The sequence below is a fragment of the Canis lupus genome, chromosome 1 (assembly GCF_048164855.1).
Source record: "Canis lupus baileyi chromosome 1, mCanLup2.hap1, whole genome shotgun sequence".
Taxonomy (NCBI): Eukaryota; Metazoa; Chordata; class Mammalia; order Carnivora; family Canidae; genus Canis; species Canis lupus.
This window is the reverse complement of record NC_132838.1, coordinates 57,288,556-57,358,899: the sequence shown is the minus strand read 5'-3', so window position 1 is coordinate 57,358,899 and position 70,344 is coordinate 57,288,556. Positions and strand designations below refer to the sequence as shown.

At 51.6% G+C, this 70,344-nt stretch overlaps 1 protein-coding gene and 1 long non-coding RNA gene across 3 annotated transcripts; both read left to right on the top strand.

The window, feature by feature from the left end:
• The first annotated feature begins 9,660 nt into the window (after window positions 1–9,660).
• Window positions 9,661–29,240, top strand: LOC140617588 (uncharacterized). 2 transcript variants are annotated; one of them, XR_012017803.1, is made up of 5 exons: window positions 9,661–9,984; window positions 11,428–11,587; window positions 12,844–13,048; window positions 17,682–17,784; window positions 27,243–29,240. It is a non-coding gene; the product is annotated as an uncharacterized lncRNA (long non-coding RNA). The 2 variants fall into 2 exon arrangements; XR_012017809.1 differs by having other exon boundaries at window positions 12,577–13,048.
• An 8,248-nt stretch (window positions 29,241–37,488) lies between these two features.
• On the top strand, window positions 37,489–66,501 carry THBS2 (thrombospondin 2). The gene is made up of 22 exons (XM_072831224.1): window positions 37,489–37,831; window positions 40,373–40,445; window positions 42,044–42,597; window positions 44,323–44,407; window positions 47,675–47,871; window positions 49,299–49,439; window positions 49,988–50,084; window positions 51,633–51,803; window positions 52,392–52,568; window positions 53,275–53,448; window positions 53,991–54,118; window positions 54,189–54,341; window positions 54,829–55,047; window positions 55,877–55,984; window positions 56,356–56,515; window positions 57,740–57,858; window positions 58,367–58,601; window positions 59,877–60,104; window positions 60,544–60,815; window positions 61,383–61,480; window positions 62,707–62,846; window positions 64,470–66,501. The coding sequence occupies exons 2-22, from the start codon at window positions 40,394–40,396 to the stop codon at window positions 64,475–64,477; spliced, it is 3,516 nt and encodes a 1,171-aa protein (XP_072687325.1). The 5' UTR covers window positions 37,489–37,831; window positions 40,373–40,393; the 3' UTR covers window positions 64,478–66,501.
• Window positions 66,502–70,344: the final 3,843 nt, after the last annotated feature.

Sequence of the window (70,344 nt, the reverse complement as noted above, 5' to 3'; positions counted from 1 at the left end):
GTCTTGGGATAATCATGCTGATGGAGGGAAGCCAGACAAACAAGTGTGTCCTGTTGGTTCCAGGCACAGAAAATGTAGACATTGCAAGTCCCTCTGTAGGAACAGAACTGCAGACCAGCATCTTTCCGAGGACACGCGGGGAGTGGGAAGGTGCCGAGAAGAAGATCCAGAGGCGTATGGGACCTCCTGGGAGAGATGCACAGACTCATTACACTGATCGTGGTGACAGTCTCACTGACAACAGCTGTCAAAACTCAGGGATTGTACACTTTAAATATGTGCACTATATCTTCACTTATACATCAATAAAGATCCTAGTGCTAAAAACTACCAGGAGATCACATAGCATACAATCCAATTTATGGAAATTCTAGAGAAGGAAAAACCAACCTGCAGTGATAATGAACGAGTCCGTACTTGCCTGAGGCCCAGGTGGTGGGGAATGTGTGGTGGGACATGTGGGAATCTTGGGGTCATGAGAGTGTAGTGTCTTGATTTGTCATTTGTCAGGACTTGTCAAACTGTACACTTGAGCCATACGTGTTACCCAGGATGTGGATTTTCCCTCAACATAGCTTATTAAACACCAGTCTGATTCCTGCACTCAGTTCTGTGGGGTTCATTGGGGACAGCTGTAGGTTTAAGCAGCTGTCGCAAGGAATGGCATTGGGAATCTTCAAGGAACAGATAAACCAGGGGTGTGCGAGCCTGTGCTACGTCTCTAAGGAGGCGACTGCTCACAGGTTGGGGTTTTTCGGGGTGACTGTCGAACGCATCTGTGTCAGACAAATATTTATATGACGTTTGAAACAGTGGACCTTGTCTTTTTGTTCTCATGTAAGGAAACCCCACCTTAGGGATGGTGCTGACATGAGTGCAGAAACTATTTAAACCATCAGAGATTCATAGGAGCAGAGAATACACTTTGTTCTGAGATTCTGATTCAATCCACCTAATTCTAATTATTATTCACCAATGAATGAATTAAAACCATCTGATTTAGTCATGTTTGCAAAATGCTCTTATTAGTAACTACTTTGAGTGTTTTAATTGTATCTTTTTATAATCGTTTGGTAATAAAACCCCCTTTTAAGCTCATACGTGGATGTCAAGTGAGTAACGTAAATGACTTTTAGCATCTACGACAGTTGTGTGCAATGCCCAGAAAACTCTCATTAGCCTTTCCTCAGTGGGTTCCTGCCCCGGGAGGCTAGGGATGGTTTTAATTATTGGTTGAAGAGTACAAGTCTATAAAATATTAAACTATGATGAAATGGAAAGAATATTTTGAGGCAGCTACAGACAAAGCCTTGCCTGTCAAGATGAAAGTCTGAGCATGAGTCACCTAGCAGAGGGAGATCTGGTCCCTTTCTCCAGGAGGGGATCACTGCCGCTGGGCCGATTGCACAACCCATAGCCTTCTCGCCGCGGGGCCGCTGGGCCTGGGTGGGAGGCCGGGTCAAGCCCTCGGGGCAGAGTGGCGCCGCAGACGTCCTGGGAGCGCGCCGCGCCCCACATTGCGCAGAGCCAGCACCTGGGGGAGTCCCCGCGTGGGATTCCTGCTGCTTCAGAGCATATCAGATCTGAAAGTGCTGTGTGCATGTGAAGGAGCCCCGCTCCCGGCAGACAGCGCTTGCACAGCATCCAGGGTGGGTCAGTGGAGGTCCCGTGCACTGATTTCGTGGCCTCATTCAGGTTTCTGGGGCTCAGTGGATTCAGCGAGGAAGTGAAAGTTTATGCAAAAGTCAAGGAGACTTAATCCAGATGATGCGGTGAATCCCTGCCCCCACAGCACCCACAGGGACAGGGGATCAGGGAGAAATGCCTGAAGGAGCCTTGAGAGGACTTGCGAAGAAAAGCCACTGGAGCCAGGCTTGGAGCTCCCTAAACATGCCCAGTGTGTCGAAGCGCCCCCCCCCCCACAACAGAAGTGTGGCCCTGAAACCAGAGGCAGAAATCGTGAGCGCGGATGGGCGTGAGCATGAGTCATGAGCGAGGGACATTAGTCATATTTCATAATGACTGAAATCGTTCCGTGATTTCACTTTCTTTCATGCCTCATCTAAACACCTGCCCCGATGCATGAACAAGCGGCTCGGCACGGTGGCCGCTCTGCTGGGTCTGAGGGGCCATCCTGATGCTCTGAGGGTTGGCGGCTCCTGGGACGTCATTCCTGACCCATCAGAGGTCACCAGCCCCAATTTATTACAATCTGGGTGGTCCCAGGCTGCGAGGAGTGGTCGCAGATCTGAATCGAGACGTGAGGAGGGCTCTAAGAGAGGCCAGCGAACGCTGACATCCCCCGAGACCTTGTCGGCCTCTCTCCAAGGGGAGCGGGTGCTGTGAGGCTATGGGGGTGCCGTGCGGCTCTGAGAGGGGGGCTGGAGGCAGGGCGAATGGTGCAGGGCTGAGGGTGAGGAGGAAGCAGGGTAGCACGTAGGAGGTCAGCTGATGGAGGTGGGTCGTGTGTCTGCTGTGGCACGTGTCCTGAGGTGTCCAAGGTGTCCCAGGGTGTCTCGGGTGTCCCAGGGTGTCCCAGGGTGTCTGGGGTGTCTGAGGGTGTCCCAGGGTGTCTGAGGGTGTCCCAGGGTGTCCCAGGGTGTCTGGGGTGTCTGAGGGTGTCCCAGGATGTCCCGAGGTGTCCCAGGATGTCCCAGGGTGTCTGGGGGGTCTGGGGTGTCCTGGGAGCACAGTGGGGCACTTACCCTCATTCCTGGGAACAGGGTGACATGTCGAGAGGAATTCGCTTTGAGCTGAGTCTGAGGGAGAAGACCCAGGTGAAGGAGCCTGGCTGGGCCGGAGCGGCACCTGCGGGGACTCGGAAGAGCCGGAGTCTGCATCAGGGGTGCCCGAAGGTGAGGGCAGCTGCCGGGCCGCGGCGGGCTGCGGAGGTTCACATGTTTCCCAAGGAATCGGGGATTCGTGTGTTGGCCGATGGACCGACAACCCCAAGGGCCAGGCCAGATGGGTCTGTTTGCAGATGACAAGAAACTCGGGTACGAGTGTGGACAGGGATGGATGGAAGGTGAGCAGAGGTCATGAGGGGTGGGGCTGGGCCGGGCCCTCGTCACCAGCTCTGGAGCCCCGTCTTCCACGGCAGCTCACCCGGACACGTGTGAGGCTCTCGGTCCTCCGGGTGCGGTGTCCACCCGCAGGACAGCGGCGCCTGGACGCAGAGCGGGGGCTTTGCAGCCACACGGACCTCAGTCCCATTACGATCTCGTGCCTCACTAGCTGCGTGATTCCGGGGTGCAGGTAAGCTCCAGGAACCTCAGTTTCCTTATAAAAATCAAATAATAATACTCAGCCCTTCGGATCGTGAGTAGCCAGTATCTCGAGTCGTCGCCGGTCAGGGAGTGGGCACACTGGGACTCTAGCCAACTGCAAACATAACAAGGGATGGACACACATGGGGGATCACCTAAATCTAGTTTCCTCACTTTCAGTATTTGTTTCAAGCCTCTTTATATTTTAAAATAAACCTGCAGTGCCTGCATGACAGGATTTTGATACATGTCGTGTCATTTGGATTCATAATAATTCACTTGTGGTAACTGAAAATCAAGGATTTATCCAAAATGTCCCATTATCCCTGTATCAAATATTCCTTGTACGAAAAACCAGAATTGTAGGTGTGCCATTTTCTAGTTGTTTTTGCTTTTGAGTGAAAACAAAATTTTACTCAAAAGTAAGATTACTCAACTTTCTTGGAGCGTTCAATCTTTAAAAGTCATCCTTTTATCCTTTTAATTTGAAACCAGGCACCAACCGTCCCCATCTAAAAAAAAAAAACAAAATACAAAAAGTGAAAACCCCACTTTGCCTCGCTTTGTTACTCAGCGTTACTCATTCACAATGAAAATGATTTGATATTGTGTTTCATTTTAGAGAAAACACAATTTTATTTTTAAAAATTTTTTTAAAGATTTAATTTATTTATTCATGGGATACAGAGAGAGAGAGAGAGAGAGAGAGAGAGGCAGAGACACAGGCAGTGGGAGAAGCAGGCTCCATGCAGGGAGCCCAACGTGGGACTCGATCCCGGGACTCTAGGATCACGCCCTGGGCTGAAGGTGGCACTAAACCACTGAGCCACCCGGGGATCCCCAAGAAAACACATTTTTAGAGTATAAATCAAACATAAGATGAAACAAAAGAATCTCTGTTAGTGATACATTTAAAAAATCAAATTGGCTCATTTAAAATAGTTTTATTTGCTATTTATTAATAGCACAGCGCTCCTTTGTCAATTCTTGTATTTGACACAATAGAAATTACTTTCGTGTTAATGGTAAAAGATAAATAAGTGAATAAATTTAGTTTCCGGAATGCCTAGGTGGCTCAGAAGTTGAGCATCTGCCTTCAGTCCAGGGCATGATCCTGGAGACACGGGATCGAGTCCCACGTTGGGATCCCTGCATGGAGCCTGCTTCTCCCTCTGCCTGTGTCTCTGCCTCTATCTCTCTTTCTGTGTGTGTGTCTCTCATGAATAAATAAATAAATCTTCTTTTTTGGATAAAAAGAGGGAATATGAATATTAACATATCTATTTTGTAAAACAATGAATAAGTCCGAAACAAATCAGAATGGTTACCTACAGGGAAATGGGGAGGGCACAGGAGAAGAATCTATGTTTCCCTGAATATCCCTTGTTTTCTAGTTCCGACTTTGGAGTTAAGTGCATTTTTAAAAATTTTACGTAATTTAAAACAAATCGAGAAGAAAATTTTAAAACTCAAAAACATGATTTTAACAGCAAATCAAATGGGTGACACAAACACACAGAAAAGAAATATTTCATGTCACCTTGGAACGTGGTCTTATATCTCTGATAAATAAATCTTAAAAAAATAAATTTAGTTTCCTCATTTTTGTTTATTATGTATTGATGCATTCAAGCTAAACGTTAGTCACCTTGGAACAGTGGCTACTTGGGTCCGGTCCACGATGCAATGTCCTGAGGATGCAGAGCCCGTGTCTGCACCCGCGGGTCCCTGCGGGGAGGGCGCACTGTCCTGGGCACCGTGCTTGTCTTGACGACTCTGCTCCCGACACCGTCCATACTCAGCGTGTCAAAGATGCTCTAACTCACGCCGCCGTCTCTGAGCCTGGCACGCGGGTGAGGACACCCGTGCAGGTCACTGAGCGCTGGGAATAGTCCTCTCTTGCACAAGTGGAGCAGCCCCGTGATGCTGTCCGGACCTGGCACGTCGCCCTGAGGGCCAACGACTGACCTGCTTGCCGGGAAGCCTTTCGAGCCCGACGTTTCTATTCCCAGTACGTGTCTCCTACCCTGTGTGTGGGCTTCTGGGATTTTCCGTCCGTGTGAGGGTGCGGTCCGTCGTCAGCGAAAGAGTAAAGTATCCCTTAACACAGGCAAAAAGTACACAAGAGAAATACTATTTCTGGATCTGTCACCGACTTAGCAACTTTGTCTTTCTGTTCCGCGGACAATCGGCACGTGAACGACGTAGGCCACACGGTCTTCTCCGGCCCGACCGCCAGCCACGCGCTGAGCCGCTGCTCCCGAAGCTGGGGGGCCGGTGAGCCCAAGGTCCGCGCCCATCAGCGCCCGTCAGAGCCCTGGAACTGCAGCCGTTTGGCCTTCCGAGGTCCCCGCGTGTGATCCCGGAGCCCCACTCTGCATGGGAGCCCCAAACTCCCTCCTCATGCCGGTTGATCCCCGGTGCTATTCGATCCAAAGCACAGAGACGGCTGCGTGGACTAGAGCAGGAAAGCTGGAAAAAAACCAGCCTATGTTGTATGGGGAGAACAGAGCTTCCGTTCATCGCCCGTGGGACTGAAGACGCCAGGAGCTCCGCAGGTGATGGATGACTCGTGTCCTGGAGAGTCGGTGGGACGGCAAACAGCGACGACATGCTCCACACACGCTCTCCTCCGGGCGCACGCCACGTGGAGGGACGGGGATCTCACTCTCAAAGTCTCTGAAGCTGAGCACTGGGCTGACTCGCTCTCGACGTTTTCCCACCAAGAACAGGAGCCCCGAGTGTCGCCTGTGATCTGCCCTGAATACGCTCACGGGGCGCCACGGAGGGCTGCCAACGCCCGGAGCCTCTGACTCGTCAGAGGACAGTGGTCAGGAACGTTCCTTCTTTGGAGCAATCCAACCATCCGTTCCCTCTGCACGTGGCTCTGCTGGGTGCGGGGTCCTGGGTGCACTGTCTCCCCTGGAGAAAGAGTGACAGGCTTGCAGTCCCTGGTGGCAGGAGCGGGAGGCCATGCGCCCGTCGCTCCCCTATCCTGGGGGAGGGGAGATGCAGGGGAGACCAAACCCCACTGGCGGCCCCCCTCTCCATGACCTGGACTTGTCTCCCGAGCTTTGAAGCCTCAGAGCGAGGCCCGGGCAGATGGGAGCGGGGATGTGGCTTTGAATTCAGGCTGCTTCCAAGGCATCCACAAGACATCAGTCTGTGTCACTCGACTTTTTTGAAAAGGTGTGGAAAGTGGGTAAGTCGGCCTTGCCCTCAAGAAAATTCAATGAATCTGTCAAAGTTTATCCTGCTGCATATTCGTGTTCCTTACACATCCACCAGGATGCACCCGTCCTGCCCAAGGAGGCTGGGCACCTGTCCTCCGCGGAGACCCTGACCCCGCCACCCTCTGTGGGGAAAGTGCCCAGACCTCTGCTTAAGAACACGGTCCCCAAACAATTCCAGCAGATGTGGTCGGCTGACCAATGGCTCGAAGGTGTGCAGATCCTCATCCTGGAACCTGTCCTGGTTGAAGAGACATTGCAGGTGAGATGGAATCAGCGTCTCCAGGGGAAGGTAGTTCTGGAAGGTCCACGTGGCCCTAATGCTGCCGCTGCCACCACAGTTCCTTGTAGGAGCGGACGGGGTGTGCATCAGGGGCGCAGAGAAAGGGGCCTGGTCTCCAAAGGAGGCGCCGGGGCGCTGGGCGTGGGTGCACAGTGGGAGCTAACGAGTCTGAGAACTCGGAAAGGAGAGGAAACGGATTTCCGTGGCTCGCGGAAAGCAGTGCTTGGTTCTGGCCCAGCGATGCCGACCGTAGTCTTCCTACCTGCAGAGCCGTGGGCGCCAGTGTGTGTGTTGTTATGTCACCAGGTCTGCGGTAATCTGCAGCAGCAGCCACAGGGGGTCAGCACGGTGGACAGGCGCCCCGGGAGAGAGAGCCCAGGTGCACAGCAGCACGTCCATGCAGCGGCGAGCGACTTGCGAGGTGCAGGTGGGTGTGCAGCTCCGACTTCTATAAAGGGGTCCGTCTGCACCCTCTTGCCCTTCCCACGGGTGAAGGCCACATGGCATCTGGGCGCCGCAGCCACCGCAGAGATGACCTGGGAATTGGGTCCACACAGGGTGAGTCAATGAGATGACACCTGAGGATGGACCCAAGGGCACAGCAGCCCGGCTGCCACCCGGTGTTTCATGTAGGGAGAAATGAACTGGACTCCGCCTCGCAGGTGCCATCCCCTTCACACAACCACCTCCATGTCAGTACACGTCCCTGTTGGTCTCCTAGAGGGACACACACTTTTATTTCTCTCTCAGGGAAACTTTGACTGTAATACTGACCATCCGCTGATAAACAGGAAGAACACGATCTGCTTAGATTGATCTACAATAAGCTGTGTTGACCAAGAGCTTTCGATGGTTTACACTTGAAAAGTTGTTTTCACCAGATGTCCCTCCTACGAGTGGAAAGTGCAGCATCAGGAGCGGTCACTTGTGGGACGGTGTGTGTGGTGACAGATGGTGGCCACACCTGTATGCACAGCAGGACGGCCCTGTCGGGCCACCACGTCGTACACCCGCAGCTGAGCACCATCCTGTGCCAAACACACTCAAATAAAAGCATGTAGAACTGCACCACTCCAAGGTGGTACATCTCGGGCTCCAGGATGAGAGGACAGGCGAGAGAGGCAGCCTGCAAAGCCAGAGGGACAGAGTTGCAAACGCTGGACCCCCCCCCCCCATGTCTCCCCTACCTGGGCTCAAAGGGGATCACAGGGTGTCTCCCAGAGACAAGCATTGGGGATGAACTTCACATGAACGATTATCCCCTATTACTGAAAACACCATTCTCCAGCCACTAAAGTACCAGGGGCCTAATGAATAGCGTCCTCTGGGTGCTCGCTCTGGGTGCTTCAGCTGCTCTGAAGCACGAGGTGCTCGCTCCCTCCACTCTCCTTCCCCAGCCAGCTCTTCTGACACAGCTCGGCCCTCCTGCCCCAGTTTTAGGGCACCTGGGGGTGAGCTGTAACCTCTTAATTAGGAGCACCTGGGTGGCTCAGAGGTTGAACATCCGCCTTCAGATCAGACAGTGATCCCTGGGTCCTGGGATCGAGTCCCGCATCCTGCTCTCTGCTCAGGGGAGGGTCTCCCTCTCCCTCTGCCCCTCACCCTGCTCGTGATTGCTCTCTCTCTCTCTCTCTCTCAATCTTTCTCTCTCACTTTCTCAAATAAATAAATAAGATCTTTAAAAAAATAAAAGAAAACGGTTCCTCTTTTCTGCTTACTCAAATTCAAAATTCTTTAGAGTTCTGAACTATGCAGTTTATGCCTTTGCTGTCTTCATCAGGGACGACCCATCCAGGACGCGTTTCTCATAGGGATCCGCAGGGAGGTGTGGGTGGATGTGTGCCACACAGTGGCTCACAAAAATACCTGCTTTGCTGTCACTCCTTTTATAAGAAAGAGCCCAGTGTATGTACGAATAGAAGAGATTCTAGTGGTTGATGGGTCACAGAAAGTGCTCGTCTGGGGGGTGTGCATGGGTAGGTCCCACCTCGTCTACACAGGCCGCATCTGTGTCCACATTTAGATAACTTGTTGCACTGCAGTTATGCCACATGTCGTTTGATGTGACTAAACGTAATCATGGCAGCAGCACCATGATCGCCGGATACACCCCGTGTCCTAAGTTTCACATAAATTATTTTAGATAGTTCTCAAAATGAATCGACACATAAATTCACTTAAATACATCTGAGAGGCAGCGTACCTTGCTGGCAATCACACAGCTTGTCCCGAGGTCTAGCTGGGTCCCCAGTCCTGGGCCTGCACAGATCTTAAGCTCCGTAATACCACTTCTCACTGTTTATTAATCAAGAAATTAAAAAAAAAAAGAAGAGAAAAATTAGAACTCTTCTTATTTATCTGGCATGGAAAATTTTTTCTTACCATGAACAACAGAAACATGCCAAGGCATAACTTTGTGGAAATAATTGTGCACAGTAAGTGATGTCATTGTAGGGTATTTAACATTTAGTGTAAACTAACTTCCAAATATCTGCTGCATGAGAATTGGTTGAAAGTTATGAGTCACGTCACTATGTTTTGATTTAGCATTAATTTTGGGGCCACTCAGGAAGTTGCAAAACTAATAAACTTAGATAAAAAAATCAAACCATAATTATTTATAGCCTCTTGATTGGGTGGTGGCCAGGGAGGTCTCCAGTGGACCTGGCGGGGGAAGTCAGTGCACAGTCCAACGTGGAAAGGGGCCTGCGAGCCAGGCTCTGAAGGGGCAGCGCCAGCAGCCACACCAGTTCCCAGAAGTGACGCCCAGATGACAAGGCAAAATTACCTGGCATTGCTTTGCAGATACGCTGTCATGATCAGGTTTCTCAGAGCACAGAATTCAGTTAGCGCGGATCACTGAATGCCATTGGACGATACACGGGAGCAGACAGCCGGGCTCCCTTCCCTCTCTGTGCTGCGGACTGGGGTGGCCCAGGCCACGCACTGTCTTAGGATGGCGGTGTGCGTGGGTCCCTGCCCAGCCAACAGTGCTCCCTAAGCACTGGTCAGATGTTCCCCTGAGACTGGCCATCCTTGCTGCCCCAGGGTGCATGATGCCAGCTGTTGTGGGATTCTGGGTGCTACCCACCTGAATCCACAGCAGCACCTCCTGGGACTCTCCGGCGTCGTGGAGGGAGCTGCCCGCAGCAATGGGGAGAAGTGAGTCCTGGAAGTCAGCAGGCACGAGAGGGGTCTTCACGTGGTATGTCGGCACTCTCTTAAGGCAATCTCCCTCCAATAAGCTACCAGAGGTGACGCTCTGATCCAGAACAGGAAGGATCCTGTGTCGGTCTGCACTGATGGGGTGGCTGGAGGCATTGCCCGGCGTCCCTGGCCCTCCTCCACCCCCTTGGCTTCCTGCTCTCCTGGTTGCTCTTCGGGAGCTTCCTAACCTGGACCCAGCTGCATCCACCCACTGACTGCTGGGTTCCCCCCACTTAGTGTCTCCCGCCCCCTCTTCTCCATTCTCCCCCAGGGGGTGGGGGTGCTGACACCTTCCATCTGCAGTGGCAGGCCTGGATCTTCTCTGGGGTCCCACTCTCAGGGTGAGCCACCTGCGCCCCGTCTTTGTTCCCTGTCCCGACTGAATCCTTCCCATTCCATCTGTGGCCCCCAGTCTAAGTCTCAGGTCCTCCTGTCATTCACAGGCCTGCCACCCTAACAGCCGTGGGACATGCAGGCACCCTGCCCTCCCTGCATCCACAACCCAGGGGCCCCCAGGGGCGCTTCCGCCTGGCGGACCAAGTCTGTAAGGCCCTTGCACAGACGAGGACAGAGCAGGGACCTTTCCCCGTGTCTCACGCTGTGGCCGGGACGCCTTTCTAAATGCAGACCTGCCCAAAGGATACGTCTGGTTACACGCTCCCGGCTGCCCGGAGACTTCGCTGGCCGAAGGGGAAACGGGTCCATTCTGCAGACTGGAATTTGGCCATACTTTTCAAACTTAAAAATTCACAGGCCCTTTGATCAGTAATCTATGGCAACACCGTGATGGGGGAGGGATGGGGTGCAAAGGGGCATAGACGACGCCACAGCGTGAATGTTATATGTCAGCCGAGGCTGGGGGCGTCCTGACTGCCCGCAGTGGGGACGCTGGCTGAACAGTGAGGCGTGCGGTCATGGCCAGCAGTGCCGGGCCTCCTCCTATGCCCTACGGGGACGTCTGCAGATGTGCCTCATTCTACACAGCCCCTCGGAGCCCTCCGGACCTGCCTTCCGCTTCGGGGCGCCCTTCCCCAGCTCTGAGCTGCATTCCTGCCTGTCCCTCCAGGGAGCCCTCCCTGTGTCAACACATGGCTCGCAGCACTATGTAAAGGCCCGCTCCAGGCAGCCTGACTGGAGACGGTTGTGCAGTGGCAACACTGCGCCGTGCTACTGCTCACGTGAATCATGTTTGTGCACACGTGTCCTCAGGAGACACACAAGAAATGGGGGCCCTATAGCTCCCTGGCAGTGGGGAACGTGGACAGGGATGCTTACTCTTCACAAAATCCTTTCAGATTTGCTTTTTGTTTTGTACCACATGCATCTATTAGGCATTTGGAAAAAAAAAAAAGAAAAAATATTAAAACAGACAAGCAAAATCCAGATCCCCAACATTGACAGAGTGGAGGTAAACTCCTTTTTTTTTTTTTTTTTTTTTAAGGATTTTATTTATTTATTCATGAGAGACACAGAGAGAGAGGCAGAGACATAGGCAGAGGGAGAAGCAGGCTCCATGCAGGGAGCCCGATGTGGGACTCGATCCCGACTCCAGGATCACGCTCTGGGAGGCGCTAAACCACTGAGCCATCCAGGTGTCCCAGGTAAGCTCCTTCTAATACAGTCCTTTGTGTGTGGGCTGCCTGGCTCCTGCCATCTCGTCGCCTCTCCCTCCTTCCAGGGGCCAGGGAGTGCTTTCTTCTGCCCAGATATGCCTCCCACCCCCGAAGCCTCCCCTTGCTCAGGCAGTTTCTTCCTCCTGGGGTCTCTCCTGCTGTCATCCCAGCCGGGGCCACCTACATGCCCTCTCGGGCTCAGCGCAGGTCCCAGTGTGGTGTCCTTGGAACAGCCGTCCGTCCTGGCCGCTCCTTTTCTAATTCATAGTGATTTCCCTGCACAATTCCACTATACATGTTTCTAGTCATATATTTAAACACGTCAGTTGCAAATGTCACATTTTTAATTTCTAACATAGCATATCATGCGCATAATAGATGTTCATTAAACAGTAAACGACTCCAATCAGGTTTTTACCTCCAGGGAGTTGGACATATGAACTCGAGACAGATCCTCTAGGCCAGTGAGGCAGGCACAGACCCTGCTCTCTCACGTGATCTGCAACAGGAAATGTGGTGCACGTGGCGTGTGGGACGTGAACAGTAGGGCTGCACCTCATGGGTTCCCAGCGGCGGCGGCGAGCGGGCTGTAACTACTATCCTTGCACTTCACCGGATTACTCTGTGTATAGTCCCTGAGCGGTTACAGTTTCTTTTAGAAAAATAACACTGTCTTCTCACTGGACCTGACCATATCCTGCAGTTAACTATGATTTAGTTCAGAATAAATAAGCGTTAGTGGAGAAAGCTTTCCGTTGGTGTTGACTCCTAAAATTCTTTTTAAAATGTGGTCAGAATTATATGTAAAAATAAAAAAAAAAAAGAATTATATGTAAAAATATGCACAGCAAAACAACTAAAAGGAGATGTCACAAAATCTCTGGAATATTTAGAGATGATGAAGATTATTTTGGAACGGTGAGGCAGCCAATTATTTATTTCTAAATTCTTTCTTCGATTGTCTTGATTTTCTGTAGTGGTGGAAAACAACAGTGGAAAACAACACTTTGGAAGCCAAGTAGCAGGCGTGCAGGGGTTACTGCAGCAGCTCTAACCTCTCTCGGGGAGGTCAGGTTTCGAATATCGAGGCGTCTTCCGATATCTGGCCAGTTGTGCTCTAATGCTTCCGAAGACTTAATGCCCAGCACAGTTGGTCTGTGTCACCCGACAGACGATTCAGATCGACACCCTTTACCCCACTTGGCTAAAAACAATTGTTTACTCAGTTCTGTCCTTGTTAAAAGGCCATTTTGGGATAACCTGTGACCTTCAGGGACACCTTCAGGGTCTCCTGGATGACTCCAAGTTGCTGATCAAAAGATCCTTTCTGCGTCCCTTCACACCCCTGGAGACGTTCGCCGTTTCTTATTGATAAAATACTGAGGCAAGAGCCTGGCTTGCTCACCTGTGCTCATCTCGGGGGAACAGACGGTTCATAAACACACTCAGGTAACGGTGCTCAGCCTCCCTCAGTTCTTTCAGGTACTTTTGTAAAATTCGTTTTTCTTTCTTTCTTTCTTTCTTTCTTTCTTTCTTTCTTTCTTTCTTTCTTTCTTTCTTTCTTTCTTTCTTTCTTTCTTTCTTCTCTCTCTTTCTTTCTTTCTTTCTTTCTTTCTTTCTTTCTTTCTTTCTTTCTTTTTCTTTCCTTCCTTCCTTCCTTCCTTCCTTCCTTCCTTCCTTCCTTCCTTCCTTCCTTCCTTTCTTTCTTTCTTTCTTTCTTTCTTTCTTTCTTTCTTTCTTTCTTTCTTTCTTTCTTTCTTTCTTTCTTTCTTTCTTTCTCTTTTTTTTTCCTTAAGCATGGCAGACGCGTTTACGGTTGTTCCGATCATTGCATGATACTCTGTTTGAAAAACCCGAGTTGTTGGAACACCTGGGTGGCTCAGCAGTTATGCATCTGCCTTCAGCCCAGGGCGTGATCCTAGAAACCCAGGATCGAGTCCCACGTCGGGCTCCCTGCATGGAGCCTGCTTCTCCCTCTGCCTGTGTCTCTGCCTCTCTCTCTCTCTCTCATTCAAATGAATAGTAAATGAGTAAATAAATAAAATATTTAAATAAAAATAAAGAGAAATAACTATCACAGTCTGTATGAGTTCTGCGAATTGTGCCGATGTTAACTGCTTCTTGCAGTTTCTGGCTAGGTGATAGCACCCAGATTGTGCCCTGGTTGAGTCTGTCGGCCGACGCAGAGGGAGGTACACAGACACGGTCATTCCCAGAGCGTTACTAATTACAGAACCACTTCCTCCAGGAGCAAGTTAAGGGTGATGCTGATGCAGCTGAAGGAAATGTGGGGGTCCCTTCCTTTGCTCCCGGTTTTATTTGATAAAAAGTTCCAGTGAGTTTGCAGCCTTGGGCTTGTTTATAGAGTTGAGCTATAACAGTGCAATTCAACACTCGTGGCAACGTGGACCTGCAGGGAGCATGGAGAGCTGCCATGGACTTGACGAACGAGAGCACTGAGTGACAGGCAGGTTTTTACACCTGTCTTGTCAGATGCCTGGGACACCCAGTGCCCCCTATTTCTCCCGTGTTGGACCTGCATGCTCAAGTCCATATGTCCCCCTCTTGTAGGCTAGCCTAGGCCAGCTCGCCCCCAGCAGTGGGCCTCTGAGGGAGCGCTGGACACTGTGTGTGGACGAAGGTGGGCTTGGGGGACTCTGCTGTCTTCGAGGGAAGGTTAGACGCTGCCACCAGTGATAGCATCCCTGCTTCCTGGGGAAGCTGTGAGTGAACATTTTCCAGGTCACCTCCTGAGTAGAAGCATGAATGTGGGCGAGTTGGTCCTCATTGCTCATTCCAACCCCGTTACCTGGTGTTTGTCTCTCCCTCCAGGATTTTGGCAACAAGTAGTGTGAAAGCCCCTAAACAATGAGAAAGTCTTTAAAAAGGAATTTGTGTATCTAACAGTGAATACACATAGATAGTGTTTTGGATAAACCATATCTCAGAGGGGTGGTAAACTCCAATCCAGCTGAGCGGCGCTGTTTACCCTGACCCCGGAGGAGACGAGGATGCCCATGACGGTGGTGCTGGCAGTCACTCTTCATCCCGAGTGTAGTGTTTTCGATGCACTGCCCTCTCACCGATCCTCACAACGACCCAGTGAGCTCACGGCTGCACTTGGGGCCTTTACAGATGAGGAAGGCAGCTCTTCGAGAGGTTAGGACTGCTCCCCAAAGCAAGGGACAGGACTCCTATCTGGGTTTCCCAGCTTTCTCCTCCTCACTGAGCTAAGCCTCCTCAGAGGCAGATTGAAGGAGATGATTTAATTGTATTTTTCCCTCAGTTTATGAGATACTTTCAGGCTCAACTTTCTGCAGATTGGGTTGCCTGATTTGAGGGCTCAGTTTAAAGCTTAAGAAAATACTTGTGGACATTTAAAATTATCTTACAAATTAGGCAAATAGACTTGCTCTTTTGCAATGTACCCAGTGCATTTTACTGCTGGAAACCAAGTGCCTTGGACACATTTGTCATCACATGAAAATAATCATGAGCCTACTTACAATTATGCTGAAGCAGATGTTTGCACATACCGGGTTATAATCTGAGGGCAAAATGTGTTATATCCTGATCCTGAGGGCATCATGCTTGGTGAAATAAGTCAGACAGAGAAGGACAAATAGCATATGATCTCACCTATCCGTGGAATCCAAAAGCAAAGTCTCAGACAAGAAAGCAGAGGCAGGGAGTGGGGGAGGGGGATTTTGAGGAAGGAGGTCAAAAGGCACAAGCTTCCAGTTTGAAGATAAATAAGTTTCAGGAGTGTCCTGTGCGGTGTGGTGACATCGCTGGGCTGCCTGGAGGGTAGATCCTGGGAGTTCTCACCACAACAGAACAACCCTTCTTCTTCTTTGTCTCTATGAGATGATAAACTTATTGTGGGGATCATTTCACAGTATATGTAAGTCAAATCAATACACTGTCCACCTTGGATTTATACAGTGCTGCGTGTCAGTTATACCTCAATAAAACCAAAAAGAAAAAAAATAATGTTAAGCTTGAAATGTGCGTGAGTATCGAGTGAGGCCTGACCATAATAAAAAGAGACAGTGACATGAAGTACAACATCAGAGACATACCTGCAGGAAATAAGTTGCATTTAAAAATGTACAGGAATACCATAGAAACAGTGAATCTGATAAAATATGAAGACTGGGTATTTATATATCGTTAATTCTGTTGTTACATAAAAAGGATTCATTTGCAGCCATGAAGAGTGTGCTTGCTCTTATAAATGCTACTTGGTGTTTTTAATCATTAATCTGCCATCAGCTTTAGGAAACAGAGAACAGGACACTTTTATGATTTAATGATTATGCCCCCAATATTAATAAAGATAAATAGCTTTAAACACCAAAAATTAATTTAAAAACCTCCCTTATTTATTCATTTTTAGAGAGGGGAGTGCAGGAAAGGACAGAGGAAGAGGAGGGAGAGAGTCCCAAGCAGACCCCATGCTCAGCCTTGATGAGGGCTCGATCTCAAGACCTGGAAATCATGACCTGACTCAAAATCAAGAGTTGGACACTTCACCGACTGAGCTGCCCAGGCACCCCTTAAAATATTCCTTTAAATCCAAAATCCTAGAGGAGAACACAGGCAACACCCTTTTTGAACTTGGCCACAGTAACTTCTTGCAAGATTCATCCATGAAGGCAAGAGAAACAAAAGCAAAAATGAACTATTGGGACTTCATCAAGATAAGAAGCTTTTGCAAAGCAAAAGATACCGTCAACAAAACTAAAAGACAACCTACAGAATGGGAGAAGATATTTGCAAATGACCTATCAGATAAAGAGCTAGTTCCCAAGATCTATAAAGAACTTATTAAACTCAACACCAAAGAAACAAACAATCCAATCATGAAATGGGCAAAAGACATGAACAGAAATCTCACAGAGGAAGACATAGACATGGCCAACAAGCACATGAGAAAATGCTCCGCATCACTGGCCATCAGGGAAATACAAATCAAAACCACAATGAGATACCACCTCACACCAGCGAGAATGGGGAAAATTAACAAGGCAGGAAACCATAAATGTTGGAGAGCATGTGGAGAAAAGGGAACCCTCTTACGCTGTTGGTGGGAATGTGAACTGGTGCAGCCACTCTGGAAAACTGTGTGGAGGTTCCTCAAAGAGTTAAAAATAGACCTGCCCTACGACCCAGCAATTGCACTGCTGGGGATTTACCCCAAAGATACAGATGCAGTGAAATGCAGGGACACCTGCACCCCGATGTTTCTAGCAGCAATGTCCACAATAGCCAAACTGTGGAAGGAGCCTCGGTGTCCACCGAAAGATGAATGGATAAAGAAGCTGTGGTCTCTGTATACAATGGAATATTCCTCAGCCATTAGAAACGACAAATACCCACCATTTGCTTCGACGTCAATGGAACTGGAGGGTATTATGCTGAGTGAAATAAGTCAGAGAAGGACAAACATTATATGGTCTCATTCACTTGGGGAATATAAAAAATAGTGAAAGGGAATAAAGGGGAAGGAGGAAAGATGAGTGGGAAATATCAAAAAGGAAGACAGAACATGAGAGTCTCCTAACTCTGGGAAACCAACTAGGGGGGTGGAAGGAGAGGTGGGCGGGGGGTGGGGGTGACTGGGTGATGGGCACTGAGGTGGGCACTTGATGGGATGAGCAATGGGTGTTATTCTATATGTTGGCAAATTGAACACCAATAAAAAATAAATTTATAAAAAAAAATCCTTTAAATCCCTCACAGATCCTATACACAGAAATAGTTATTTACTTGTTTTGATTATGTAAAACAAGAATAGAAACTACACTACTATTGGAAACATTAAATTTCATCATAAAGTAAGAAAGCAATTTAGGTAGATAAGAGATAAAACTCTGTTGAGGTCTCTCTATGTAGAAAGATACATTACACAATTAGCATCCAAGTAATTTCTATCATTTAAAACTAAAAATTAGAAATAATTATGTCATCCTTTCCTATATAACTTAGCAATTGTCAAGGATTTTCACCCACATTTTATTTTAAGTCAAGTGCATTCTTGGATGACTATTAAATCATTAATTCATTCATTTATCTGTAGATATATGAACTCACCACGGCATGGAAAGTTCTCGGTCAGATGCTGAGCCTGCACTCGGGAAAATGTGTAATTTCTACCCTTCTAGAACCAGACATGGAGTCAGGTAAGTGGAGGCATGGGAATTTGGGTGAAAAATTTCCAGGCAGAGAGAACATTGTGTTCAAAAGGAGAACATGGGGTGCTTAAGGACTTAGTGGTTCTGAGTTCCCGGAATGAAAAATGAGAGAGCCAAAATGATCGTTTCTTTCCCCTTCTTGAGAGGGAGAGGAAAAAAGGCAAGTGCTTCATGACTTTTTCCATCAATATTTTACCAAATTTAATATGATAGAGGATTAAAATTCAGTGTTTTAAGATGTAATGAGTTATTGCCATTTAATTAGTTGATAATATCCAGATATATAAATAAATTTAGTAGTTTATATACTACCTATGTGTAATTAAAAATCAAAAGGAAAATTTTTTTTCTACAAGTAACTCCATCCTCTGACCATGTTTTTATACTCTCAGTGCAGTGGTGTACTGGTAAATGTTTGTCAACCCGCTTTTGAGAAAATGGACGTATGAATAAGTGTCATCATTTCTATGATGTAGGTGGTCCCCACATGAGAATCATAACCCACCAGTTTGACTCTAACTGGCTCACAAAATCCTGAAAACCTATCAACTGGATTTCAGAGCAGAACAAGCCTGTTCTAGCACATTGTTATTCAATTTCTGTTAGCATTTTTTTGCTTCAATGAGTTATAATAGTATGTAATAAACTTTCTCTAAACTGTAAGATTTCATATGTTTTGACACATATATATACTCAGGAAGCCATTACAATATCCCCATCATGTACATCACCACAGAAACTTCCTCCTGCCTCTTTGTGAGCCCTCCCTCCTCACCCCCCAGTCTACCCCGCCCCCATCCCATGGGCAGCCTCTTGATCTTCTTTCTGTCACTATTGATTAATTTACATTTTCTCAAGTTTACTAAGTAGACTTATACATTATCTACTCTTTTGTCTGGATTTCCCCACTCAGCATAACTATATTGAGACTCACCTATTTGTTGCATGGACCATTAGTTCATTTATTGTTATGGATGGGTGGTGCTCCATTGACTGGATACAGCACATTGCATTTAACCAGTTACCTGTTGATGGACATTGGGTTGTTTCCAGTGTGAGGGCTGCTACTTAGAGCTAATATAACATTCTTGTGTAAATGGAGTGGAAATAAGCTTTCATCTATTTTGAGAAAATATCCAGGGATGGAATGGTCAGATCTCAAGGCAGGTGTACATCTAATGTTTGAAGAAATAGACAGATTATTTTCCAAAGTGGTTGTGTTCTTTACCTTCTCAACACTAGTGTATGAAAATTTCAGTTGAGTTCTTTTGCATCCTTGCCAATACTTGGTATGATCAATCTTTTTCACTTTAACCATTCTCATAGGTATGAAGTGGAGTCTCCCTGGGATTTTAATTTTCATTGACCTGGTAATTGGTGTATTGAGCATCTTTTCAATCTCATATATTCTTTGATAAAATGCCTGCTTAAATCTTTAAAATATTTCTCTCCCTTGTTCCTTCTCAAATGAGGATCTTGCTATATTCCATATATAAGTTCTTATTCAGAGATAGAGTTTGCAAATATCCCCCACCCTGGTCTGAGAGTTATCTCCCCATTCTTCTAACATTTTTGTTGAAAAGAAGCACTCTTTAATTTTGATAAAATCCAATTATCAGCGCTTTCTTTTAGGGATTGTGTTTTTTTGTGTCTTTTTTTTATATATTCTTTTATTGGAGATCATTTTGCCAACATATAATATAACACCCAGTGCTCATCCCGTCAAGTGTCCTTTTCAATGCCCATCACCCAGTCACCCCATCCCCCTGCCCGCCTCCCTCTTCCACTATTCTTTCTTAGTTTCCCAGATTTAGGAGTCTCTCATGTTTTGTCACCCTATTTAATTTTTCCCACTCATTTTCCCTCCTTTCCCCTGTAATCCCTCTCACTATTTTTTATATTCCCTGTATGAGTGAAACCATATAATGATTGTCCTTCTCCGACTGACTTACTTCACTTAGCATAATATCCTCCAGTTCCATCCACGGTGAAGCAAATGGTGGGTATTCGTCGTTTCTGATGGCTGAGTAATATTCCATTGTGTACATAGACCACAACTTCTTTATCCATTCATCTTTCGATGGACACCAAGGCTCCTTCCACAGTTTGGCTATTGTGGACATTGATGCTATAAACATTGGGGTGCAGGTGTCCTGCTGTTTCACTGCATCTGTATCTTTGGGGTAAATCCCCAGCAGTGCAATTGCTGGGTCGTAGGGCAGGTCTATTTTTAACTCTTGGAGGAACCTCCACACAGTCTTCCAGAGTGGCTGCATCAGTTCCCATTCCCAGCAACAGTGCAAGAGGGTTCCCTTTTCTCCGCATCCTCTCCAACATTTGTGGTTTCCTGCCTTGTTAATTTTACCCATTCTCACTGGTGTGAGGTGGTATCTCATTGTGGTTTTGATTTGTATTTCCCTGATGGCCAGTGATGTGGAGCAGTTTCTCATGTGCTTGTTGGCCATGTCTATGTCTTCCTCTGTGAAATTTCTGTTCATGTCTTTTGCCCATTTCATGATTGGGTTGTTTGTTTCTTTGCTGTTGAGTTTAATAAGTTCTTTATAGATCTTGGAAACTAGCCCTTCATCTGATATGTCATTTGCAAATGTCTTTTCCCATTCTGTAGGTAGTCTTAAAAGACAGTTTTGTTGACAGTTTTGTTGACTGTTTCTTTTGCTGTGCAGAAGCTTTTGATCTTGATGAAGTCCTAATAGCTCATTTTTGCTTTTGTTTCCCTTGCCTTCATAGATGTATCTTGCAAGAAGTTGCTGTGACCAAGTTCAAAAAGGGTGTTGCCTGTGTTCGCCTCTAGGATTTTGAAGGAATCTTGTCTCACATTTAGATCTTTCATCCATTTTGAGTTTATCTTTGTGTATGGTGTAAGAGAATGGTCTAGTTTCATTCTTCTACATATGGCTGTCCAGTTTTCCCAGCACCATTTATTGAAGAGACTGTCTTTTTTCCAGTGGATAGTCTTTCCTGTTTTGTCGAATATTAGTTGACCATAGAGGTAAGGGCCCATTTCTGGGTTCTCTAGTCTGTTCCACTGATGTCTGTGTATGTTTTTGTGCCAGTACCACACTGTCTTGATGATCACAGCTTTGTAATACAACTTGAAATTCGGCATTGTGATGTCCCCAGCTCTGGTTTTCTTTTTCAATATTCCCCTGGCTATTCGAAGTCTTTTCTGATTATTTGTTCCAACTCTCTGAAGAAAGTCCATGGTATTCTGATAGGGATTAAATTGAACATGTAAATTGCTTTGGGTAGCATAGACATTTTCACAGTATTAATTCTTCTAATCCACAAGCATGGAATATTTTTCCATCTCTTTGTGTCTTCCTCAATTTCTTTCAGAAGTGTTCTGTAGTTTTTAGGGTATAGATCCTTTACCTCTTTGGTTAGGTTTATTCCTAGGTATCTTATGCTTTTGGGTGCAATTGCAAATGGTATTGACTCCTTAATTTCTCTTTCTTCAGTCTCATTGTTAGTGTATAGAAATGCCGCTGATTTCTAGGCATTGATTTTGTATCCTGCCGCATTGCTCAATTTCTGTATGAGTTTTAGCGATCTTGGGGTGGAGTCTTTTGGGTTTTCTATGTACAGTATCATGTCATCTGCAAAGAGGGAGAGTTTGGCTTCTTCTTTGCCAATTTATATTGTAGCAAATAAGTCTTTGCCTTAAGCATGGCCACAAGGATATTTTCCTGTCTTTTCTCATAGAATTTTTAGTTTTAGGTTTTACATTTAAATTTGTCATTTAGGGCAGCCCGGGTGGCTCAGCAGTTTAGTGCCGCCTTTAGTCCAGGGCATGATCCTGGAGACCCCAGATCAAGTCCCATGTCGGGCTACCAGCATGGAGCCTGTTTCTCCCTCTGCCCCTGTCTCTCTTTGTCTCTCATGAATAAATAAATAAAATCTTAAAAAATAAATTTGTCATTTATTTTGCATTAATCTCTGTATATTGTGCAAGATATGAATAAAAGGTTTAATTTGTTTTTTGTTTTGTTTTGTTTTTGCATATATTCAATTTTTCCAGAATCACTTGTTGGGAAAACTATCCTTTCCTTACTGTACTTTCTTTATAACTTTGTCAGAAATCAGTTGTTCATACATGTATGGGTCTATTTCATAATTCTCTATTCTGTTCTATTGATTTATCTTTCTATGTGTTTTCAACAATACCATACTGTCTTGATTGGTTTTACAATAAGACTGTAAATCAGGGAATATTAGTCTTCTAACATTGTTCTATTGTTTCAAACTGATTTTGTCTCTTTTAGTCCTTTGCATTTCCACATGGATTTTGTAATCTGTCAATGTCTATAAAATGTATGGTCATATTTTGGTTGAGGATGTATTGAATCTACAGGTCAATTTGGAGATAAGTAGCCTCTTAAAAATATTAAGTCTGGGGATCCCTGTGTGGCGCAGTGGTTTAGCGCCTGACTTTGGCCGGGGCGCGATCCTGGAGGCTAGGGATAGAATCCCACGTCAGGCTCCCGGTGCATGGAGCCTGCTTCTCCCTCTGCCTATGTCTCTGCCTCTCTCTCTCTCTCTCTCTCTGTGTGACTATCATAAATAAATAAAAATTTAAAATAAAAAAAATATTAAGTCTGCTGATACATGAACATGATATATCTCTCTATTTACTTAGGACTTACTCTCAATGTTTTACAGTTGTAAGTGGACAGCCATTGCACTCTTTTTGTCTCATTAATCTCTAAGTGTTTCATGTTTTTGTTGTTGTACATGGTATCTTAAATTTCAATTTCTGATGGGTCATGGCTAACTGCATTAGTACAATTGTTTTTTGTATATTGATTTTATATTCTGCAACCTCACTAAACCTTATTTGTAGTAATTTTTCATAGATTACATTGGATTTTTTACATAGATAATCATGTGGTTTGTAAGTAAAGGAACAGTTTAGCTTCTACTTTTCCAGCCTCAATACTCTATTTCTTGCCTTGTTGCACTGGCTAGAACTTCCAATATAATGCTGAATAGGAGCAAGGAGAGAAGACATCTGAGTCTTGTTCTGCATCTTAGGGGAAAACATTCAGTCTTTATTATTAAGTATGTTGTTTACTGTAGGACTTTTATAGATGCCCTTTATCAGGTTGAGGGAGTTCCCTTCTTTTTTACTTCTTATATTTGTATTTTCTTTCTGTTTGATAGACTTCCTTTAACATTTTGTAAACTGCAGGGCCATTGGTGATCAACTCTTTCCAATTTATATGTCTGAAAAAGTGTTTCTTATACTTTTGTTTTTGAAAGATATTTTTGCTGGGTATAGAATTCTAAGCTGGTGGTTTTTTTCTCTTCAGTCTCATAAACATGGGGCTCCGTAGTTTGCTCATTTATTTCAATTGTTTCTTATAGAAACCTACTGCTGTTACAAATTTTGTTCCTCTAAATGTAATGTGTTGCTAAATGTAATGTGTATCTCTTTTTCTTCAATGTATAATCAGCACACATACTTTCCATCTTACACATTGTAGTTTTTATCTCTGAAGGTCTGTTTGGATGTGTTTTTTTTTTAATTTTTTTAAAGGATTTTATTTATTTATTCATAGAGTCAGAGAGAGAGAGAGGCAGAGACACAGGCAGAGGGAGAAGCAGGCATCATACAGAGAGCCTGATGTGGGACTTGATCCAGGGTCTCCAGGATCACGCCCTGGGCTGCAGGTGGCGCCAAACCGCTGTGCCACCAGGGCTGCCCTGTATGTGCTTTATATCTTCCATGTCTCTACTTAGCTTTTGGAACATGTGGAATACAGTTATAAAAACTGTTTTAATGCCATTTTTTTGTTGTTGTTGTTATTTCTAACATCCATATAAGTCTGGGCAGTTTTACAGGATTTTTCTCTTTGGAGGTTCTACTTTCCTTCATCAGTACATATGAAGTAATCTTTGATTATATACCAAAATTGAGTATTTTACTCTGTGCCATACTGAATATTTTTATATCCCTATAAATATTTTTATATTCAATTTTGGAATTCAATTAAAGTAGTTGGGGGCAGTTTAACACTTTCATGTCCTTCTTTTGAGATTCACAAGATGTAATGAAAGCAGTACATGATTTAGGGCCACTTATTTCCCACTTTCCAGGTCAAGAACTTTCTGAGCACTATATTCAATGTACCGTGAAATGCAATTCGCAGTACAATGATATACCACCTCACACTCATTAGGATGACTACCATAAACAAAATTAACCAGTACTGGTAAGGATGTGAAGAAACAGAGCCTTGAGTACTCTTGTTGGGAATAGACAATGGTACATCCACTATGTAAAACAGTATGATAGTTCCTCAAACAGTAAACATAGAGTTACCATGTGATCAGGCAATTCCACTTATGGATATTTACCCAAAAGAACTGAAAGCAGAGTCTCTAGGAGATATTTGTACAACTATGTTCATAGCAGCATTATTTATAACAGCTGAAAATGGAAGCAAATTGAATGTACATGGATGGATGAATGGATAACCAAAAGGTGGTACATCTATACAATAGAATATGATTCAGTCTTATAAAGGAAGGGGATCCTGACACCTGTTACATTGTGGATAATCCTTAAGGACATTATGCTAAATGAAATAAGCCACCCACAAAATGCTAGTACTATAATATTCCACTTATATGAGATACTTATAGTAGTAAAAATCATGGAGACAGAAAGTAGAATGGTAGTTCCCAGGGGCTGAGGTTAGGAGGAAATGGGGAGTTATTGTTTAATGAATATAGAGTTTCAGTTTTGTAAGATAAAAAGATCATAAAAGATAAATCAATTTTTTAGGTAGATGGGTGTTGGTGATGATTACACAAAATTATGAATATATTTAACTTCACTGAACTGTGCACTGAAAAATAAATCAGATGGTAAATTTTATATTGTGTGTATTTTAGTACAATAGAAAAATGTAAAAAAAAATGGAGAGATAAAATTTTTCCCAGACAAACAGAAATTGAGGGAGTTCATCACGCCTAGACCTGCCTTAAATAAGTGCTTTGAATATCTTCAGTTTGAAGTGAAGGAACACTGAACAAACACAGAAGTGCATGAAAAAATGAACCTTGTAAGGGTAGACAAAGACCTGATACATACAGGAGGCCACAGCACTGCTGGGCAGCATGTAAATCACTTTAAACCCTAGTATGAAGTTAAAACACAAAGTTATTAAAATAACTGTATAAAAGTAGATTTCTTAATTTGACCATAGATATGAATACTAGATAGAATAAATCCAGAGAAAGGTAAATAGCTATATCTTTTTAAAAAAGACTTTTTATTTATTTATCCATGATAGTCACAGAGAGAGGAGAGAGAAGCAGAGACACAGGCAGAGGGAGAAGCAGGCTCCATGCTGGGAGCCCGATGTGGGACTCAATCCCAGGACTCTGGGATTATGCCCTGGGCTAAAGGCAGGTGCTAAACCGCTGAGCCACCCAGGGATCCCTAAATAGCTATATCTGAGTTAAATTGTAACATTTTAATATAATGCTTGGTTTGGGTCTTGGAAAGCCCAAAACTTATTTTGTTTTGTCCAATTTTCCTTTGGCTTTGGATCACTGGCTTCATTTTTGAATTTGCAATTTCAATTAAAAATATGTGTATCACTTGTAGGATATTTTTTTAACATTTTTAAATTTAAATTCAATTTAGTTAACATATAGTGTATTATTAGTTTTAGAGGTAGAATTTAGTGACTTGTCTGTTGTATATAACACCCAGTGCTCATTATATCATGTGCCCTCGTTAATGCCCATCACCCAGTTGCCACATTGTTCTAGGTGCTTTATCAAAAAAATTAATAGGCTCTTTAAAAATAAATTAATTAAGAATATCTTATGTGGATTTTCTCAGTGTTCTTTGGAATGAATACAGTAAAATGTTTTATTAAACTTTGTAATTACAGAAAATTTCTATTATTTTCTCTATTTTTTCAATAGCTTCAAAACCAGACTGACAGTGTTTCCTTTTATACCCTTTAGTGATATCAGCTCTGTTGCCTAATCTGTTGACTGAGTAAAACAGTGTCCTCCTTCACGTGGGCTACATCCAGGTGGTGAAGGCCTGAGCAGCTCAAAAGGCAGACCTTCCTCTGAATTACGGAGCCCTCTTCTTGCCTGGCTGTCCTTGAACTGGGATGTTGGCTTTTTTTCTTCCTTTTGAACTCTAATGAAAAGACTGAATATTTCTTGGTCTTGAGCCTGCTGGCCATCAGACAGGAAGGACACCAGTCCTCCTGGATCTCAGGCTGTGTAGACAGGCTGGACCTAAATGATCAACTGTTCCAGGTTCAAGCAGGATGCCCTGCAGATCCTGACACTTGTCAGCCTAGTTGCTTCCTATGATAAATCTTGCTGTATGTATGGCTCTGTTCTGCTAGGTTCTGTGTCTCTGGAAAACCCCAGCTAATACACAAGGTCTGCCAAGCACTTTTGAAAACAACCCAAAATTGAGTAGAAAATAGAGTCCCAGGCAGCCCTGATGACCCAGCGGTTTGGCGCCACCTTCAGCCTGGGGTATGATCCTGGAGACCTGGGATTGAGTCAGGCTCCCTGCATGGAGCCTGCTTCTCCCTCTGCCTGTGTCTCTACCTCTGTCTCTCTGTATCTGTCATGAACAAGTAAATAAAATCTTAAAAAAAAAAAAAAAAAGGAAAGAGACCCTAAGGTCTGCTTATGAGGTTGTGCAGCTTCTGACATCTGACAAACCAGACCTTACCACTAATTTGCAATGATATCGAAAAGAAAGAAGGAACTTCTGGACTCTTTCCTGTGATTGCACTTTGCCAGGTTGAGCTTGCTCAATACTGGGAGTCACATTTACATCTGTCCCGCTCGCTGGGGTATTTTATAATTACTGGAATTCCTCTGCCCTTTTTGACTAAATAATGAATTCCATAATAACATGGTGCACACATGCACATGCCGAGTGAGTGGTGAGCACAAAGCCGGTTGGCCCAAGTGCCTGCCCTTTGACTGTGCTCAGATTCCTGCCTAGTTACAAAAATATTGTGTAAATGTCAGTCACATGAATCTGTTTGTGAAACCCCATTGCCATGTGTGCATTCTCCCAGGACAGCGCACGGCGTGATTCAGCACCAAGACGATTTCCTCCCGAAAGACACAATATGGGGCGAAACCCCGCTAAAGTGTAGCAAATGTGAACAAAATGCTGCAGAAATGCCTTCCTGACACCAATGCTTCCTGATTTAGTAGGATGTACCGGCGGGGGCACAGGCCTGGCTGTGTCTGCAGCAGGCGGGTCCCTCTGGGGCCCCCGTGGTTCCAGAAAACCCTGGCATTCTGCAGGTGGCAGCTAAGAGTGAGATAAATAAAAGTGCTAGTCTTGAGTGTCACGTTCAACAAACTAAATGTGAGTAAACACATATCCATGGAAAGAAACTGAGCAAACTTTGTTCTCACAGCTCTATGGAACATGGCAGGTGTTCTGAAGTTTGAGAACCTGCACCATCCTGCAAGTGGACTCAGAGGCAGCTTTTGTTGGAGGCCTTGCTGGGGGTCCGGGCATCCTGTGTGAGATGAGCACTGATGCTCTGGGCTCCCCAGGAAAGCCAGAGCCAGCTTTCCTTCCTGGTTCAGTCACAGAAGCTCCTTTTTATCACTGACCAGGTGGGCCCCGGTGAGCACTCCCCACCCTGCAGGGACCCGTCCCTGGGATCTGAGCCCCTGCAAACTACAAACCCCACTGAGAAGCCCACTTATCTGTGCAGGATCTCCCAGTTGCTTCCTTCCTTCCTTCCTTCCTTCCTTCCTTCCTTCCTTCCTTCCTTCCTTCCTTCCTTCCTTCCTTCCTCTCTCTCTCTCTCTCTCTCTCTCTTTCTTTCTTTTTCTTTCTTTCTTTCTTTCTTTCTTTCTTTCTTTCTTTCTTTCTTTCTTTCTTCTTTCTTTCTTCCTTTCTTTCTTTCTTTTATTCATTCATGAGAGACACAGACAGAGAGGCAGATACATAGGGAGGGAGAAGCAGGCTCCATCTAGGGAGCCCAATGTGGGACTCGATCCCAGGACCTCGGGATCTCGCCCTGAGCTGAAGACAGACGTTCAACCACTGAGTCACACAGGTGCTGCTCCCACTTGCTTTCTTGTTAAGCCCGAGCAAATCCCTTCTGCGACCCTCCTCCTGGCTTCCACGGGACCTTGCACCCTGCCTGGTTCTGCTTACTCCCTTCTCGTGGGCAAGGCACAGAGTCCTGGCCTGTCCCGTGTGTAGCTGTGTGAACTGCTTGCTACAGGCTGCCTGCTGCTCACCCTCCCTCTGCGGTAGGTCGCGTCTGCTGAGCTAATACCTGGCCCAGCAGCTGCTCAGGAGGCTGTGTGCACTGGGGCTGCATGATGGCAGAATTTACCAGGCCAGCTTCCCCGCAGACAACTTCCTCAAGCTACTTCTCCTTCTCATGGCCAGTTCTCTGGAGGCCTTGGATGTGCCCTCCCCTTAACTTACCTGTTGTGATATGACCTGGTGGATGACCAGCTGGAGGCAGGTCCTCTGGGAACAGTGAGGCCCAAGGAGATGGAGGTCACAGTCAGGCACCTGAGAAGAACTTAATCCTTACTCAGGGCACCAACTGTGTCCTTCCTTCCAAGAGGCGGGCCTGCTTGCACGTGCACCTGCGATCTGCACTGTCTCGGCCTCCTTGCTCCCCCCTATGGTTGGCCTGGGGGGACCAGCTGTTGCCCACACCATCCAGCATGGCCATGGACCAAAGCCACTGTTTGGATGGTAAGACTCTGCCTTCAAATACTTTCAGATCCTACCTGTCTCCCATCCCAAAGCCCAGAGAATGATCTGTACCCTTGGAAGTTGCTTACATATGACTTTGCAGACACTGGAGTCTTCATTCCAGTTCTGAGGGTACTGCTTCATGCCAGGGGGCTTGAATGTGCTCTCTGCAGCTCTAGGCTCTCCCTTGTGGTCTGCAAACTCTGACTGCATTGACTTGTGGCACGCTTCTGCCTGTCTGTCTGCCAGCTATCCCAGAGTCTTCCCGGAGCTCCCTTGTGCCAGGTTGGGGGGAAGGGACATGACATGGACAAAGTCCTCTTGGAGGAAACGAGACATTGATTCCCAGCCCTTATATTCCTGCTAAGATCCATTGCTGTCTTCTGAGGGATGCTGGACATTTGACCTCAAGTCTTCTCTGCCATTTCCAAGAAGTCCACCCAGCCTTGTAAGCGGGATGCCTTCCCTGGAGACACATTTGGGGAGACACAGCAGGCCAAGGAGGGCCGAGGTTCTGGTGCAGGCTGACCTCGGTGTGGTCAGCCTGATAGCTGTCAGCATGAGCTAGTGCACCGTTCGGACCCTATAAAATGCAGCTGGTAACACCCACTGCACGGTTTTGCTGTGAGGACTGAGTAGTCCATCTAAGTGGCCAGCAGGGGGCTAGTACACAGTAGACACCTAATAAATGCTATCTTTCACTGTCAATACAGAACGTGCTCTGTGCGACTTCACCTCTTTGTCTAATCCCTGACCCACCAACAGGCAGTTCTTCCAAATCAGATCCTCTCTTCTCCCTCCCCCAAGGTCACCTGGGTCTACCTTTGGGGGTGCTCGTTCCTCTGAGCACAGCGGCCGGTTCCCTCTGCTCCCCCTTCAGAGAGGGGCCAAACCCCCACGGGTCCTCGAGCCCCGTTTGCCTTCACCTGGCGAGCGGACTGCTGTACGGAAGCCCCGCGGAGAAGGCGACGCTGGCAGAGGGTGTCTGTCAGCAGCAGCAGCAGGGGCAGCCCTTCTGTTGCTCCGGAGTCTCGGGGTCCTGGGGGGAGGTACCCTACACCTGTCTGTACGCTCGCCACCAATGTGTCCAGGCTTCATCACGGAGGTCTTAAGAAGTCACAGCTCTCTTGTGTCGCCAACCTCGCGACTACAGAGAATATACTCTGTGACTAGGGTGCTTTCAGGCATATGGTGTTCATCAATTTTATACCGATTGGCTTAGCAGATGAACAAAGATATTGGTTAATGAGTGCCTGCTGGGTAATCAGAAGTTCTCCTCTGACACCACATCCCAAGGATTAGTCGGATTGTGGCTGCAGCGAGAGGTGACTCTCTGTCCGTCCCCAGCTAACCGTGTCCCGCACTCCCAGCCGAGAGCAGGGACGCTGCTCCTTCATTAAGTCGGCCGGGCCCACCCAGCACGTCCTCCAGGTCGGCCCACAGCACACCTTCTAGTGCGATCGGAGTCTAGCGAGAGGCGAGGCGAGGCGCGGGCAGCCAGCGAGGAGGCGTCCCTGTGAAACGGGCACGTGGACAGGTCGGGGCCATGGGGAGCGGCTGGGAGTGGGGAGGGTCTTGTGCTGGACGCTCCTGGAGGAAACCTGGGACCTGAGACCCAAATAACTATTGGTAGAGAGATCCAGCCATCTGAGCAGCTGACGGGAAAGTGCTTCGGGCAGAGGGAGTAGGATTTGGACACAGGCAGGTGACGGGGCCTGGGGAGACGAAGTCCCGGGGAGGCGTTGAGGTGGGCAGGGGCCGACCACGGAGGGCACGCGGACGCTGCTGGTCACCGGGGCTGTAGCCGGGGAGTCCTGCGTCGTTCATGCGGCGTCCCTCTGGGTCCTGGGAACATGTTGCAGGCACGGAGCGCAGAAGGGCCCGGTGACGGGCGCCCTTGCAGGTGGAGAGCATGCCCCGAGGCCGGCCGAGCAGCGTGTGCCCTGCGGGAAGGCACTCGTGTTTTCCCCGCTCTCTTGTAATCTTGTCCGTGCAGAGGGGTTAGGTTGACTACGTGGGTGCTGGGCAGGGGCTGCAGGCGCGGCTGCGGGTGCGCACGGGATAGATCGCGATTCCCAGAGACAGAAGCATCTGGATTCCTCGGGGTGTAGCGTGAGAAGGAGGCCCCTTGCTGACGCTTGCTCATCTGAGAAAGGGGGTGGCGGCCCTCTTGTCCGTGGGGGTGGGGAAGGCGAGGGCATCAAGGCTTCCTTTGTGGGTGTGGAGTTGACACGATGGCACCTTGGGTAGATGGGTTTAAAGCCCCTGCCAAAGGACTGAGCACAGAAGCCAGGAGGAGGCCGGGAGGCATCAGCACCCCCAAGAGAGCCCCGGGCATGAACAGGGGCTTCCCTTCCTTCCCAGGGTGCCCCAGGGTCACCGACCCTGTTGGAGAGCAAGAGACCTCGGGTGCGGGTTCTGTTCCTTTCACAGCATCTCAGAGTCGTCAAAGGAAAGTCGGTGCTCCAGCATTTCATAACCCAGACGGCTGCTCTGGGGGAAAGAGCACCAGGCAGGGAGTCCAGCAGCCTAGCTCCTCTGCTCCTGGCAGTTGCCACCTGACTGGGGTTTTTATAGGTTGCCTGCCTGCTGTGTTCTTTGGACCGGAACCAAAGTCATATCCCCGCTTCCTCAGTAGCCCCGAGATGTTTGTGGGGCTCTGAGAGGTTGGTGGGGTCTTGGCCTTGCTGATGTCATCAGAAGAACAAAGGGAGGACCATGAGGGCAGGGCTCCTCCCCCCGCAATGTGCACATGGGCCACCTGGGCCTAGCTCGGGAGCAGGCTCCGACTCACTGCGCCCTGGTTGTTGCACCCATTTCACAGGGGAGAAAGCCAAGGCCCAGAAGGGCCCCTCGCGGCCTCGCAGAGCTGATGTGGGGCTAGACCCCAGGCTTTCTGCCCGGCACCTCTCGTTTTATTGCCTCTTCCAGGAAGAGGGGTCTCCCCACAGCTGCCCTGTCACCCGCATGCCCAGAGGCCCGTCCATCTGAGCCCCGGTCCCACCTCTAGCATTTTTGTGTGAGTGCTCAGTGCACGCCAAGAATCTAAATAACCCATGACCTCATCTTGCTGGGCCTCTGTCCACATGAGCTTTTATTCAGCAATTTCTCCTCGTGCTACCAGCCCTGGGCACACTCACACAGGACTCACTCACTTCCCGTAACCCTCGCCCTCGAAGAGGCCAGGAAAGCCCTCTGCTCACTCGTGGCCCCAGGAGAGACTAAGAGAAAACAGATGGCTGGAGCGGTGACATCTCACAGCGCCAGCAGCTCCCAGCCTCGGCGTGTCACAGGGACCTGGCTGCCCTGTGCCCTCCCTGGGCCTCCCCTAGCCCCCCAGACACAGCACGGTGAGCCCAGCGCTAGCCACCAGCCCTCACCCCCAGGCACCCAGCTTCCCACAGGGACCCAAGGCCCCTTCCCGGGTGGCATGGAACCTGCCAGGCCCCAGCACGGGGCTGCTCCTCTTCCTGCGAGCCCTTTAAAAGCACCCACACTTGGGGCTCCTGTGTGGCTCAGTCGGTGAAGCGTCTGCCTTCAGCTCAGGTCATGATCTCAGGGTCCTGGGATCGAGTCTCACACCGGGCTCACTGCTCAGCGCAGAGCCTGCTTCTCCCTCTCCCCCAGCCGCTCCTCCTGCTTGTGCTCTGTCTCTCTCTCTGTCAAATAAATAAATAAATAAATAAAATCTTAAAAAACAAAAACAAAAACAAACCTGCTCTCACTTTTCACATGGAAAAGACATTAGAGGCCACTTTGTTAATTGGTTCGTGAATCCATTCCTTCATCCTTCAACTCAAAGATATTAATTGAGCATCTAATATGTACTGGGCAACAGCGATTGGCCTGCCAGGACCGGGCCTGCCTTTCCATGGAGCCCCAGCCCCACTGCACCCTCTGTGTAGACCCCTTGCTGTGTGGACCCCTCTCCCACGAGCCCCTGGTTGTCACATGGACCCCCACTGCGTCTCCCTTGGGGGGTGGGTGCCCAGCAGCCCGTGGATGCTTCAGTGTCGCCCATGAATGGAGGCTGTGGCGCCGCAGGCAGCTGTGAGCAGGGAACAGGAATCCTAATCCTGCTTCCTTCATGCATAAATTCTAAATCTGCCCCAGAAACCACAAACTCCATTTCCCTGCCGTTCTCCAGCTCTGCACCCTGGGGTCCTTGTCAAGGGCTGCACCAGGGTCACCTTTCTCCTAAAATCCAGTGCCTGGACCTGAGCCTGGGCCCAGTATAGCCAGGACCTGGGGGTGGGGGGTGACACTGAGCATGTCCTGCATGAGTACAGCCCAAAAGCGGGTCCCAGGGCCGGGTCCCCACCCTCACCCCACTTCTGCGGAGGATGCCCTGGAAGAGGGGAAGTTTGGTCTGAGTGTGGCCTTTGTTTCATTCTCCAGACTGAGCTGCCCCAAGATTTCCGATCTTCAGACTCGGAGAGGTCCCCAGTCCGGGCGTCCCTAGGCGGGAGTGTTCCTCAGCCCCGGGTCAGCAGCTTAGAAGCCCCACTCCTACCAGGCTCGATGCTGGGACTCTGGGCTGGGCCTGATTCCAGAACCAGCTCTCTGACTGGGCTCTAGTGTGGAGGTCTGTGCACTCCTGTCTCCTCCTCTGTCCTCAGGCTCGGACTGACTGTCCTCCATCACGAGACCTGATGACCGGTCACAGTCACAAGATACTAACAGTCCAGACCTCTGCCACAGCCACAGCTTCTAGTCACAAGCTAGAATGACCGGCTGTCACACGTGGCCGGAGCCGTCCCCTAGGCGGGACTGGCAAGGCAGGTGTGGGCCTGGGTCTGGTCCCGAGAGGCCCGGGCTCTGTGCTCCTCTGGGGGAGGCTGGCCCTCTGTCGGATGCTGGTCTGCGAACCCCTTGAGGTACAACCAGCCCCATCACCTTGCTGTGTGTCCTCACATCTCAGCCAGTGCCCACCTCTCAGCGGGACCTCAGGACACAGATGGGAATTGACTTGAGCTCTTTAGCAGGTGATGCCACTTCCATCGGGTGGCTTTTCTGCCTTACGTCGGGCCTTCCTGTCACTCCTTCCTGTGTTCCCAGGCCGGAGGGCCTGCCGGGGTTCTGGTCCAGGCTGCTCAGGCCTCCCGGATCCCCATGGGCTCCTTCTGCATCATTTGCTTCTCCAGGTCATGCTCTGTCCCCAGGACCAGTCCTGCTGTCCTGAATGTCCACCTGCCTCTTTTCAACTCCCCTGTGTCTCCTGCCTCAAACAAATCCGTTTCCCACTAAGTCAGATGTTCTAGAAACTTTGGCTGGGCCCCACCCAGTGTCCACAGAGAACTAGGAACCTCTCATTCTGACATTTCTGATGGTCACATTCAACCCATTTTTTAGCCTGTTGAGACCTTTTGCTCCATCATCCAATGTATTATCTGTTCTGGCTTCACCGCAGTCGGGAGTCTGCTGGCTGTGCCTCTGGTGTTCATGGGTCACTGGATGGGAATGTTTGCAGGCCAGGGCTGGAGGATGGCCCTGTGCGGTCCCTGTCATGCTCTTCTCAGACGCCCCTCTATGCTACGTCCTCAGCATCAGACAGCAGCCTGCTCCCCTCCACAAAGCTCGTCTTAATATCATGGACCAGAAGATCTACCTGTCGCAGGAACACCCACTGGATGGCAGGTCTAAGAGGGCCGCTCAGTAAGTGTCCGCTCAGGGCACAAATAGAAGAAGAAATGCATTCAGAGCATCTTTGGCTGATACAGAAGAATGAGGGTATAACCTGCACTTTCTGGCCACAGATAGACCAACCAGTAAGCAAAATAAGATAAACTGATAAATGGACATTTATTTACTGAAGATTCTTTAAGGGAAATGTGGTTATACATTCTTCTTTGCAATTGCAGATAACTAATATAGTGGTGCAGAGTCTCTCTCTCTCTCTATTTTTTTTTTCAAAAGATAACTTCACTATCAACTAGCTGGCCACAGGAAGGTATGTTACCTTCAGACACGCACATTCTTTGTACATCAGAAATTGGTACTCTCCACCAGGTGATAAATGAAGAGCTATATTAGGTAAAATGACTTTCAAAAATGCACAGTGAGGGACGCCTGGGTGGCTCAGTTGGTGAAGTGTCTGCTTTCAGCGCAGGTTGTGATCCCGGGGTCCCAGGATTGAGCCCCATGTCAGGCTCCCTGTTCAGCTGGGTGTCTGCTTCTCCCTCTCCCTCTATCCCTCCCCCTGCTCATGTTCTGTCTGTCAAATAAATAAATAAATAAATAAAACCTTAAAAACATGCACAGTGAGCAAGGATCGTCATCCATCCAGTTGCAGTCCCCATCTCTACCTGCCCCATCCTCAAATACCACGCAGAAGCTCCAGGAACTGGGTCACAGCTGCTGGGCTGCGTGCTTCCTGCTGTCCCTTGGCCCCTCTATGGCCCCAGCCTGATGCTCTCGATCCCAACAGGGACCCAGGTGAAGTGTCAGGTGCCGCACGATGTTATCTTGCTAATAAACTTCCATGGGGGCCTCACTTCATACACTCTTTAATATTCTTTAGTGGAAACTTGACCTTTCTATTGTAGTGGACATTGATGCCCAGGGAGCATGGGTGCCCTCTGCCCTGGACAAGCCTGTGAGCTGACCCCACATCTCCTCCCTCTGTCCACCCTCCTCCTCCCTCTGACCACCTCCTCCTCCCTCTACACTCCTCTTCCCTCTGTCTACCTCCTCTCTCTGACCACCTCCTCCTCCTTCTATCCTTCTCCTCCTCCCTCTACCTCCTGCCTCTGACCACCCCTTCCTCCCTCTGACCACCTCTTTCTCCCTCTGACTACCTCTTCCTACCTCTGTCCTCCTCTTCTCTCTGACCATCTCCTCCCTCTGACCACCTCTTCCTCCCTCTGACCATATCCTCCTCCCTCTCTACTCCTTTTCCCTCTATCTCCTCCCTCTGCCCCCTCCTCCTCCCTCTCTCCTCCTCCTCCCTCTGATCACCTCCTTCTCCCTCTGATCTCCTCCTCCTCCCTCTGTCCTCCTCCTCCCTCTGACACCTCCTCCTCCCTCCTTACTCCTCCTCCCTCTGTCTACCTCTTCCCTCTGCCCCCTCCTCCTCTCTCTGACCACCTCTTCCTCCCTCTCTACTCCTCCTCCTTCTGTCTACCTCCTATTCCCTCTGACCACCCCTCCTCCCCCTGACCACCTTGCTCTCCCTCTGTCCACCTCCGCCTCCCTCTGATCAGGTCTTCCTCCCTCTGACCACATCCTCCTCCCTCTCCTCTCCTCCTCCCTCTTTCCTCCTCCTCTCTCTGTCTACGTCCTCCTCCCTCTGACCACCTCTTCCTCCCTCTGTCCTCCTCCTCCTCCTTCTGATCACCTCCTCCTCCTTCTGACCCCATCCTCCTCCCTCTGACCACGTCTTCCTCCCTCTACACTCCTCTTCCCTCTGTCTACCTCCTCCCTCTGACCACCTCCTCCTCCTTATATCCTCCTCCTCTACCTCCTGTCTCTGACCACCCCTTCCTCCCTCTGACCACCTCTTCTTACCTCTGACCACCTCTTCCTACCTCTGTCCTCCTCTTCCCTCTGACCATCTCCTCCCTCTGTCCACCCTCCTCTCTCTGACCACCTCCTCCTCCCTCTAGACTCCTCCTCCCTCTCTCTACCTCCTCCCTTTGACCATATCCTCCTCCCTCTACACTCCTCTTCCCTCTGACCACCTCCTCCTCCTTCCTCCCTCTACCTCCTGCCTCTGACTACCCCTTCCTCCCTCTGACCACCTCTTTCTCCCTCTGTCCTCCTCCTCCTCCCTCTGACCATATCCTCCTCCCTCTCCACTCATTTTCCCTCTGTCTACCTCCTCCCTCTGCCCCCTTGTCCTCCCTCAGTCCACCTCCTCCTCCCTCTCTCCTCTTCCCTCTGTCCACCTCCCTCTGTCCACGCTCCCTCCCTCCTCCTCCTCCTCCTGTCTACCTCTTCCCTCTGTCCTCCTCCTCTTCCCTCTGCCCCCTCCTCCTCTCTCTGATCACCTCCCCCTCCCTCTGACCTCTTCCTCCTCCCTCTGTCTTCCTCCTCCTCCCTCTGTCCTCCTCCTCCTCCCTCTGCCCCCCCCGACCTCCTCCTCCTCCCTCTGACACCTCCTCCTCCCTCCCTACTCCTCCTCCCTCTGTCTACCTCTTCCCTCTGTCCACCTCCTCCTCCCTCTGTCCTCCTCCTATTCCCTCTGCCCCCCTCCTCCTCCCTTTGATCACCTCTTCCTTCCTCTCTACTCTTCCTCCTTCTGTCTACCTCCTATTCCCTCTGACCACCTCCTCCTCCTTCTGTCCACCTCTTCCTCCCTCTGTCCTCCTCCTCCTCCTCCCTCTGTCCACCTCCACCTCCGTCTGATCAGGTCTTCCTCCCTCTGACCACTGTCCACGTTGGCTCAATGTTGAGCTCTGGTGAGGGGCAGGGTGTCTGACTGCTGCCACTATTATTATTCTCGAGTCCTTATCCTTCAAGGTGCCTGTCCAGGTGAGCCCATGGAGCTGATGATGGTGTCCATGGCCCTGGGGACAAAGTCCCGGATGGATGTGGCCCCATTCTTGGCACCTGCGGGGAGGCCTCCTATGCAGTCTCGACAGCACAGTGAGGACTTGGATGGAGTAAATCCTCCCTCTCCTATTTCTCAGTCATCTAAGTGCAAAAATAACATTTTCCAACTTCTTTTTTTGATCCAATATTTATTCTGCACGTGATAAATGAATCCAGCCATGCAATAGCTTCATCCATACATCAACTCCTTCCAGGGATGCATCAGTTTGCATCGCGGTGATTGTGACTCGTCTGGGTTAGAAATCCCTTCTCCGTCTGGCTGATGTGAAACTTACTTAAAACTCTAGAACTTGCAATTTTTGTCTTAAGCAAAAAGGGGAGTTCCAGCCAATCTTGCTGGTTGTATTTATAGCATTTTATTTCCTCAGAGAAGACAGGAAAAGCGAGCGCTTGCCTTCCCTTCTCATGTGGCTCCTCCTCTGCTGTCCCCCAGCTGGAGGGCAGGGGGGAGCGGGGCGGCACCAGCGCCCCTGTGCCAGGTGCTCAGAGCGAATGCGGAGGGGGATTATGTCACTCCTTCGAAGGATGAATTAAACGTGCTTCCTTCCGTGTCTGATTGACAGCACCACCCCGGAGACCGGAGCATATAAAGCAGCGGCTGCTGCCCGGCGGCCAGTGCCGGGCCGACCCCAGCTCGCCTGCAGGGAGGGCTGAGCCTCCTCCGGCCTCGGTCCCGGTCCCCGCGCTGCACCGGCCCTCACGCCACCGCTGGCTCCCGCACCGGTAAGCACTTGATAAAATCACTACAAAATTGTGACATCGTATTTTAGTTTTCATAAGAGGCTGTTTTGATTTCTAAAGAGGGAGGAGGGAAAAGTGCCAAACAGATTCCTAATGTAAGGTGGGGGGCTTGACTGTTAACTCGGGTTCATGTGGCGCGAAGAGCGGATGCCAGGAAGCCCCGGGGAACCTTCTGGTCGTGCTGGCAGCTTTCCTGGCTGTCATGCGGTCGCAAGGTCCCTGTGGCTCTCCCGAGCGTACCTGCCTGCGAGCCTGCTTTCGGCTGCGGAGTAGGAAGCTCCCGCAGGGATGTCTGTCGTTGATGGGGGCCAGGAGGGGGTCGTCCTGGAAAAATCCTCCTGAGAAAGTGAGGACACGGTCCGGGACATCATAGACTCCAATTCTAAATGTTACTAACAGCCCAGGAGCGTCCTGAACGCTGTTCATGGACAGTACTCGCCGCAGGTCCAGGGAAGTGTGCGAGGACCGGGGAGCCCGGCGGAGGCTGCAGGGGAGGGGGGCTCTGCACAGACGTGTGGGCTGGGATAGTGGCAGGAGGCTGCTGTGTGGCCTGGGGGGGGGACGGTGAGGGCGGGGGGTCCCGAGGGAGGGGACTACATGTGGCTCAGCAAACTCATTGTCCCTTTGCGGATATAAAAGAACTTTAGAAGCCCCTCGTGAGTTCTAATTACATTCCGCTGCAGAGAGGCTTTGAAAACCTTTCTTGGGGAAACAGAGCCGACATTACACCCTGAGTGCGTGGAAGCAAAGCGCACGGCGAGGGCAGCGTGTGTCCGTGTATCTGTCCCGCGTGCGGTGGGTGACACGGCGTGCACGCAGCACTGCCCTGGAGCAGCCTTGGACACAGAGTGGCAGTCCCCGCGGCTCATGGTCCTGCTGTGGTGACCCCGTGAGACACGAAGGGACCGCCTCTCACTCATTTATCCACCCCGATACCCAGGGACACTCCTCTTTGAGGGGTCAGAGGCTGGATTTGGGGAGCAGGAGAGTCCAGTTTGCTCTGTTGAAGCCGGGCCTCCAGCGCTTGAGAAAGTGCGTGTTGGACGGAGCCACCCTCTGCTGGAGCGGCTGTCACCTCCGTCTGCAGGGGACGGACCGCACACATCTGGGCAGGGGGCCTGATGTGCTCACCCCAGTTTACACTGACAGCACTTACGTGCAGCTCCCTGAGCGCCAGGTGTTATTCTGACTTTGGAGGCTTACGGGTGACCTCACTCCTTTGAGAACCAGAACGATCATGTCCCTCCTGTGCTGGAAAGCCCAGGGAACGCGGTCTGGGGGCAGCCACGTGTCCAGCAGGTGCCCGCGCTGCCATGCGATGCACCCTTCACGGTTTGAACCCACTCAGCTCCCTTCTCACCGCGCCCGTCAGGGGATGTTTCAGGTGACTACTCTTCATCGTGCAGGTGACGGGACTGAGGCGGGGAGGTTGAGGAGGCCGCCGTCCCGGCCCGGCTTGGAGCCCGCCGTGTCACCATGCGGCACTCGAGAGCACCCAGGCACAGGGACCTGTCTGTGTTGAGGCTGCGCAGACCTCAGAGGGGCCGGGGGCCCTGCAGAACGGCCTCTGCTCCTGGGGCACATTCCTGCATCCCAGGAAGCTGACCGGGTCCCATTTACTGAGCCTCCCGGAGAGGGACACTCCCTGGGTTTCCCCGACCCTGCGACGCTCCCGAGCTCTGCTGCCGTCCTCAGGGAGCGGTCAGGGTCTCCGTGTGGCTTTGGTCCAGAGCAGGAAGCAGCTCCTGCCGGGGGACCTCTGTGCCCCACGTGCCCGCGGCGGGTGCTGGCGCGGGAGAGCCCAGGCGGAGCAGGGGTTAAGAGCGGACGGGCTTCTGTCCAGGTCTCCTGAGTTCTGGCCCTGCGTCTGCTGGCCTGAACCACGCCAACTGAAAATCCTCAAGAATGGAAAAACAGGCCTGCAGGAAAACAGAACAGCCGAGTAAAAGTGATTGCTAAGTGGAATGCTATGTTTTTTTGTGGTTATGATACACCAAATTAAATTTATTTTTCCTGCATACAGCTAATATTTATTCTATTTAACTTATGCACAACTTTTTTTTTTCTTGGTTATTTGCTCAGAAATGTCTTCGTAGTTGATTTTCTAAACAATGCTGACATTTTCCTGAATTCACGCGTCCTGGGTTTAAGTCCTGGTCACACGTCTCACCAGGACTGGTGGCTCTGGGCCAGCACTGAACATTGCTGGTTCTTCATTTTCTCATCTGTAAAATGGGCGTGATAGTGATAGCACTTGGCCCCTAGGTCATTATGAGGATCAAATCATGTGAATATTGAGATGGTGATTAGCACAGAGCTTTGTCAACACGTGCTGGTCCAACAAAAATCAGCTACAGTTACAAGAGCCCTCTTTGAAAGCTAATTCCTTATCTAGCTTTTACTTCCCACAAATGCACTGGTTTTGATTCCGATGCACAAGCTGTTTACTGAGTGGAAATTCCAGGTGCCACGGAAAGTTGCCACCGTGTGCACCTACGTAACAGGAGTCTGATTCCCCCGCAGGGTTCGGCTGTGGACGGCAGGATGCTCGGGGCGCTCGTGCTGCTTGCCCTCTGGGCCTCGTCCAGCGCTCAAGGTGAGTGTGGGCCGCACTCCCGGTCGTCGGGGCTGCTCGGGCCCCAGCAGGTAACGTGGCCGCTGCTCCTCAGAACATCTGGAACTTCCATTAAAGTAGTAGTTACTTACTTTCAAGGCTATATAATAGGAAATGACTTATTTTGGGGAAGTCTAGGTATTAGATTAGAGATGCAACTTTCGCTGTGCACATTGAGCCTTTTTTTTTACATGCTGAATTTATAACCGTGGAAGTGCTTGATGTTTTAGAACTCTTTTCTTCCACGTTTTTTCCTACTTGAAAATATAACTATTTCCCCGTGTGCTTATTTTCATACAAATGGTTTTTAACGACCGTGTAATATTCCATCAAGAGATAACCCTGGCATTTTTTAGACCAATCTCCATCTCCATCATTACTTTATCATCATTAGCATAAACGATGCCACCAGGAATCCTGTTGTGATTCATCTCTACTAGTACTTGTGATTATGTCTGAGAATAAGTTCCGAAAATAAAATTGCTGAGTCGGAGGCTTTATTTTAAGGATTTCTGCTGGATTACCAAGTGGCTCTATTAAAGGTGGTGGAAAAAAAAATAAAGGTGGTGGAGTTCTCACTTTGATCAGCAACTCCATGGATATGATGTTTTAATGCACCCTCTAGAAGGCAGAAAGCTGTGCTTCCTTTAAACATTCTGTTGAGTAAATTATTTTGAGTTATTTTAACCGTCATCTTGGGACGGTCTGCTCACTTTTCTGTTAGTCCTTCAGAAGGGTGACTTAAAACCACATATTTGTGGACTTGAGCCCCAACACTGCCTCGGGGCCTTACCTCGAGCATTCAGTAAGAGTTGCGGAATACACCTCCTGCAAAATAAAGAGACACCCATGTAGCTTGTGTAAATCAGACGATTTCCGTGAGAAAGCAGCCTGTGATAGCAAGGGCAGAGACCCACTTCTTTTTTTTTTTTTTAAGATTTTATTTATTCATTCATGAGAGACACAGAGAGAGAGAGAGAGAGAGAGAGAGAGAGGCAGAGACAGAGGCAGAGGGAGAAGCAGGCTCCATGCAGGGAGCCCGACGTGGGACTCGATCCCGGGACTCCAGGATCACGCCCTGGGCCGAAGGCAGCGCTAAACCGCTGGGCCACCTGGGCTGCCCTAGACTCCCACTTCTTTGGCAGGATGTGTTCTAGGGACAGGGCCGTAGCTTAACCCTGATGTGGGTGGGAGGACAGTGGGGTGCACTGGGAAGGTGTGCAAGACCCTCGCTCAGGGCGGCGCCTCCTCTCTTGAGAAAAGTCCGGCTGCGGAAAGTGCCAGGCCATCTAGACAGAGTGCTGGGTTCGCCTCCTGGCGCTCGCTCCCCGCGCAGTCCCGGAGGGAAGCGAGCTCCGTGAACCAGCAGCTGTCTCGGGGGGCCCCACGTGGGGAAGCAGCCCCAGAAAGAGAGGATCACGGTTTTGCATAACAGCATCCACGAGCACCCTGGTGAGAAGGGAGGGGACCAGAGGGACACTGGCGCCTCATTAGCGCGCTCGCACACGAGATCCTCGCACACGAGATCCCGGTCTGCTGCCCCGCCTGCTCGTAACCTCCCTGCTCTGTGCCCCCGGCAGCTGGTGACCAGGACGAGGACATGGCCTTCGACCTTTTCAGGATCAGCAACATAAACCGAAAGACCATCGGGGCCAAGCAGTTCCGGGGGCCCGACCCCAGCGTGCCAGCGTACCGTTTCGTCCGGTTTGACTACATCCCGCCGGTGAGCGCAGATTACCTCAGCAGGATCGCCAAGATCGTGCGGCAGAAGGAGGGCTTCTTTCTCACGGCCAGCCTGAAGCAGGACCCCAAGTCCCGGGGCACGCTCCTGGCGCTGGAGGGCCCCGGCGCCCAGCGGCAATTCGAGATTGTCTCCAACGGCCCGGCAGACACGCTGGACCTCACCTACTGGATAGACGGCACCCAGCACGTCATCTCCCTGGAGGACGTGGGCCTGGCTGACTCGCAGTGGAAGAATGTCACTGTGCAGGTGACGGGGGACACCTACAGCCTGTACGTGGGCTGTGACCTGATTGATAGCTTCACGCTGGACGAGCCTTTCTACGAGCAGCTGCGGACAGAAAAGACCAGGATGTACGTGGCCAAGGGCTCTGCTCGGGACAGTCACTTCAGGGTACGTACGGCAGGCCCGCGGTAGAGGACTTTGGGGACGTGCAGCAGGCCCGCGGTAGAGGCTCGGAGCCGGGGAGCTGGCTTGGCCGGGAGCAGACCGGCGGGGGCCTCTTCATCTGATGCCCATTTTGGAGCAGGTCAGGGGACACATACCATGTGTGGTCACACAGAGACACATACATATGCACACACGTGTGAGCACACATACAGGTATGCATGTACAAATGTCACGTGTGTATGTACACACATGTACACCCAGTCACACACATGTGCTCACTGTACACATGCACATGTGTGCACACTCTCACATGCACATAACCACACATGTGCATGTGCACACACATGTACACATGCACATGCTCACACACCGGATCACACATGCATGCATACAAATTGCATATGCACATGTGTGCACACTCTCACACACACATCACCACACACATACATAGGCACACACACCTGTGGGCACACACATGAGCACACATGCAAAATGTCATGTGTGTATGCAGACATATGCACACATGCACATCCAATCACACACATGCGAGTGTACAAACACTATGCACATGCATGTGTATGAACACTCTCACACTCACACCACCACACACATACATAGGCACATGCACACACACACACCTTTCTCAACCACAAATACACAGAGCAAATAGTCCCAGGTGCTTTCTTACTTGTGCAAACAGTCATTGGTTTCCAGTTTAAAGACTGATTTGGTGACCAAGGCATCAGCCTCCTTCAGATGTTCTGGCAACCGCAGGCTCTGTATGTGGAACCCAATGTCCTCTCCCCATTTAGCCCTGAGACGCTAGGAGAGCAGGTTAGCAGCCATGCTTTTTAAGAAAACAGCTGTTGATTTATAAGAGGATAGTATCATGTTCATCTTTTTAAAAAAAGATTTTTATTTATTCATGAGAGACACAGAGAGAGGCAGAGACACAGGCAGAGGGAAAAGCAGGCTCCCCGAGGGGACCCTTGGGACTCAATCCCAAGACCCCAAGATCACGACCTGAGCCGAAGGCAGATGCTCAGTCACTGAGCCACCCATGTGCCACCATGCTCATCTTAAAATACATTCATGCTAAATATTTTTTGGAAGATCATTCTAAAATCACAAGCATTCAGAGCCTGCAAACAAGTGTCATTGCACTGTCCCCCTCTCCCCACCATGTGTGGCTTCCTTGCAAATAAATGCGTATTTAAATACAGTTATTTGAGTAGAAAGCGAGAATTCTCACCAGTCATTGAACTCACATCTGGTGACTGTCAGGAAGCTCCTGTGGCCTCTGCTGCATGAGCCACTGACCGCTGGTGGTGTGGAAGGCACTATCACCTATGGGACCTATTGTCCACGTCTGTGATTAGACTATCAGCCAGACACCAGGAGCCATCAGAGGCCCCTGCAAAGGAAGTGCAGCCTAGAGTGTCCGACTGGATGTGTTGGGAAGACAGAATTTAGCACACGTGTCTCAGGGCCACCCTCACTGTCTTCCTACGTAAGGTCCCTCATCTCTGCCACCCTGAGAGCAAAGCATCAGAAGTACCAGACACAGGAAAACCTGTGGTAAAGAGCTCAAACCTGCTGGGTGTAAAAGCACAGAAGGAAATACTCTGTCTACTTTAAGATCCTATCTTGTATTTTTTAAATGTCACTTAGTCTCAGACATCTGATGCGTGTCCACTGATCTCTTTCTCTCCTCACATGCATTTCTAGGGTCTGCTGCAGAATGTCCACCTAGTGTTTGAAAACTCAGTGGAAGATGTTCTGAGCAAGAAAGGTTGTCAGCAAAGTCAGGGAGGTAGGTGTGTTTTGAACAACGTACTTCATGTTTCCTTTCTTGTCTTGGATGGATTTCTACTATGAGGTGTGTGCTTGGTGTGTATATATCCATGTGTGCATGTATGTGTGAGTGTGTGTATGTGTATGCCTGTGTGTGACTCAGTGTGTCTGTGCATGTCTATACACATGTGTGCATGTATGTGTACCTGTACACATGTGTGTCTGTACATGTGTGCCTGTATATGTATGTGCACGTTTCTATGTGCATGTATATATGTGCATGAGTGTTTATAAATGTATATGTGCATTGTGTGTACATCTCTCTATGGTACTGTGTGTCCATACGTGTGTGTGCCTATGTGTCTTTGTGTGCATATGTGTATCAGTACATGTGTCTCTACATGTGTTTCTGCCTATGTGTGTCTCTGTGCATGCACATTGCACATATGTGCACATGTGTATCTGTATACGTGCATGTGTTTGGGTGTGTGTCTATACATGTGTGTCTCTGTGATCCTGTACATGTGTGTATGTGTGTCTCTATGTGCATGTGTGTATCTGTATACATGCATGTACGTCTCTGTGTATCTCTATAGGCCTGTGTGTCTGTACATCTGTGTGTGCCTGTGTGTCTTTGTGTGCAAGTATGTGTGTATGTAACCGTGCATTTGCACGTGTGTCTGTATATGTGTGTATCTGCCTATGTGTGTGTCTCTGTGTGTGCATGTGCATATGTGCGCATGTGTATCCATATATGTGCATATGAGTCTGTATATGTATGTGTGACTGTGCGCATGTACATGTGTGCATGTATGTACGTGTATGTGTGTATATGGGGACACCCTAGTGGGGACTTAAGAAAAAATATTTTAATAAAGTGCTATTATTGTGTTTGAGTGAGTTTGCTGGTTAACTTAGACATACTGACATCTGAAAATGATAAAGTGCTTGAAAGATTAACTTTGAATATATTTTAATAATCCAAAATAATCAGTTTTACAAGCCAAAAAAACAACTCCTGCATTTGAACATGCATTCATGCAAATTTCCCCATGAATTAACGTGTGAACATCATCTCTGTAAGCTAACACCACAGATATTGGCCCCGTTAGGTTTAGGGAGGTTTCCTCACGCTCCTCAGAGTTGCCCACAGATCCCATCCTGAAAACATCGACGCTGCTTGAACCACTGGCCGATGATCTCACGGCGTCTGTTCCTTGCCTTCTACATTTACCTGCAGCCATAATTTGACAACACGTTCTTGAGCATTTACTTGATGAAGTTCCACTCTGCTGGGCTCTTTACACGCAATGTCAGTGAATCTTCAAATGCCTTTGAGACGGGCTTGTTAGTTTTTCAGTAAAGAAGCCGCGGTCCCGGGCGGGGGAGGTCCCACAGTGACCAGGTGTGACTCCCTGTGGGCGGCTGCCCCACGTCCCCACCCTGGTCTTCCAGGGCAGGATTTATGTTCATTGACACCCTTTGTGTCAACCGTACATTCTGACACGTTTAAATCATTCCCTTGTGATGGATCGATGTGTCCAGAGCACGCAGGATGTGCTACCTGTAATGCTTGATGGCAGCTCCGCGACCTGCACTCCCCAGAGCTGCAAGCTGTACCCAGCCCTGAGTAGACGCTGGACCCCCTGGGTGTCCACTGTGCTGGTGCTGGGCGAGCCGCGTGGGCCGGGAGTCACTCCTGAGGCTGTGCACCTGTCCATCTGTCCATCTTCCACTGTCTGTCAGTTGAACTATGGGGCAGGAAGGGAATCTGGATAGCGATATTTGGCCAGACCGTGGAGTGGAGAGAAGTCCGCAGCGCCTGCCCCGTCGCACAGGCTCTCGTCACAAGCCTCTGGTTTGTAGGAGCTAATGGGGCGCAGCCCAGCTAATAGGCCGACTGCTTGTCCCTGTGATTTAAGCCACTGCCTTTTTTTAGGGAGAATGTGGCCATCACAAAGCAGAAAGTTCAGAAAAGGCTAGGATAGTAAATGGACATCCGACAGTAACTGCACCAGGAAGGTTCCATAGACACGGAGAAAGAGGACGGTGGCCCTCAGGTGCTCTGACCCGAGGGGGCTGTGCTGGTGTTTACGGGAAAGCTGAGTGTCACTATTGGGGCTGAGCTCCGCAGGGTGCAGAGACCCCTCACCCTCCATGGCAGGACAAGGGGACTCCAATCCCGGTCCCAGCCCTGACTGCTGGTGACCCTGCCTCACCTCTTGTCACAGGGGGACGGACTCTGTGATGGTGGGGTACCCATCCTGAGTCCTGAGGAGGTGCTCTGGGGTCAGTCTAGAATCAGGCGGCCGTGGGCCGTGGGGTGAGTGCGTGCGTGAGGCCTTGTTTTCAATCTGACACCCTTGTGCAGGGACAGACGTGCTTATGTTGGTGTGGTGCACGCCCCCGGCTGCCCAGCAGGGCAGGGGCGCTCCCAAGGTCACTGCGACAGCAGCGAGGATTTATGACTGAGAATAAAACCCCAGCAGAATGAGGGCATTGGCAAGGCGTGACTCAGCATGGAGCCACCAAGACGTGGGGCATCTAACCCCCGTGACACTCACGTGCTGGGGGCCACGGCCATGTCGAGGCCGGCCCGGCTCCCACGGGGGACGACCCCGTCTCTGGATGGGACCAAGACAGTTTCCAGCTTGTGTCAGCCACTCCGTGGGGAGGACCCCAGAGAGTCTGTGCGGCTCCAGGGGCAGCGAATCCCCCAGTGGCTCTTCTGAGGGGTCTGTCCTTCCCTCCCGGGGATGCTGCAAGGCCCACAGACGGGCCGTGAGTGCAACGTCTGCCAAACTACTTGAATCCGCTTTGATGCGGAGCGAGGGGCCTAAATAAAGGATGTTTGGGATAGAGAAATAGGCAAGAGAGGAGCTGCTGGGGCCGCGGGATTCACCGAGAACGTGTGGGTGGAGGCCGACTCCAGTGGGGACAGACGTGAGGGCCTTCGGAGAGGGAGACCGCCACCTGTCGTCCGGCTGAGTCACTGGTGGGGGCAGAGCTCCAGCCCGTGTGCAGACAGACAGTTTCCAGGGCTTCTGGCGTCTGTTGGGTCCTGTCCTGGGCACCACCGCCGCGTGTCCGGCTGCCGGCAGGCCCTGTTGGCAGGGTGTCGCTGTGGGCAGAGCCCTGCTTTGCCAGCGGGGGCCGTGATGGACACGGTGCCACCCCTCGTCCCGCCCGTCTGGGGTGGACCTCGGGCGCGGTGTGGGCCCGGCCTTGTCTGGGCTCCGCCTCCATGTGTCCAGGCCGCGCTCACCCCGCCTTGTGCTTCCCGCAGCCGAAGCCAACGCCATCAGTGAGAACACGGAGACGCTGCACCTGAGCCCCCAGGGGGGCCCCGAGTATGGGGGCCCGGGCGCCCAACAGAGGCCGGAGGTGTGCGAGCGCTCCTGCGAGGAGCTGAGCACCATGATCACCGAGCTGTCCGGGCTGCACGTCATCGTGAACCAGCTGCATGAGAACCTGCGGAAAGTGGTGGGTCCCAGGCTGGCAGCTCCTGGTGGGGACGCACCCCTGCACTCACGGGGCGTCGGGTGGGAACAGGGCGATGAGGGGGGGCTGGGGGCACGGAGGACTCTGAACGACAGATGCCCTGGGGCTTTGCATCCTCAGGACGGTTCCAAGCCAGGGGATGCTCGTGTCCCCAGTGAGAGGGAGGGTGGGAGGTGGGGGTCAGGGTGCAGCTGCACAGGAGGAGCCAGGGTCTCAGAGGTGTGCCAGCCTAGGAGAGGGGCTGACGGAGCCAGGCTCCCTTGGGACACGCTCCCAGCTGGGCTCAGGGGACGGGGGCAGGTGGTGCCCATGAAGAGCCAGACAGGCAGCGGGGGGAGAGCAGGGCGGGGAGGTCTGCAGGTCTGGGGTCTCCTCCTGCCCTGGAGGCATCTCAGAGCCGCTCTGCAGAGGGCACAGCCAGGGCAGCTCGTGCAGAGGCCAGGGCGCTGCTTGGGAGGCCCCCACAGGAGGCTGTGCACCTTCTGGGGTTTGGCCCTGGGCAGGAACGGGGCAGGACTTCCAACCGCACCGCCAGCACTGCCCACGGTTTGCGGGGAGGAAGTTAGGAATTCGGAGGCAGGACAAGGGGTCTTCCTGGGGGCGTTGCGGGCATCGCAGCCTCGGACCCCTGCAGGCTGGACTCTCATGGGGGCAGCAGGGGAATAAGAAGGGCTTGGGACGAGTCTGCCTGACTGGGGGCAGGGACATGAGTGACCTCCCAGAACCTCACCAGCAGTGTGTTTCTGTGCATTTTCAGAGAGGACCCTGACTTTCTTGTGATTTTCACGAGGCCTGTGGCCCCCACTCAGCAGCCCCGGGTGGGGAGACGAACTCACAGAGCATTGCAGGGAGGGGGCTCTGGAAACACCTGCTGCTGGCAGTCCACGGCCCTTTCACTTGTTTGATTTTGTTTAAAACCCAGTAACTTTCCCTCTGGTCTGTGACAGTAAGAATTAGGTCCACACATGTCCTTGCTGTTGTGTCATCAGGCCAGGTCGGTTGTTTTTGGAGGCGCGCGTGAATTCACGAGTGGGGCGTTAGTTTTCAGTGGCGCTGGGCGAGGAGGCCCCGTCTCCGTCCAGCAACAGTCGCCGCCGCTGGACCCCGAGGCATAGGCGCCCCAGGGCTGGAGCTGCTGGGCAGACGTGCAGGGGCAGCTCCCTCCGTGTCAGCTGGGCGCTGACGCACGAGCGGAGCCATGGAGGGCGACGGCGGCTGGCCTGCCCCCCTCGACCGAGATGACACGACCCTTCCACCTAGATTGGATCCCGTGTCCCCAATGGGGCTGTGTCGCCCCACGCAGAGCCCCACACAGGCCGCGGGCGCGCTGCGGTTAAGAAGGTGCGGGAGCACGGAGAGTGGGTACGTTGTACTTGTCTACACTTCAACGATCCCCCCCAATCTTCCAGTCCAATGATAACCAGTTTCTCTGGGAGCTCATCGGCGGCCCGCCCAAGACGAGGAACATGTCCGCGTGCTGGCAGGACGGCCGGTTCTTCGCGGAAAACGAGACCTGGGTGGTGGACAGCTGCACGAAGTGTACGTGCAAGGTGAGGCGCGGGGAGCCCTCCCCGCGGGGTGGGCAGAGAGGCCCAGTGCGGGGTGGCCGGGGTCCCAGACTCCCCAGGGGCGCGGCGGCAGGCAGGCCGTGTGCAGGAGTGTCAGGAGGCCGAGTGTGGGGCTGTGCAAGTGGCGTTGACCCTACGTCAGGCTCCGACTGCCTGGCTGCTTCACACAGAAGAAACCGAGCACCGGGAGGTGACTGGCTTGTCCCGGGTCATGCAGGGGGCAAGAGACGGCTGGGGGGAGGCGGCCAGTGTGAGTAACTCCAGGAGGGTCTGCGGGGCCTGGAGGTGAGGTCACTGCCCACGCGGGGGTTGGTAGGTAGCCTGGCCTCTTCCCCTCCGTGATGAGTTCACCGGCTTTCACCGCGGGTGGCCTTGGGGGTCAGTGGGCGACGCCGCCCTGGCCCTCCTGCCCGCGGTGCCCACAAGGTCGCCGGGGTGGGCCCAGCGTCCTCCCGGCCCTTCCAGTCCAGCCCTCACACCAAAGCTTGTTCTGTTAAATGACCATTACACGGACCTTTCTCTGCTTGCAGAAATTTAAGACCGTTTGCCACCAAATCACCTGCCCGCCGGCGACCTGCGCCAACCCGTCCTTTGTGGAAGGAGAATGCTGCCCATCCTGCTTCCACTGTAAGTGCGCCGTGGAGCTCAGGGCGCCCGCCGCTTCACCCCTTAGTGCCTGCGACCCGCAGCCCATGGAGGGGCCTGCACCTGAGAGCGGATGGCGGGGAGGACCCGAGCTGTCCACACGCATGGCCACAGGGACCAGGAGCCGGACCAGGACCACTGCAGTCAGTGTCCTGTCCTGTCGCCTCTCGGTGGGGAAGCTGGGCTCGGTGGCCACGGTGCAAGGACAGGGCACTGGCTTACAGCCCTCAGCAGGCGCCCTGTCCCGGCTCGGGTCCCACCCTCCAGCCGCTCGCCACCGCCCTGCTCTCCTGCCACTGGGCTCCGCTGCGTTTGCCCTTCTGTGACCCACGTGGGCCCCTTCCCCTCCTTCCCTGTGTGAGCGTGCCCGCCACCCCGCTGGCGTCCCTGCCCCCTGGGATGTTTATTCTGAAATGCCCTGGTTCACCTCTCGCTGGTTTCTATCCTTGGTGGCCTGGTCCGGGGACTGCGAGCCCGAGGTCACAGGCTGGGGACGCCCTGCAGGCTTTGCCCGCGGGCCCCTCCCCTTCTCACGCGCCCTCGGGGGGCAGGTGGAGATGTGCTCGGACTCCGCCACTGTGATCTGGAGCAAAATATGACTTTTCGGGTCTCAGATTCATTATCTGTAAAATATGGGATGGTTATCCCCACACACAGGGTTAGTTTTATGGTTAAAACAGACAATATTCAAGTAGACCCGTCTGTGTCTGATGTGCACGTTAGGAGGTAGATGTGCCTCCCGTCGGGACGCGCGGCGTGAGATGAGAATACGACCCCGACAGGCAGGGGCCCGATTCGGGCTACAGGGAGGTGCTCCGCGCCATCGAGAGCCCTTTCCATGACCGTACTGTCTTGTTTCCTGCTTTTGGGAACACTTAATCCTCGCTCGGCACACGACCCGAATATGACGGCCGGAAAGTGGTGCCGTTTGTGGCTCCCAGGAAAGATCCCTCCCTTGGAGACCCCGTCTTTTCTCTTTCTCAGAGATTGCCATTCGCTCTGAAGACTTTCTTTAAGGGAAATTCCCTTTTTATTTAACTTCCCTGATTTAAATTATTTGGTACTAAATTTGGTGACCTGTAATCTCAACCAAAAGTTGAACAACTTCATTATCGCACGTAACACAGCCGTGGAGGTGAGAAGGGAAGCTATTGAAACCTTGTTAGTCCAGTGAGACCCCGTGTAGACGTGATTCCGGACTCTCTCTCCTGAGCCACCTTAAGGAATCCGTAGGCCCCTTCCCTGACACGGGGGACTAGAGCGGCTCCGTGTGCAGACGGTAGACGCCGTGGCCTCTGCAGCGCTCTGTCCGCATCCCCACGTGCTGTCTGTCCTGCCTGGGGAGCAGCCCCTGCTCCCCGACCAGGTGTGGATGTCGGGTGACTCTGGTGGTGGCCCCGCTGGGCAGCGTGCTTGGGGCAGGTGTACACGCACACACCTGCCTCCCGAAGCACATGGGGTCCACCTCGTGGGCCGCCTCATGGGCTGCACCGGGCGGAGGCTTGACGGGCTCCTGTGCTTCCCACCCAGCGCTGGACGGCGAGGAAGGCTGGTCCCCGTGGGCCGAGTGGACTGAGTGCTCCACCACCTGTGGCTCCGGCACTCAGCAGAGAGGGCGGTCCTGTGATGTCACCAGCAACACCTGCTTGGGGCCGTCCATCCAGACGCGGGCCTGCAGCCTGGGCAAGTGCGACAATCGCAGTGAGTGTCGGGGCTGCGCTGTGTCGGGGTCGGGGTTGGTGTTGCCAGCAATGGGGTTCTGGGGCCGGTGGGGGCAGGCTGCTGTCAGGGGACCCGGGACCTTGTCTGGGGGCTGCTGCCAGGGGATGCACTCTCTCCTGCTGTGCATCCTCCTGTCCTTCTCCTGCTCCATGTCCTCCTGTCCTCCTGCTGCGTGTCCTCCTTTCCTCCTGTGGCACATCCTCCTGCCCTTCTCCTGCTGCGCATCCTCATGTTCTCCTGCTGTGCATCCTCCTGTCATCCTGCTGTGGGTCCTCCTGTCCTCCTGCTGCACATCCTCCTGTGCTTCTGCTGTGTGTCCTCCTGTCCTTCTGCTGCACATCCTCCTGTCCTTCTCCTGCTGTGCGTCCTCCTGTCCTTCTCCTGCTGCACGTCCTCCTGTCCTTTTCCTGCTGCACGTCCTCCTGTCCTCCTGCTGCACATCCTCCTGTCCTTCTGCTGCGTGTCCTCCTGTCCTTCTCCTGCTGCGCGTCTTCCTGTCCACCACTGTGTGTGAGCAGACGCCCAGGCCACAGCCTCCCCTGAGGACCTCCTGCCCCCATGTGCTAGTCCGGCAGGACGGGGGCTGGAGCCACTGGTCGCCATGGTCTTCCTGCTCTGTGACCTGCGGTGTCGGCAACATCACGCGCATCCGGCTCTGCAACTCGCCTGTCCCCCAGATGGGGGGCAAGAATTGCAAAGGGAGCGGCCGTGAGACGAAAGGCTGCCAGGGCGTCCCCTGTCCGAGTGAGTGGGGTGAAGGCCGGGCGGGAGCGGGCACTGCAGACAGCTGGACCGGGGCCCCGGGGCCAGGCCCACTCCTGTCCAGGATGACGCAGAAGGGGCATTGCCGTCCCCCACTGGCACCGTGCTGGAAGGTGGCCTGGGGTGACCTCAGTTACCTGGGAGCTCTGACCTCATCTGGTTAGCTTGGTTAAAGGACAGCCCAGCCACGACTCAGGGGAACACCAGCCAGACCATGGGAACAGTTGCTGTGTGCCCGTTCCTGGGGGACATGTAGATGGCGTGGGATGCTGGGGGGGCGCAGCTTCCCCTGCCGCGGGGGACAAGCCAGACCTGGGACCCAGGGCACTGGGAGAGCTTTCCGATGCCCGATGCCTGCACGCTGGCAGCCAGGGAAAGGAGAGTGCAGGTGCCTTCTCTGGGGTCCCCTAGAATGCACCTGAGCTCCTCCCTGTGCCCGCCGGCCCTGGCTGACCACCCGGTCTCCACGCACCACGCCCGCAGGCCCACCCGTGTGATCTCTCTTCCTGGAGCTGAAAACCAAGCCAAGTGCAATCTGTCATCTACATTACCCCTGAGCTTAGGGCCCCGAAAAGACACCTCCTAATGTTCCCGCCATGGGTAGAGACCCCATTCCAACCTGGCTCTTCCCTTAGGAGCCCCTGGGTGGGTCACCTTCCCCTCGACTGTCTGTGCTCTCTGTCCACAGTCGATGGCCGGTGGAGCCCCTGGTCCCCGTGGTCCGCCTGCACCGTCACCTGTGCCGGGGGGATCCGGGAGCGGACACGCGTCTGCAACAGCCCCGAGCCCCAGCACGGCGGCAAGGACTGCGTGGGCGATGTCAAGGAGCAACAGATGTGTAATAAGAGGAGCTGCCCCATAGGTAGGTGTGCGGGGAGAGGGGCACACCCTGCCCCCGCCACTCGCTCACATCCGTCCCTGTGGTCTGGACCCTGCAGCCAGAGGGCTCTTTGAACAAGCCACCGGGTTTTTATTCTGATTGCAAACAGAAAAATAGAAAATGTAAAATTAAAAGCAGAACAGTAGAAAACAGAAAAGAAAGCGCAGTTCTGCACACGTGATGACGGCTGCTTTCATCAGCCCGCTCCTCAGTGTTTTTTTGTAAAAACAGGAAACGCACGGTGCAGAATGTTTGGTGTGACAACCACTGTCCATGTGCCTGCGTAGCCTTGATATGTTTACCGCCAAGGACCTATTCTGGGAGGTGGTGACTTTGGGGGGCCCGGGATCGCGGTGGCACATCGCCGGCCGCCGGCTCCCTCTGAATAACTCAGTCTCCCTGTGGCTGAGCTGGAGTCCTGGGCAGATGCGGAGCCTCTTGGGGCGCAGGCGGCACTTCTGTCCTTCTGTGAGTTGCTCGGCGGTGCTCGCCCGAGCTCACCTGGCTCCGCGTCCTCCCCGCAGACGGCTGCTTATCCAACCCCTGCTTCCCCGGCGCCCAGTGCAGCAGCTTCCCCGACGGGTCCTGGTCCTGCGGCTCCTGCCCCGTGGGCTTCCTGGGCAACGGCACGCACTGTGAGGACCTGGATGAGGTGGGTGCCCGCCCCGGGGATGGGGCGCCCGCGGACTCAGGGTCGGGGCTCACGCCCGCTTATCCCGCAGTGCGCCGTGGTCACGGACGTCTGCTTCACCACGAGCAAGGCCCACCGCTGCGTCAACACAAATCCAGGCTTCCACTGCCTGCCGTGCCCCCCTCGCTACAAAGGGAGCCAGCCCTTCGGCGTCGGCCTGGAGGCAGCCAGGACCGAGAAGCAGGTGAGCAACCGGGCCTTCTGTGTTCTGGGGAAAGGCTGTAGATCAGTTGGGCAGAACCCAGAGCCCTGGGCGGAGGGGATGTAGAGAAGAACAGGGCGGACTCCCTGGAGGAGGCAGCGGGAGGTGCTGACTGCAACGACGCAGGTGGAGGGCTGTTGGAGCCTGTCCACCAGCCTGACCGGACCACCCTGGTGGGGACAGAGCTGAGCCTGAGAGGAGCCCGAGAGGACGCAGGGGCCACTGCACGCTGCTGACCACACGGTCACCTGTGGGCTCGGACGCCCTGCAGGTGCTGCTCCAGAGCCCCCGGGAATTCCTCCAGAGGGAGCCCAGCTCCGAGTCCTGGAGGCCTGCCCGGCACCTGCTGTCCCTGCAGCACCCCCGGGCAGCTCTGCATCCCTGCGCCTTTCCCCGAGTGCCTGCCTCCACCCCTGCACCTGAGGACAGGGTCTTGCCGTGTCCTAACCACGCGGCCCTCTCCCCATAGGTGTGTGAGCCTGAGAACCCGTGCAAGGACAAGACTCACGCCTGCCACAGGCATGCGGAGTGCATCTACCTGGGGCATTTCAGCGACCCCATGTACAAGTGCGAGTGCCAGACGGGCTACGCGGGCGACGGGCTCATCTGCGGGGAGGACTCAGACCTGGACGGCTGGCCCAACAAGAACCTGGTCTGCGCCACCAACGCCACCTACCACTGCATCAAGGTGAGGGCCGGGGCGCGGGACCTGCAGGTGCTCCTGTCCACCACCTCCCGCCATCCAGGGATTCCCACATGGGACGGCTGTGGCCATCGGAGATAATTCTGGGGTCTGAACATCTGGGAGCTCTGGGGGGTTCCCTTCACTCCCTGTGGCTTCTTGTCTCCAGGCGGTAACTTGCTGGGCAGGGCTCCCGTTTTGGTACATTTGCGAGTCTGGGGGAGCCTGGGTGTGATGGCAGCGGGCTGTAGACCTGGCCCCGGGTGGGACCTGTGTGGGACCCGGGGTCCCCGCTGCGTATGTAGACTCTGGGATTCTGTGGCAGCTGGAGAACAGAACTGAAATGCGTGCTTCACCAGCCAGTTGGGTTTGAATTATAACATAGTCGGAGTTGGAGTGAAACGAAATGTCCTTCCTAATTACGCCCAGTTACCCACCGTGTGAAGAGCTGGTTGGGGAGATGGTTTGGACTCTACGTCTCAGTTTCCGATCAGATGTCCACACCTGACTCCTGGCGCCGTTGGCCGAGGAGGGCGGAGGGCGCGTGAGCTGGCGCTGTGGGTGGAAGGGGACCCCCGGGCTTTGCCCTCCTCCAGGCTTCCAGAGCAGGGCCCTCGCTCCCACGGCTTCTGCTCTTGTGTGGCGGCGTCACGGGGGTCCTGGGCAAGTGCCACGAGTGACCCTGGTTTGGACCCACGGCAGCGGTACGGCGTCCCCAAGCACGGCCTCGCCTCCCTGAGGACAGCTCCTGAGCTTGACACCGCAGTTCTGAGCCCACGGGGTCGCTCCCCTGCCCCCTGCGTGTTGTATAACTCGGCACGTCCTCTGCTTGCAGGACAACTGCCCCCTGCTGCCTAACTCTGGGCAGGAAGACTTTGACAAGGACGGCACTGGGGACGCCTGTGACGATGATGACGACAACGACGGCGTGGACGATGAGAAGGTGGGCCCAGCGGGACTGCTGTCGGCCTAGGGAGCGGGTGGCCGGGGAGGAGAGCTCCAACTCAGGCCGCCGTACGTGTCTGTGATCTCCCTTCCCGCATCCATCACTCACTTGGCTCACGCCTGTGACGTGGATGTATCTGTTCTCACCATCATGCACGCACCACATCATCTTTGCCATAAGAAAATCTCAACATTTGAGCAGGAGGCATATTTAATGTATAAATAATCACAAAATGGTTAGGTGGCAAGAAAGCGTGGCCGGGGCTGGCCGGCTCTGGGTGCGAGGGTGTCCGCCCTGCATGCGGCCGTGACTTGCAGCCCCGTACAACCCCACGCGGTGTCCTGGCTTCTTCCCTTCCCTTTCTGTAGGACAACTGCCAGCTTCTCTTCAACCCCCGGCAATTTGACTACGACAAGGATGAGGTTGGAGACCGCTGTGACAACTGCCCGTACGTGCACAACCCCGCGCAGATCGACACGGACAACAACGGCGAGGGGGACGCGTGCTCCGTGGACATTGACGGAGACGGTCAGTCCTGCTCTTTGCCCTGGACGCGGGTTTACGGCCTTGCGCGTCGGTGTCCTCCTGTAGGCCTGGTGTAAGCTCGCAGCATCCACGGGCTTGCGCGAGGTTCAACGGCGCCTCCGCTGTACTCGCAGGAGCCCAACCTCACTGGCCCGTCCCTTCCTGAGGCCAGTGGGGGACGTTTCCAGCCTCGGGTCCTCCCTTCCTAAGATGGCAGGTGTGGCATCTTCCTTCCTGTGACCCGAGCCCCTGGTCCTGTTCCCTGTGTCCTTCGTGCTTACCCCCTTCCGAACCCCAGGAGCGCTGTCCTGTGTCCTTGCCACACCACACCTCTGAGACGCGTCTGATGGTAGTGGCTGCCTCCCTGTCCTGGGATATTCTCCACCCGCACCCTTGGTTCCAACCATTCACGAGTCAGCCACGGTGAAGCTGCCCTCGGGGGACCCCTGGGTGTCAGGAACGTCCGACAAGTCCAGGTCGTGTTCCGTCGCAGAGGCTGGCGCCCTCCAGAGCAGCCCTTGTCCCTATGGTGGTCCGCCCTGCCTGTGGGCGTCTGTGGGCTGGGCCCAGGGCCAATGGGCACCTCTCTCCCCATGGCAGCTGGTGCACGTGCCAGCCCTCCTGGGGACCCGTCCTCACTGGCCTCCCTGTGCCGTCCCTGGGGTCCCAGCGGGCTGGGCGGGAGGCGCCTCAGCCTGTCCCACGCGCTCCTTCTGACTCGGTGGTTGTGATATTTGGGGTTGCCGGTTGTGCACGGGGTTAAGTCACGTTCCAAGACTCCAACATTGATGGGATTCATCACACCTGGAAGCCCTGTCAGTCTCTGCCGCCATCACTTCCCTCCACATAGCAAACGGGTGACGAGGAGGCAGTCGAACCCCAGGAGCCACTCAGTGTCTGGGGCTCAGGCCATATTTTCAAGGTGATGGGAGGGAAACAGTCCACACGGTGAACTCAGAGCTTGCACCATGAGAACACAGCTCAGTGTGCAGCGTTTTCCCGAAAGGCTGAGAGCGCCTCTGGTTTAAACTAAGGGGATCTCAACTTTAATGGGAAATCTGACATATGGTCTTCCACAAACCCAATAATATTTACACTTCACCATAATCTTAGATCCTTTTTTTATTAAATGAAAGCTTGGCTATAAGTTGCTCTAAATGCAGTAGGAAGGCTCTGGGCTTTTTCTAAACTCAGCCCACTTCCGTGTTTCCTCTTGAAAACCTGCAGATGTGTTCAACGAGAGGGACAACTGTCCGTACGTCTACAACACCGACCAGAGAGACACCGACGGGGACGGTGTGGGTGACCACTGCGACAACTGCCCCCTGGTGCACAACCCTGACCAGGTGATTGATGGCGCGATGGACCGGGTGTGTCCAGGGGCCCGAGGGGCCCGAGGGCCTCGTCAGTAGTCGGTGGACGTGCCTGTGGCTTTCCGTTAGCGCTGCCAACAAGTGACAGCATAGGCTTTTCAATAATTTTAATTGAAAACATTTACTGAACCCGGCGCTCCACTCTCATATCTCGGTGGCCCCGGGCCAAATGCGTGGGTGCCTTCGCCTCCCCTGCTGGAGGGAGCCGTGCCTCCTCCATTTATCTTCCCATTTCCCTGCAGCAAACGTGGGAGCTGCTTCCCTCTTCCAGATTTTGCTCTGGAAGACGCAGCGATCGTAACGTCCTGCTGCCGTGCGTGGGGTGTACGGCTGCAAACGATGTCACAAAGGCGCTTGATTCTGTGGCCTTAATTCTTTCCAGTCCTCTTTCTATGTCACGAGCCCACGGAGAGTGGGCATGGAAGGCAGAGGGCACAGCCCGTCCCCGGGGGCTCACGTGGGTCCCTGTTCTGTCCCCCAGACCGACGTGGATAATGACCTCGTGGGAGACCAGTGTGACAACAATGAGGACATCGACGAGGACGGACACCAGAACAACCAGGACAACTGCCCCTACATCTCCAACGCCAACCAGGCCGACCATGACCACGATGGCCAGGGTGACGCCTGTGACTCGGACGATGACAATGATGGTGTCCCCGATGACAGGGACAACTGCCGGCTTGTGTTCAACCCTGGCCAGGAGGACTCGGATGGTAGGTGTTGAGCCTGGGAGCCCAGGGACCTGTCTGCGGGGGGTGGGGGTGCTGAGCCACGGGGCCAGGGCAAGCTCTTTGCATCTCAGGGCAGCAGCATCTTAGTGTGAAAGCTGTTAGTGGTCTCCGTGGAGAGGTGCCAGTCACACACGAGATGAGGTGGGGACCTGGGGTCATGACAGGGAAGGTTGGGATTTAGTCTTTCAGGAGCAAAGCAAGCAAAACATGCTGGGTGTGAAATATCAAGAAGAGGACTTGGTTTTCCCGCAGCTGAGCCCATGCAGTGTGCGGCAGCTGGGTCTGGCCTCAGGAATTGGGGTTCTCAGGAGGGTCTCCAGTAGACAGTGAGGTGCATGCTGTGCTGGGGGCTCTGGGGGCCCCATGAGAAAGTGGCTTTAGGGCCGCAAGTGCCTGTGGGGCTGGTTGGCCTTCAGCAGTGTAGGCGGGATGTGGACATCTGAGCTGACTTGGCTCATGGGCAAGTGGGGGACTCAGGATCTGAGGGTGGCTCCAGGGGATCCCCGCACCATGCGGATGGTTCCAGCAGGACATAGGGAGCCTGTCTGGACCACAGCACTCCGCTCAGGCCATCCTGTGGGAGTCCAGGTACAGGCCAGGATGGGAAGAGGCTGGCTGGCTCGGAGCATTCAGTGCCATCCAGGCTCATGCACAAGGGCGTGCGTGCCTGCATCCCTATCGGTGGGACATGTGCTACTGGGTGGAACCAAGAAGTGGTTTTCAGAATGTGATGGGAAATTAGCTGAACTCAGTACCGTTTTCTCCTTCTGAAGCAGGAGCTAGTTTAGGAAGCTGCCATCGGCCTGGGGATGGTCTCACTCACTGCAGACTGGCAGCTGTGGGGGCCGTGGGTCCCCCCGTGTGCAGCCCGTGGGTCTCCCTCCACCCCTTCCAGCACCTCACTGGACAAGTAGAAAGAAGCTTCTAGGAAAACCAAGGTCATGTCTCACCAAGGAAAGCCATTTGTAGAAAGAGCCCTGCTTTACCATCCAGATAGATTTGGGGCAGGATGATGAAGAAAGGTCGTAACAGAAGTTCTGGAAACAGCTGGCAGTTCAGTTCAGTCTTCCACGTGTCAGCCCCCTGCCCCGCAGCCCAGTGTTGAGGGGGGCCCTTGGGGACTTGCCGGCTGCTGCGGTTACAGCACATGGTTGTGGCTCTTGGGGCATCACATCTACACGTGTGAGGACCCTCCTGAGAGGCAAATGGCAAACCCTCTACTTAGTTTCCTCATTCTCCTCCTTGTCCTGGTGGCAGGTGATGGGCGTGGGGACGCCTGCAAGGACGACTTTGACAATGACAGCATCCCAGACATTGATGATGTGTGTCCCGAAAACAGTGCCATCAGTGAAACCGACTTCAGAAACTTTCAGATGGTCCACTTGGACCCCAAGGGCACCACCCAAATCGACCCCAACTGGGTCATTCGCCATCAAGGCAAGGAGCTGGTGCAGACGGCCAACTCCGACCCCGGCATTGCTGTTGGTGAGCCTCGGACACGTGCCGGGCGTTGTGGGTTCTGGGGGGCAAGGCGCCCATGGGCACGCTGGAGGCTAGTGGGGTGGGAAGATTAGGGAGGTCTCTCGGGAGGCCCTGTGCTTCCAGGTCTGCCTATGTGGTCTCAATGGAAGGACTGGAGCATCACACATTGAGATTCAATAAGCCTTTTTATTTTATGGATTTGGTCTGTGAGATGTTACACGATACAGTAGAGCTCTGCCAAAACGCGGTATGTGGGATCTGAGCGTATGAAACCCCACACGTTTCATTAATGCCAGAGTCACAGAACCCGAGGTGGATGCCAGAGAAGAGCCAAGCCCCACCTCCTAATATCCACGTCCACTGACCCCGGAGCTAATCCAGGCTTTTCCCTCAAAAGCCATTCTGACCAAATCCTATGATGCGTGTTCCCTTTGACATCCAGGGTTTGATGAGTTTGGGTCCGTGGACTTCAGTGGCACGTTTTATGTCAATACCGACCGGGACGATGACTATGCCGGCTTCGTCTTTGGCTACCAGTCCAGTAGCCGCTTCTACGTGGTGATGTGGAAGCAGGTCACGCAGACCTACTGGGAAGACCAGCCCACCCGGGCGTACGGCTACTCCGGCGTGTCCCTCAAGGTGGTGAACTCCACCACGGGGACGGGCGAGCACCTGAGGAATGCTCTGTGGCATACGGGGAACACCGAAGGTCAGGTAGGACGACAGGGCACGCTGAGCCAGTGCCCTTTGACGTGGCCTTGCAGCCACCATGGCTTTTCAAGAGAGCAGCCTTCGTCCAATGCAAAGACGGCTCGCCTCCATGTTGTCATTAATTTTGGCTGAATGTACACTGGTTTTAACACTCTTTTATTGAGTATGAACCTTACTAAAGATGCCATGTCTGGTTCTTTTGTAAACGCCAATGATGATCCTCTTGTAAACTGAACATATTTATACCTTCTTCTAGAGGTAGGGGGAAATGGGTTTTAAAAGTTTAAGTGTTTTACCCAAAGTCCCATGTTGAGGAAGCAGAGGATCCAGAATCTGAATCCACGGCTCCGGCTCAAACACCTCTGCCCTGAGCTCAGGACCACATTGCTCCCTGTCAGTGGGTTTTGATCCACACGAGAGATTCACGCTACGAAATCCAGCCGAGGGTGATGTAGCAGCATGAACCTCAGGCGTGAATGTGCAGAGTAACGTCTTTGCTTCCCATTTGGTAGTGAGACTGTGGTCAAGACTCAGGTGCCAATGGGACTCAGGACAGATGTGTTTTCTCAGGTGCGCACATTGTGGCACGACCCCAAAAATATCGGCTGGAAGGACTACACTGCTTACAGGTGGCACCTGACCCATAGACCGAAGACAGGCTACATAAGGTGAGGGTGGCTTCCCCCAACTGGCTCCCACTGCAAGAGTGTCCTTCTGTCAGATGACGCGTCTGAACAATAACAGACAAATGAGCTGACATGAACGCTCACCTCTTTGCTGTCCTCTTGGCTCTTCCACTTTTGTGCATATTTTTTCTATCCTGCATCTTCTACTGCACATCACTTATAAAAAAAACCCCAAAAAACAAAACAAAACAAACAAACAAAAAAAGAACTATGGAAGAGGAGAAAATCCAGCTTGTCTTGTTTTTCTTTTTTTTAAAGATTTTATTTATTCATGAGAGACACGGGGTGGGGGGGCAGAGACACAGGCAGAGGGAGAAGCAGGCTCCATTCAGGGAGCCTGATGTGGGACTCGATCCTGGGACTCCAGGATCACATCCTGGGCCGAAGGCAGGTGCTAAACCTCTGAGCCACCCAGGGATCCCTACCAACTTGTCTTGTTAATGTAACTTGGAGGCTGATGAGCATCTCTCATCCTTGTGAATATCCCAGGCAGGGGGCAGAAAGTGCAAATGAACCATGTCTTTGCAAAATTAACATGTGATTCCTTCAGAGAAGACATTCATATTTGTTTCTGATGTTGTGGATGGCTGAACCTAAAACATTTTCCAATAAAGCTTTCACAAATATCAGACTAACAGTATTTTGCTCTTTTGGCATAGACAGCGTTTCTCATTGATCTTGATTGCAACAAACATGAATTATTTAAACTTGAGTAATAAGGGCAGGGCAGGTGGGATTCTCCACAAAGGCCAGAAGCGTGTGTGTCCCCAGCGTGAATAAGCAGACCAGGGCAAGAGAAGCACGACCTCGCTGTCTGGGCACGATGTTCCCTTGCCCATGAGCTGTGACCTGGTCAGGGAGGCAGTGGTGCATGCAGTCCTGCTCTGGGCATGAGGATCGAGCCCTGTCCTTCTTGGCGTGCAGCTCTGGCCTAGTGGGTGGATGCCAGTGGGTGATGCCATGTGAAGGCCATGAGGAGGGTGGCCTCGGTGGTGAGGACCTGATGCCAGGCAGAGAGTCTGGAAATGGTGGCTGTCTGTCTGTCCACCAGGCAGCTGGGGACTGGAGGGCACTCTGTCTGCAGCTGGGGGGCCACTTACAGGTCTGCTGGGTTTTGGAGCGCTGGCCTATTTATTGCTGCCAGCTGTAAGGAGAGAGTTTGCCTCTCATCTCCAGCAGTCACACCTTGTTCTTTCTCCTGTTTTCAGGGTCTTGGTGCACGAAGGAAAACAGGTCATGGCCGACTCGGGACCCATCTATGACCAAACCTATGCTGGTGGTCGACTGGGTCTGTTTGTCTTCTCTCAAGAGATGGTCTATTTCTCGGACCTCAAATATGAATGCAGAGGTGGGTGACATTGTCACTGTGCAGGCGGCTCATGGCACAGAGAACAGGGAAGGGACACACATTTTATAAAAGTGGCACATTAGGGTGGTGAGTGGGAGCCCCGTCCAGAGCCACTTCCCAGTTATTCACTGGCTCTGCTTGTCTACACTGTGCTTGGTCCTGGGGCTGTGTACATTTTGTACACGTTCTGGACCTCTGGCAGCATTTTAGATTGCTACCCTTGCTTAGAAAGGGAAGGAGGGAAGGAGGAAGGAAAGAGGGGAGGAAGGAAGGAAGGAAGGAAGGAAGGAAGGAAGGAAGGAAGGAAGGATGGAATGAGGGAGGGAGGGAGGAGGAAAGATGAAAGGAAGGAGGGAGGAAGGAAGGAGGAAAATATGGAAGAGGGAAGGAAGGAGGAAAGGAGGGAAGAAGGGACAAAAGGAAGAAGGAAAGAAGGAGGGAAGGAAGGAAGGAAGGAAGGAAGGAAGGAAGGGAGGAAGAAAGGAAGGAAGAAAGGAAGGAAGAAAAAGATGGAAGGAGGGAGGGAGGAAGGAGGAAAGAGGAAAGGAAGGAGGGAGGAAGGAAGGAGGAAAGGAGGGAAGAAGGGACAAAAGGAGGAAAGAAAGAAGGAGGGAAGGAAGGAATAAAGGAAGGAAGAAAAGATGGAAGGAAGGAGGAAGGAGGAAAGAGGAAAGGAAGGAGGGAGGAAGGAAGGAGGAAAATATGGAAGAGAGAGGAAAGGAAGAAGGAAAGCAAGGAGGGAAGAAGAGATGGAAGGAGGAAGGAAAGAAGGAGGGGAGGAAAGAAGGAGAAAAGGAGAGGAGGAAGGGAGGAAGGAAGGAGGAAAGGAAGGAGGGAAGAAGAGAAGGAAGGAAGGAAAGAAGGAAGGAAGGAAAGAAAAAGGAAGGAAGAAGGAGAGTAAAGAGGAAAGGAAGGAAGAAGGAAAGGAAGGAGGAAAAGAAGGAAAGAAGGAGGGAAGAAGAGAAGGAAGAAGAGAAGGAAGGAAGGAGGGAAGGAAGAAAGGAGCAAAGAAGGGAGGGAGGGAAGGAAGGAAAAAAGGAAAGAAAGAAGGAGGGAAGGAAGGGAGGGAGGGAAGGAAGGAAAAAAGGAAGGAAAGAAGGAGGGAGGGAGGGAGGGAGGGAGGGAAGGAAGGAAGGAAGGAAGGAAGGAAGGAAGGGAGGAAGGAAGGAAGGAAGGAGAGAAGGAAGGAGGGAAGGAAGGAAGAGGGTTCTCTGCCATTCTCTCTCTGGAGCATACTTGGATCACCGTATTGCAGACCCAGAAGCGAGCCTGCCCCATCTAATGTGACCCCACAGCTTCGTGGGGACGTGAACATATTCCCTCCCACTGGCGGGGTCGGTGAGGCCCAGAGGTACTTCTCAACAACCACATGTTGAAAATTACACATAAAGAGAGAACGAGGACACAAGAACGTTGTTTCTTTGTCCCTCTGTTGGGTTGATGTGTTCCTCCCCCCACACACACCCCTTCCACACACAAGTCCAACCATTCACACATCCATCCAAAGTGTGGAGGTTTTAAAAATTAAGATGATATTTTAGGTTACGGGTAGAAGAAAATAAAACCAAACCAAACCTGTGGTCCACCCATGCTAATTCTGTTTATTGTATTTTTATTTTGCAGATGTCTAAGCAAGACTTGCCGCATCTCCGGAAATGTACTGTAGACGCTGTTACCTAGGCCCCAGTCTCTGCTGGTGCTTCCAGCTTCTCTCTCTTTAGCAGCAGCTCCTGTCCTTGACCTTGACTTTGAGGGTCGCTCACCGTCGCCGACCCCAAGCCCACGTGCCTCCAGAGGGTGCGTGTTCGTGGAACCCGACGGGAAACATCCCGCCCGCCGCCGGAAGACAGCCTGATGATGCACCAGACTCTACGTGCAGTGAAAATTGAACATGGCATTACATCGTTTTCTCTTGTTTGTTTAAAAAGAACGACGTTTACATATAAAATGTAATTACTTATTGTATTTATGTGTATATGGAGTTGAAGGGAATATTGTGTGCAAGCCTTTGTCATAAATTAAGCAGGAAAAATATTGCTACACGACTTTCAGTGCTTAGAGCCATTTCCATTCCTGGGTTAGAGCTGTTCCACAGCCGCAGGCAGGTGGCCACGGGGACGGGTCCACTGGAGTATGAAGTGGTACCGTGTAGCCGAGAGGTCAGGGACGTCACACCTCGGGGGGCCAGCCCCATAGTGGGAACACGCACGGGAATTACGAGAACCCCGCTCCCCTGCCCACTGCCCGAGTCCGCGGCCTCGACAGGGCAGGGGCGCAGCTTCATCTGAGAAGGGACACCCTGCAAGGCGGTGCCCACATGGGTCCAGGCAGGGCTCCTCAGAGCCCCCGTTAGAGAAGTTAGCAGAGCCGAGCAGGCCGCTCCTGCCCTGCAGCCTTGAGGGAGCTCCTGGCCTGTTGTCCCTTGATTTTCTGATTGCCAGAGTTTCTGCTTGAGCTTCTTTCTCAGTCTCTGCTGCTGGAGATCAGACAAGCGGGCAAACACACCAGCAAATGCACTTTAGCGTCTAACTCCTATTCTAGGCTTCGACACTATGCAAGAGCTGCTTACCTAATCTGGCCAAACTTTCCCCCAAGGTTCCACTTATAAACGTTTTGTTAATATTTATTAAATGACTACAGAATGCAGCTCCATTCACTAATAACTTATTTTAAACATGTCAAGTAACACATGTAGTGTGATTCCTAGGGATGAAAACATACCACACGCATGATAATACAAAGATGAAGTTACAACAAAATACCTTCCTGTCAAGACCCAAGCTCTGCAATATTATGTTGTCACGATAAAGCATGCTTAAAACGGAGGAGGATCAATAAATGATTGTGAAGAGTTTATAATGGAACCTTTATCTATACTGTCGCCAGCGACTGTCCTTCGGTCTGTTACTGTTGCCGACCTGCTGTACATAGGATTTGAGACTTTAATGCTGATGAAGAGTCAGCATCCAGCCTGCTGGGCACACCCGATAACCAGTCATACCATAATATACACACGTTTTTGTTTCTTTTTTTTTTTTTTTTTGCCTTAAATTGCATGATCTTTCTACAGGAAATATTAATCTCACTCCACAGAAGGGGTTTAATGAGAGGAATTGGTTTTGTCTAATGCAGGCGAATCTTTCTCCCCTTTCTGTCAACAGCAATCTTGTTTCTATGCAAAATAGAGAGGATTCACGACTTTTGTCTCAACTTCCACATTTCATTCGATAAAGTTACGTTTGTTGCTTCCTTCGAGGTTGATTTTTTGTTTTGCTGCACTTTTGACCTTGTTCTGCAGAGCCGTGTCCCCAGAACAGCGGGGTTTGGGGACTGGACTAAATGTAACGGTCGTGGAGGCCGTGCAGGTTTCTCTGTTGGTGTCCCTTGGCCGAACAACACAGTGCTGTGGGATGATGATGTGAATATTTAGAATGTACCATAGTTTTTTTGGTAAATTATTTATGTTTTTTTTTTGAACAAACTTCTCTTCCAGATTGATGAAACTTCATTTGTTTTGCCAAAGACTGTAAATATTTATTTATTTGTTCACATGGTCAAAATTTCACCACTGAAACCCTGCATTTAGCTAGAGCCTCAATTTTTATACTTTAAAGATTAATAACAGGAAATAAATTGTAAAAAGGTTTTCTATAAATGAATCTCTCTCCCTTTTTTAAAAAGAATTAGCAGGGTTTCTATTGGGGGGAAGGGAGACCAACCCCAGCTGGGGAGAGCTGACGTCTTGCTTCCCTCTGCGTGAGCACGTCTGGTCACAGGGCTCCCCTCTGCCTTCCTGAGGTTCAGGTGTAGATTTGGGGTCCACTCAGGACAGGCCTCAGGTTCTGTCAGCTATCAGCGCTGCACCCGACGGTCACTAGGTGCCCCTTCCCGCTGGCTGCTCTTCCTCCTGACGCGAGAGCAGAGCCAGGTGGTGACTTTCAGCAGGTGTCCCTGAACACAGCGCCCCTCCCAGATGCACCTGTTCTTGTTCCAAACCAGAGATGGATCCTGTGGCAGTAACACAAACAAGCCTGCCCTCTGTAGGAGCTGTGGGGTGTCTCTGGTTCCCAGCTGCTTTGTGGGGTTTCTGAGAGTTATGGTGCAGTCAGATGTGGAGGAAGATGGGGAAATAAGTGCGATTGGCAGTAAATCCAGAGGGAGTCAAGCGCTGGAGCCACAAGATGCAGGACAGACCGCCTGGGGTGACAGGATGAGTCAAGGCCCTGCTTTGATCTGGGAGGTGAAATGGTGGATGTCGTGACATAAATGCCAAGGAGAGACCAGCTCTATGTACATGGAACAGGAAGCCTCTGAGGAATATAAAAAGAAATCAATGAGGAGAGTGATCTTTGCGGCCTGGAGGTGACTGTAGAGGGAATCTAATGAAACAAAACACACTACGTTTCTTTCCACTGCTCAGGAGGCAGGCAGGAGGGTGAGACACATTTCTCCACACTCTCATTGTCTAGTGACTTAGAGCACAAGTCTGTGAGGGCTGCTCCAAATGCAGTCCAGGGCCCTCGGGACCGTCCCCTCCGGGGATGGTGTCTGTGCCCCGACAGGAACGAGCATCCCTGGAAGGAGACCCAGGACTTGGAGACACTGCTCTGCAGGCCTCTCTCTTCCTTCTGGGCAAGGTTCCAACACAACGTCATCCGGACGCCTCCAATGGGATGTTTGGTTCAGGAGAAGCTGCAGTTGCTCAGTGCACACCATGTGCATCCTCCCCTGCTGCACAACAGCTGGTTCATGGGGCAGTGTGGAGCATCCTGATTCACAGGGATCCAGAATGGGGCTGTAACCACTGGAGGGGAGGTGGTTCCAGGACACTGGCAGCCAGCAGCTTCCACTATAGGTTAACAGGGGCCCCTCCCAGGGTTTCTGTGGGTTTCGACATCTCAGGTTTTGCTCAATTAGTCTGAGTTTCACAAAGTGATGCAGCCATGGCTGCAGAGTGGGACATGGCTTGCAGAGCAGCCCAGACACTGCCACCCAACACCCCCAAGGCCCTGGTCCAGCAGCCCACGGTGAGGTAGAAACCCGGCACTTGCCATGTTCTGTGAAGGACAGAAAGACCCTCAAATAGATCTGATCGGCCACAGGCTGGAATCCCCGTGGGGGAGGGAACAACCCAGGACTTCTGGGGATGAGCCTACCCTGGCCAAGCCGCTGCTCCCAGGGGAGTGACTTGGCGGGGGACCTGAGGTCCAGGGACGAGAGGAGCCACTGCCAGCACCGCCAGGGGCCCTCAGCTTTGGGGAAGCCGGTGGGCACTCCTGCCAAGAAGTCTGGGCCCCGAGCCGCCAAGTATTGGCCCACGGCTGTCCTTGTGGAGTGTGGGCGGCCCGGCCCCTTGGCGGAGCCGGGGCTATAGCTGCAGGCTGGCCTTGCAGACCGGCTTCCAGCTCACGGTCCTGGAGCATCAGCGCCTGAAAACGCCCAGCACTGTCCGGACACTGCATTCTCCTTAGAGTGGCTGTTTCAGCCCAAACACATCAAATGCATTATGAGAGGTGGTATTTTGACATCACAGCGTCCAGCAGATTCCCTTGGCACACAACCCGGACACCCCGGCTCTGGTCAGGACATCACCCGGAGCAGAGTTAGGTCGAGTGCCCGTGTGGGTGGACGCGGGTGCACACGGGATGGCCAGTGTTGGGACCAGCTGCCCAGGAGGCGGGAGGAACAGGTTCCCACAGCCACCAGCCGGGCCCACCCCCCTGATCCCCACGGGCCCAGGAAACACGGGGACTCAGCCTCGCTCTGCCCCAGGGAGTTTGCTCTTGGCTATAACTTCATGTTAAAAGGATAGTCTGACTGCAAATTAACTGTGAGCATCCAAAGGGCTTTGGGGGGAAAAATGGAATAGAAAGAAGAAAAAGTGTTAGTATACTTGGTGACACTTTATTTTATATGATATTTATTTACTTTCAAATTATTGTTTATTATTTATATAAATTTAGTTTGTTGTTCCACAGATTTATTTTGCTATTTGTGAAATTTGTTTAGTTATTCTGGATTGGGACAGAATGTGTGTAATATTCCCCACTCTACAATGGAATTATTTTTCTTTTTAATACGGTTGCTGGAACAAATTCCATTGTTGAACAAGACACATGTATAAGGGGCACCTGGGTGGCTCAGCAGTTGAGTACCTGCCATCAACTCAGGGCTTGGTCCCGGAGTCTTGGGATCAAGTCCCACATTGGGCTCCCTGCATGGAGCCCGCTTCTCCCTCTGCCTCTGTCTCTCCCTTTCTCTTTCTGTGTCTCTCATGAATAAATAAATAAAATATTTAAAAAAAAGACATATATATTAAATATGTTGCTGTATGTTAACATGGAATATTTAATATTATTCACACACCTTGTATGCATCTCACAAAGACACAGCCTCTTGGAAACTTCTGCCTGCCTGAGGCTCTTCCTGTGTAAGTGGAAGACGCGCTTCCAATGGCCAGTTCTGCAGCATCTGTACAGCCGACTGCCTTCGGGCTATTGCATGTCATTTGCAAAAGAATATGATATCTGCCCATTCTGAAATCTATAGCTAAAATCCCAAAATATCTCATTGAAAGAACTTCTTAGATTATTTATTTATTTTCCAAACCTTTCTTTTCTGGTGCCATAATTTTCAGAGATCTGAAAAAAATGGGAGTACACTTTGAATATTTATTTATTTATTTATTTATTTATTTATTTATTTATTTATTTGAAAGAGAGAGAGAGAGAAAGAGAGAGAGCATGAGCAGGGTGAGAGGCAGAGGGGGAGGGAGAAGCAGCCCTATCAAGCAGGGATCCTGATGCAGGACTCGATCCCAGGACCCTGGGAACATGCCCTGAGCCGAAGGTAGACACCTCACTGACTGAGTCCCCAAGGCACCGCTGAGTACACCTGAAATGTAATGACAATGTTGTACGTCAATCTTAGAGCAACAAGGTGGGAAGCGTGGGAAATGCAGGAAGCTCACAGTGTAGCATCAGTTGTGTTTATGTCCACTTGCAACATGTGATAGGAAAGTGAAGTGAAGAAACAATCCCATTTACAAAAGCATCCCAAACAATAAAATACGTAGAAATAAATTCAACCAAGGAGGTGAAAGACGTGTAGAATAAAAATGGAAAGCATTGCTAAAAGAAATGAGCTCAAACCTAAACCAAAAGACCTACCATGTTTACAGAAGGAAGGTGTCAATATTGTGAGGACAGTACCGGTACGGTACCCCCTGTGGTCATGGGGTCAGTAGGGTTCTCGTTTAAATTCACATGGCCTCATTTGTAGAAATGGAAAAGGTGATTCTCAAACTTTTATGGGATCCAAGGTCTCTGAAGAGCTGAAACAATGCTGAGTGGTAGGGCAAAAAAGCTGGAGAACTCACACCGTCTGGTGTTAAAACTTGTCACAAATCTACAGTACTTACAGAATTTTTAAAAATTTTATTTATTTATTCTTGACAGTCACAGAGACTGAGAGAGAGAGAGAGAGGCAGAGACACAGG

What these genes read in the sequence shown, in the direction of transcription:
- THBS2 (XM_072831224.1), top strand. Translation starts at nt 40,394, where the DNA reads ATGCTCGGGGCGCTCGTGCTGCTTGCCCTCTGGGCCTCGTCCAGCGCT. An exon ending in GGCCTCGTCCAGCGCTCAAG is followed by an intron (nt 40,446 to 42,043) that starts GTGAGTGTGGGC and finishes TGCCCCCGGCAG; the next exon opens with CTGGTGACCAGGACGAGGAC. An exon ending in CAGCCAGGACCGAGAAGCAG is followed by an intron (nt 54,342 to 54,828) that starts GTGAGCAACCGG and finishes CTCTCCCCATAG; the next exon opens with GTGTGTGAGCCTGAGAACCC.